The sequence below is a fragment of the Oreochromis aureus genome, linkage group 3 (assembly GCF_013358895.1).
Source record: "Oreochromis aureus strain Israel breed Guangdong linkage group 3, ZZ_aureus, whole genome shotgun sequence".
NCBI lineage: Eukaryota > Metazoa > Chordata > Actinopteri > Cichliformes > Cichlidae > Oreochromis > Oreochromis aureus.
Genome location: NC_052944.1, coordinates 20,150,934 through 20,223,022, shown reverse-complemented (window position 1 = coordinate 20,223,022; position 72,089 = coordinate 20,150,934). Strand labels below are relative to the sequence as shown.

General features: G+C 39.7%; 1 protein-coding gene across 7 annotated transcripts; it reads right to left on the bottom strand.

Annotated features, from left to right (window-relative positions):
* Window positions 1-27,763: 27,763 nt before the first annotated feature.
* Window positions 27,764-71,731, bottom strand: LOC116310415 (protein Dok-7). Of its 7 annotated transcripts, none has more exons than XM_039605343.1 (13): window positions 70,972-71,731; window positions 70,836-70,881; window positions 68,648-68,878; window positions 65,615-65,815; window positions 56,979-57,098; window positions 50,753-50,851; window positions 49,766-50,562; window positions 47,835-47,883; window positions 47,045-47,635; window positions 44,711-44,799; window positions 43,006-43,075; window positions 33,416-33,595; window positions 27,764-29,775 (listed from the first exon to the last, which is right to left on the bottom strand). In XM_039605343.1, exons 1-13 carry the CDS (start codon window positions 71,023-71,025, stop codon window positions 29,639-29,641), a joined length of 2,664 nt encoding a protein of 887 aa, XP_039461277.1. In that variant the 5' UTR covers window positions 71,026-71,731; the 3' UTR covers window positions 27,764-29,638. The 7 variants fall into 7 exon arrangements, with proteins under 7 accessions (XP_039461277.1, XP_039461278.1, XP_039461283.1 ...); XM_039605344.1 differs by having other exon boundaries at window positions 47,045-47,632; XM_039605347.1 differs by having other exon boundaries at window positions 29,640-29,775; window positions 33,379-33,595.
* Between the last annotated feature and the right edge of the window lie 358 nt (window positions 71,732-72,089).

The window sequence follows — 72,089 nt, the reverse complement described above, 5'->3', positions numbered from 1 at the left end:
TGTTTGATTGCTTTATGCTCAAACAGCTACACTTTGGTCTTATCTAAAGGACATTGTTCCAAACGTTTTTTGGTTTGTTCAGATGCAACTTACCTAAGCTTAGCAAACCTAAGCTGTGCTGCCATGTTCTTTTTTTAAAATAGAAGTTAGGTTTTCTCTTAGTAAATGAGCTTTCTAAATGAGCCATATTTATTCAGTCTTCTGAAGGCCTGTAGAGTCTGACATGTAGCTCTTAGGCTGCTTGCAATGGCTCTGAGCACTGCACGCTCTGACCTTGGACTGAATTTGCAGGACACATTGTCTTGGAAAGACTGTGGCACTTGTCAACATAAGTGTTAACAAAAGAGTTCCAGACTAGGAAACTATCAAAACTGCTTTTATAGAGGTGCTCACACTGCTACTTAACCTATTAATTCCTATAGAAACACAAAGGGTATACTTTGTCTTTTATAGGACTGCATAGTCCTGTGAAAACTCTCTTCCTCACATGACTGTACTCTGAACATACCAACAAACCTTGATTTATAATCATCCATATGATTATGTCAGCCTCCCCTCATTCACTCATATCCCACTGATGAGCTAAAAGGTAATTAAAGTAACTGAGAATGAAATCTAGGATGTATCCAAACATGTAAAAGTGCCAGAGAGAGTGAGCTCCATAGACACTCTGGTTAGACAGACATTTACGATTATAACAAACCATTCGCTGTCAAGTTCAACCAGTGCATCTTACATCACTGAGTGTAAACCAAGACAGGACTTTCGGACTTCAGCAGGAGCTTCAGCATCAGATTAGCTCATCATTTGAATCCAGTGGGCAGGAAATGGGAGCTAAATAAAATCAGAAGCACATATCAACATCCTTAAACTATCTACAAGTGAGCCAGGTGATGTGAGTGCAATTCAGCGCGTGGTCAGATGAATTTCACTTGCCTCACCGAATGACATCCACTAATAGGAGCAACAGGTGGTAACAGTGATACTTGAGCTACATTGCAATAAATGCACTGTTAAGTGGTACAATTTGGAGACAGATGTAGAACAAGATACTTTTTTTTATCTGCGGTATAATTGTACATAATCTGACTGAAGTTGTCCTGTCAGTCAGCAGTATTCTTATTTTTTTAGCCGACATAGGCTAAAGTGTGTAACAGCACGCCTGTAAAGATTTAGCTTGTTTAGAATTATTTTTAAGAGAGTTTGAAGTGCTGTGGGGTTTATTGCTTTTGCAAACCCCAACCAACAGGAGCAAAAGCGGTAGATATGTTTTAGACAAGCTTCTAATGTAGCTAAACTTCGGTCATTAGTATTTAGTCCAACTTACCAGTTTAGGGACCAAGGGTTGTTAGCAATTCCATCATTATCCAATGGGCTTAGTTTGTGGGTTTACAAATTGCAAGTTTTGAAAATGCCATGTCACGTCCACATCCACTCTGCTCTGCTGCTCTCACTCGTATTGTGAGAGCAGGTCCTGAGAGAGAGCAGGTCCTGGATCCTGTTAGAGTGGGAGCTTGTTTTGCTCTTGATTAGATTTATGTACACCGTCCAAAAAATCCCGGCCAAATTTGTGTGAAGTGGAGCAATGCTTGTAAGTCGCACTCCTCATCCTAAGAAATCACATTTCTTCAGATGTCCTGCTTGAAAATGCAAAGTAACAATGTCACATACTATATTATTCTGTCATACGCTGAATGCAGTAAGAATGCTGTTTCTTTATTTCTTTATGGATCAGTACTAGCTGCGGCTTTATGAGTTGGTCAGTGTGTCCGTATGTTTCATCACGGTAGAAATGAGGTCCTGGGGAAACAGAGGCGCTCATGAGTGCTTTGGCAGGTGTTTATATGTGTGTCCGTGGACAGATTATGTTACCATATGGCCTGCAAACTCATCTGTCTCGACTGTATTATGGCTACCTCGAATAAGTGCTGCGTGACACCGTAACACTCAGCAAGTGCAGGAGCGCTCAGGGGACAGCGCCTTGCACGCAGTTCTGTAATGTGGGCAAAACTTTTAGAATGCATTAACACCTCAATAAGACACTTCGTGATCTGAATACTGTCCGCAGGATGAAGGAAACAGAGCTGTAGAGTTTCACATCAGTACATCTGTTGACCCTTTAGATGGAACATTCGTGCATGGGATTATTTTTAATCACAGCTCTTTTAATTGAACATATGCCAGCATTAGAGATGCACACTGAAGAGGAGGCGACTACACTGACAATACGCCGGGTTTTCCCTCGGCCCGCCGCAGATAGCAGATTAATATTAATTTACTTGTCTGTGGTAATGGGCTGTGTGTGCTGGCTTGAAACGCTCTGCTGCAAGCTTCAGAGGATGAGTTTTGTCAGCAGTTTAGGAGTTTTGTTCTGTATCTGCAAAAACAGACACTGATCATTTTTGATAGCTGGCACTTTATCTCTAAGTGGATGTCGCTCTTATCGAATACCGAAAGAGAGAAAACAACCCTGAATTCGTTTAAACTGATTAAAGAAACCGTTGTAGGGAAGTGTAAACAATCTAAATTGAAATAGACTGCTCACAGAACATGCTGACTATGACTTCCAAGAATATTTTTCACTTCTAATGGAACGCATTTAGATTTGGGGAATTTCAGGGACCTATCACACACAGGTTATTAAACATTCTGGACATTGAGCTATTACAACAGTTTTATCCATCCGAGTTGCCCTTCTGTTTTGGGTTATGCTTTCTAAAAATGAATTATTATTTAATTTACCTAAAATAATTGAAAATTTGAGCAAGGGAGTGGCTGACAACGTCACACCCTGACATTCTTCCCGATTTGGGCAAAAAAAAGGAGGATAATCCAAACAAGGCTGACTTATCAGTTCATTGAGCTGTGAGCGGCTCAGCCGTGCCATACATCAGTGGGTCTTCTGAACCATCTGTGTAAATAATGTCTGACGCTGCGTGAAAATGAAATATTGAATCACTGCCATCCCTCTGATGTCTCACAACTCTATCTGCTCACCCGCAATAAGCCACTTGTTTGAATCACTCCGGCGAAGCGAGGAAAAGCACGTGCGTGCCGGTGTTCTCCCCATCACCGTTCCTGAAAGGCAACAGAGTTGCTGCACAAATTGAATTCCCTTAACAACAATAGCTCATTCTGATCATAACACTCAGAAAGCCAAGACTAATAGATCTTTAACTCAGCTGCCTGGCGCCTGCATTAGTGATGCTGCTCCTTTGCAGTGGGAGGCTGGGGCCAAATTAGAATTTGATTGCTGTTGCGTCACAGAAATTTTACCAGTGGAGACTGGGTTAAAAGGTCCGTTAATTGACTCCAGAAGGTAAATAGATTAATCATTAAGGCCATCGAGACCTGCCATGAATCACATTTATTAGTAATCGCATCAACAACAATTATAGGATGAGAAATCAACATCCCACAGCAAATGGTTTTCACCTCAGAGAGAGCAGGACATTAGTTAGGCGGAAAGCACAAACTCGCTACATTGACATCGGTATTTGAGACTTTCAGGATCAGTTTTCTTAAAATCTAGAGATTCTACAGCAAATTTTTAAAGCTTCACCTGGCAGCAGGTGTTGGATATTATAAAAGCATCATAAGTTACACATAATAGCTGTTAGAGTTAGGAGCAGTTAGAAGCTGAATCCTCCAAGAAGCCTGGAGAAATATTCCAACTACACCAACTAGAGGTTGGTGCTGGAAAAAGAAAAAGACTTATTGATGGAGATTATCAGATTTTAACATTTCCTCCTCAGGAGACATCATCATGTACAAAGTTTCATGGTAATCTGCACAATAGATTGAGTTTGTTCAGTCTAGCCCAGCTAATGCTACAGTCCCTGGAGCCAACTCTCCAACGTGGCAGTGACAACCATCTTAGTCAGCTGATGGTTATCGCCATGTAACAGTTTAATAGCATCTTGCAGCTACATTATGATCATCATTAGGATTAGAAAGACTTCCTTTCACACATGAATATTAGATAATACCACAAAAAATAGAGTCATGTCAGTAAATACTGGGACATTTATTGTTCAGTTATTTGACACTCAATTATCTTTTAAAGATAGGCACAGGAAGAGGATCCAAACCTCACAGTGAAAGGCCTCAAGCAACCAGGAGATGGTGAACATTGTCCTCTCAAGGGCAATCGCTTTTCATTCACAAAGCACCTCCAGGAGCGACGATCTGTTTGACATGTAACTGACATTTTATATAAAGCAGCATTTACCTTCACCACCAGGTCGCCTGTATCCAATAACAAAAAAATATCTGAAGCTGCATTGAATTAAATAAGACTGAACATGAGTGTGCTTTTTACAAAGCAGGTCTCTGACTTTTAAGTGTGTCACCGTTAGATAAGAGAAATGGGCTCTTCTTTTTTTTTTCTCAATCTTGCTGCTTGGTAACAAATTTATTCGCAATGCCTCAGGACTGATAAAAGGGACACACTTGGTTGATTATTAGTTGATTAGGCTTGTTATGAATCATCACACATTGTGCACAGAATGCATTTCATCTCCCCCGAATTTAATTAAAATCAAACCCGTTGATGAGCCTCAGAAGTTTCATGATTTCTAACATTTTGTGTCGCACACAACTGTTAGTGAGTCCGTGTCAGCAGTGCCGCACACATCGCTTGATTTGCCATAATGACTTGTAACTGCGTGCCAAAGGCTTTTCGTGCAGGCAGAAATGCCATGAATTTAAAATTTTGTGCCCTTTATGAGGCCAAGCAAGATGCTTTAAAGCCTTAGAGCGTTTTCTAGGCAGCCCTAAGGGCAGAGTCCCTAATTGAAAGAGACAAGTAGAACAAGGAATAGGTAGCGCATAAGAGGCTAGAGCACTTCTCGTTCAACCAGTCAAGTGTGGGATAAATGTCAAGCCATGGAAAGGCCAGGCTCAGAAAAGAAGATCGCAGTTGAATCCTTGAAATGTCAGCTAATATTTGTATGATTGGGAGAAAAATGTGTGCACATGAGGAAAACTCTCAAAGGCGAGTTAATAACTAACACCATACACAATCAACGCCATTATCTTGTGTTTTCTTTCTTAATCTATTTTTTTATTTTTTTTTTATTTATTTATTTTTTTTGCCGTGCTTAGTACAGGACTGCCTCACAAATTAATTGAAGGGTTTTCTGAAATCTTTTACATATATTAGTAAAAATGGATTGCAGTGGGATCCCGAGCCTTTTCCTCTGCCTCTCTGTGCACTTTAATAAAGAGATGTTGCTTTCACTTCGTATCAGTAATCACATTTTTATGTGCAGAACATTTCTTATTGCCTTTTCTTGCCAAATTCGATCAAATGCTCCTAGATAGGGTGGGGGTGGAACTGCACTTGTAAATGAGGGTAAAAGAAAATGACATCTCGCCACTATTTAACCTCACCAAACATGAGCCCTTTAAGCTTTCTGCCACTTCATCACACATGCAGCAAGAGAATAATGCATGCATGTCGCAGTTTCAAAAAGTGCAGCCTGTACTATTTGCGTGGCTGATGTTGAGAGGAATCTATTATGTTTTTCCTTATTTTCTGTCACATATATAGTCATGCTAAACATTGCCAAAGTTCTAAATAACTATGACCAGCTATGCAGGCTTCAGACTGCAATTAACACAGCCCCACCCACCTGCTGTTCAAACCTTATATTTATGAGGGGCAACGAATCAGAAGAGAGTTCAAGCAGATGAGTTGAGAGGCTGCACCGAGCCTCGGTATAAGATAAAGAACTTAACATCTGTGAATTATGCATTGCTAGAGTTCAAAAATAAAAAATATGGAGCTGGAGTAGATGATAACCAGCTCACTCTAATGTTGCATATGACTCATGTAAAACTTAATTATGTTACTGAGAAGTTGATGCCTGCAGCTTTTTAGCTAACAGCTCAGTGCGTCTCCATGTAATATTTAAAAATGATTCATTGCTGAAGAAAAGACCACTTTGTGGATTAATTTTTCATGTGAATCTAAACTCTGTTTCCTGCTTCAAATGGAAAAAGCACCTGCTGACTGCTTCTATGCAGCAGGAAATATACATGCAGTGACAAAACATGGATGCATGTTTGTGAATGGTGGCTAAATGTCAAGCAAACAGAAATGCTTTTATTTTTTTAAAATTACAAATGGTCTGTACTTTTACAGACGGTGTACTGTACCTGTTCATGGCAACAGCCTAAATATGGGAACCACCTGGATTTCAGTTTCCCCAGAACACTTCAGTATGTGGAGGATCTTGGGATCTAACAGCCAACCCGGTCACTAGAAGAAAACACAAACTATTTCACTGTAAAGAGATATTTTTAACCTTGTTAGAATCTGGAGCACAATAACTTTAACTTGCGTGATTCTGACAGAGGGAGGCAGAAATTAACCGTACAGGTGTCTCTGTAAAGTGCTGAGTCAACAGGTGTCACCAGAAGAGCTTCAATGCTCCTCAGCTGTGATTCAACAGATCTCTGAACTCTACTAAATCTACTAAATATCTACTTACTTCTTTCAAAAGATATTTGGTGTTGCTCACGAAACATTTTAACAATGTTTCTTGAGCTGTGTTTAAAATTCCAATCCATGACATCTCACAGGTGTTTCGCTGGATTGGGATCTATGGACTGCATAGGTTACTGCATATCTTTTGGGTGCCATCAAACTACTCAGTGACCTATCGCGCCTTTGAACAAGGTTACATCACCCAGCGACTTTGCAGGTTTACATTCCTGCGTGTTTTCCCTTCAAGATGCCCTAAATCCTCTATGGTACAAACAGCAGTTCCCTATAAGTGCTTAACCATGTCTGGGCAAAGATAAGTTACACCACTAAGCCTAAGCATCAACAGTAAAGAGCTTTTCTTGCTCGCTCGCAGAAGAGACAAGTGTCCATCTGCTCTTTGCTGGCTGGTATTGGAGTTGCCACTCTCTCTCCAAAGATTAAAAACACCAAGTTTTTGGCTGACATGTTTAAAGATTACAGCAGTTTCCACAATCATGAAATATTTATTCCCGTGCATTTAGGCTTCGAGAAGAACATCTCTATTTTGCATGCAAATGAACTTGTCCTAATGTTACAGTGAAGTGAAAAAAGCCTATTTTTCCAACATTACCACAATCTGACTGCTCATAAGTGTCAGCTGCTTTGCCTTCCAGTGCATAAACAAATCCTTTCAAGCTGAAGCATTTTCAGTGTTTCCCCCATGTCCCTTGTCTCAACTCTGCCGCTTTTATGTTTGCCTGAAGGACTTTTGAGAGAGGAGTCGGGTTAAAGGGGGGTCAGAGGTCATTCTTTGAAGAGCTGGTACATCTGCGCCTGTCCCCCAACACTCCTCCAACCTGCCACGCTGATTGTCGCCTTGAATACTCACCTGCTGCTTCATGGGTTTCACTACCTGATGAACAAAGGACGAGGGAAGGATACCTAATTTGCATCATGCACACATGGGAATTTTCATTTAAAAGTAATATTAACTCCCACAAGAAGTGAATGTAATTTATTTTTTAGCATCGTTTGATGCCTCTTCCTTCTTTGTTTATCATATTAAAGGCAGACATTTTCTATCTAAGGGCAGTGCTGTTATTAAATCATTTTTAAACTAATGTTTTTCTCTTTCAGAACCATTGATACCATAAGGACTGATGAATTTTCACATCTAAGATAGAGAACCTAAATATGAGTGGCCAAACTAACTTGGTCACTGGTACTGGTTGCAAACCCCTTTACAGAGCTGACAAATAAAACCAGCACTGAGGTGCCAAAAACTGCACTTCCACTAGTTTCACTAGCAGAACTGCAGTTTTTTTAACAACTTGACAAAACATAGTATAGAAGATGGATGCAGCTACCACGATGTCAGCACATAATTTTGAAGTCTCAAGAACATTTCCATTATTGCCATCCAGAAAAATAGATGTGATGAGGAAGGGCGAGCCCGACCGTAAGACTGCATGCTCACTGGTGATCGGTCGCTGTTAACCAATGATTTGAACTTTCCCTTAAACTTAGAACTGGAAAATGTTTTGCAACCACAGCTATTGGCCCTCAGAGAGAATTTATGCTTTAAAATTGAGTCTGTCTACAAAGGCCCAACGTTACAGGATTAAAAGCATTTTTACAGGCTGGTTAAAAAAACAAAAAAGTTTTGGTGTTGATGCATAGTTTCCCTCTTCATAGCATGTTTACAGTGGCTGAATTTTTTATAAGTCACCCATCTGGATACTGGAGTTAGATGCATGGCTGCTTTGACTGACAGGTGTCTCAACATGGGCAGGTGGAGCTGCTCACCTCGACTAGCTGGAGTCACTCAGTCGTATCTCTCTACCTTCTTTGAGTTGTTGGTGTCTTTTTGGAACATGTCACAGTCTGTTTGTGTTTCACTTTTGGTGACTGAAATTCTACTTTTATTGGTTTTATTAGTCTTTAACTGAACACTGTTAATTTGTTTCTGTGCACTGGACTAGCACGACTTGTAACTTTAAAATAAAAAGGCACTGACCTTGAAAAATGACCTCTTGTGGTTGTGTGAACAATGTCTCACACCACCAACAGAAGGAACCATTGTCAGACAGCAACAAAATATCAGATTTTAAGCATTTGATGTCAAAAATACTGCTTATATCCACCAATGTGATCTTCCAAAGCCTTCTATATTTGACCAGCCTCAAGCCGCCTGACATTTATCATCATATCATTATTGAGGTACATGGTAGTGTTAGGGTGGTTACTGTAGCATTATGAGGGATGGTTTTGTGAATGCTGACTCTCCTTCTTCAATGGTAAAACGTACCAGCTTAGCCTCAGAGCAGGTACATGTGGATGTTTGATGTTACATCGAAACATTTTCCATATCGTAATTTGCATATATTAATAACCTCTGCCTCGTACAATGCTCACCTTGAACTGTGGCGCAAAAGGATAACGAGCACAAAATAGGTTTTGCATAATAGTTGTGTTTTTGTGAAGTGGGAAAGCAGCGTTCAGATAAAGTCTGGGGAAAACTAAAACAAAGCATCTCCTCTAATTTAATGAAACTGTGCACACTTATTCCTCGCTAATTAAAAATCATCATCATTTCAGATTAAGGGTGTAATCATTTAATTCTTGAGAAGAAATTAAATTCAAAACTGTTCAAAGGCAAAGAAAAAGAAACACCCAGAGAGTGTACATAGCAGTGGAATGAAAAAACACTAAATCCATGTATCCACGGGAAAATGTTGTGCAGCTGTGCCAAAAAGAAAACACAGCTTCTTTCAGGTCAAAGGATTTAAAGATGTAAAAAAATTGTGTAGCTCTTCTCAGGTCATGAAATGAGGCAAATACAACCTGAGATGACCATCGTGTAACATATTACAAACGTACAAGTATTGTGTGTATAAAACAAATACAGCATGTAGAACCACCTATAGCAACAAGAACTCAAAGCCATTGTTTTCTGGATGACTGTATCAACCTTGTGGTCTTGTGGTCTTGTGGTTTATTCAGATGCTGCTGTGCAAATCTAAGCTGTGCTGCCATATTTGTTTTTTTTAGAGAAAAGGGACAGCCTCCTTCCACCCTTAAAACAAACCATACTTGTTCAGTATTTTTCTAATTGCACTGACTTGAACTTTAACATTTAACATGCTAACTGTAGAGTCTGAGATGTAGCTCTTGGGTATTTGTAGTTTCGCTGAGTGTCGTTTAGTCTGACCTTGCGGTGAATTTGCTGGTAAGCACCCTTTTAAGAAGACTGACAACTGTCTTGTGAATTCCTTTATCACGACAGAAATGCCCACATATCTTTCTTCACTTTCATGGGTAATATTTCTTCTTTAAGATCACTGATGGCTTTCCTCCTTGGTGTTGTTGGTCTTAATATGAACTTGAATGCTCCAGACCAGCAAACTGCCAAGATTGCTGTTTCACAGAGGTGCTCGTATTTGCTGGTGATCAAATCATCAAGTGGATTTAATTATCAGAATTTTGCTGGAGGCAGTACACTGCTTCTGCATTATGCCATAATTAATGTTTAATAAATATATTTATTAAATATATGGTGTCATATCTTATGTGCTGTTGTTCATATGAGGTTAGATATGTTCATTTTTCAGCCTGGTAAGGATCAGATGTTTGTTTGTTTTTAATTATGTCCTGATATGTAAAACCTTTAGAATCAAAAGAGAGTGTACTCTCTTATTACCATGACTGTATTTTAACTGTTACCTTGCAGTTCCCGATCCCAATTTCTTGCCATACTTTCATGTTACTCCACCATAAATTTTGCATTCTCATTTAACAAGAAGGTGCCTGAGCTGCACTTTGATATTTCACCAGTAATCCACCAGTCTGTACCTCTGCAGTTAGCTCATTATAAGCCCTTGTTAACCTAGCCCTGACTGCCGCCAAAGCCTTTTGAAACTGGAAATAGCTGTGATTATGACTATCAGATGAAGCTGCTGCTGTGATTGTGTCTTTAGCCACAGCTATGCTTTGGTTCTTATAATTAAGCACCTGCTTTGAATGTTACAAACCCGCTGAGTGGCTGTTATCAGTCGTGATCACTCCCATAGACACAGTATGTCCAGTAGACGCCCTCTTTTAACTACTGGTAGCGCAGAAGATGCGTAATCATCCATTTTATTCATTCGTAAACAAAAAAGCAATCAGATATTTCATATTTCAATTTACTGTTATCTTACAATGAAAGACTTTGAATCAAATATCACTGAAAACTTGCCAAGGATCATCTGTGAAGAAAGATCTCCTTCATTAGACTCAGATGACCCAACATGGCAGAGCGGAAAGCCAATGATGACAGGAATTAGGACAGGACGCCCGGAGTCTAAACGCTGGTGATGGTGAAGTTGAAGATTGAGGCATGGTTGGAGCTCTGTGTGACTCTGAGGTGGAGATGGGAAGTAGGTGGTTTGCACAAATGAGAGTCTGAAAGGGAGAATGAGTTAAAGAATGAATATAAACAATGCAGAGTGCGGGCTGATTATCTCAAAGAAGGTGATAGAACTAGAGTGACGATGATAGTCTTGAGATTGACAGCGTGGGAAAGAGGAAGTGATGTAATGAACAGACCAGAAGCCGAACACTCAGCTCATGCATTGAATTTAAGCATCAGCTTCCCTGAGTGTCTCTCACCACCACAGCAGTCTACGCCACTGGAGCCATTTGGCACCGTAAGTACTTCATTACTAGCATACGTCTCAGACTGCTACAGCATGTTATCTGAATCTCCTTTTTTTTTTTTCTTTACATAAAAGGATGTCTTCCATACTGTTAAATACCAGTTGCTGCTTAACCATTACAGCATTTGCTGTTGCATTTGTACAGTATGAGTTTATCAGCTCTTCAAATCCTCAGATCAAATCCTAAGAGATATATGTGTGATTAATGGTTATGTCAAGCTTAAAGTCAGACTTTTCTGTCACAATGTCTCTCCTTTTACCTGGATAAATCACCATGGTAACTTATGCTAAACAGATAGCCTGGTCAGGAGCAGTTTATGTTCAGTGTTGCGACATTTTCTTTTATTTACAGCATGTTTTAACCCCTTACTACCCAGTGTATCACAGCTGTAGCAAAGCCAGATGTATCAAATACGGTGCAAATGAAAAGTCATATATGGATTTTTTTTTAAACAAATTTGTCAGATGGTTCAATAGACTCTCTATTTCCAAAAAAAATGATTTTTCTGGAAATTATTTCATGGCTCAGACTTTAAAAAGTCAAGTGCAACAGAGCTGTAAAGTTACAGCAGCGCAAACTGTGCAACAGTTTGTGGATTTTCCACATGACACACACAGCTGGTTATACAGGAAATATATTTATTCTTGATTCTAATCTGCTGCTAACTGTCCTTTGCATTGCTCAAATTGCTTCTACTAGAGCGCAAAGTAGAAAGTTGATCATCAAATTTATCATCAATCACCTATTCAATCAATAAAATTAATTTCACATTGATCTGCAGACAGATTAAATTGATTTTCACATTTCTTTATTATGTTATAGAATATTAATCTTTAATGCTTTTAGTGTTGGAAGGCATTTTCAGAGCTGTAATCATGTCAGGAATAAACAGCAACACAGAGAGTGCACTCAGTATTAAAATAAACACACTAACTTGATTTAAAATTTTTACTTTTACTGCTCTCTCTGTTAAAATCCCAAAATTAATGATTTTCTGATGCAGTCAGGGAAGAACAGCAGTGATTGCTCCAGCAAGCACACCAAACAGGATTCTCTAAGAGGAGAAGAAGGAGACAAGGGGGTGAGTACAGATGCTGGTTTGCAGCGCACGCAGATCATAAAGCTGAACTGCAAACAGCTTGAAGTAAGTAAACAATCTGCCAACAAGTAGGTTTAAATACTGCAGTGACTGGAGATGGAAAACAGGTGCACCAGCCTGGCTCCTCCCAGGACTGCCTGCTCCTGGATGACGGTGGTTCGTTCCACCTACACACTCGTGCACACAGACAGGAGAGAGAAAGAAGCAAAAGCCAAGTCTACTCATGGATGACATTTTTACACAAACCACCAAACAGGCCAGTGAAACTAACTAAACAGTGGGTGAACTTCAACAGTCAACAGTGAAACTAAAAATCTAAAAGATGAGTCTGAAGTCATGTGACAGTCATGTGATTTGGGGAAGAATGTCATGAACTTTTTATACTCTATAAATTGTCATAGATGGGTAAAAAACAATGTCTTTTAGCAAATGGACTGATAATTAGAGTTGCTACAGTACACATTATTTGTGATCTTGCTTTGGGGTCGTTGACGTGCAAACTTTCAGCCTTTTCAGGCTTTCTTAATTCAGGTGCTTTAAAAAAAAGTATTGCTTTGACCTTTTAACAATTACTGCCTTTTTTATACACAATCCCCCATTTTCACAGGTGACTCACCAACAGTTTTATGGCTAAGTGTGGCCTGTTCATTTACTATACCATGACAAATTACCCCAAAAAACGATTTAGGTCCACATATTTATGGATCTAAGCATATACAGTGCTTTTCTCTTCTAACTGAGCACTCAGAGTCCTGACACCCCAAGCCGCATTCACACAGTGTTTCATAGCGATCACACTAACAGTCACACACACTAGTTCTGAGGCAATTTGAGGTTCAGCGTTTTGCTCAAGGACACTTTGACATGCACACTACAGGAGCAGGGTCTCAAAACCACTGATCCTCCAATTAGTAGCAACCCGCTCTACCACCTGAGCCTCAGGTGCAATTTGATTTTTTTTAAAACATTTTTTTTCGCTTCAAGCTTTCCTACTTTACCTGATCCGTGTATAAATGCGCATTGTTTTTCTGTTTCCTGTGGAAATGTGAGCCAGTCTGCCTTAGGAGAGAGAGCGTACTATTTGAACACTATAACATTTCTTGCAAGTCTATCCTGGACTTTGGTTTCCAGTTACAAAAGAGAGCAGACCATTGATGAAACCCCCACTCAGACATCATGTGGCATTTTTGCAGAAATGGAAAAAGAATGACTCGCCACTGAATCTCACTGTTGCAAATGGCTCCTGATTGCTGCTGATAGATTGCTTGCATTCGTTTTCATTGGGGTTTCTGAGAGGACTGTGCAATCCAGGCTGTTCCTCGTGGAGGTACAGTGGGCTCTCTGGTGATGGTTTCCTGGCCCAGAGTAGGGACAGCCGTATTGATTTTGTCCCCCTCTTCAATCCATTATCAAGCCGCTATCAAGACAGCCAGGAAGCCTGTGGTTATCTGATTTCCCATTTTATAAGCAGATTGGAAAACAGCTACCAAACTTTGCAATTATAATGGGGTGGTCTCTGTATCAGTGTGCTCCCTCGTGATGCTTTACTTTTACTTTCATATACACACGGAGAAATACACACAGACACACACACCTGCTACTTCTGTTCTGGTATTGTTGATTGCAGTGCAAAGCAGTAAGTGACTCCTATATGCCTGCAGCCTGGTGTCTTAATTACACTCCTAAGTCTGATAATTACTTTATAATAACTTTGCTTTCCCTTTGCTCTCTTTGTAGTTATATTATTCTGACGTGGCACTTTTCATAGCTTGGAGTAATTCCCCGGAGTGTAACCAAACCAGAAATCAAAAGTCTCCCTGAGTTTTTCTGGGTTTCTACACAGTAGCTGCAGGTCTTTCTTAGAAAGCCATTTGGATTTGGGTTGGCACAGGGTGTGGTAGTTACCACTGTTGTATCACAGGATTCAAATCCAACCTGAGGCTGTTCTGTGTGGAGTTTGTATTTTTTCCCAGGGTTTTCTCTGGGTACTCTGGCTTCCTCCCACAGTCTGAAGATTGTTTTTAGGTGAATTGTTGAGTCATCATTGACCGAATGACAGTCTGTCTATGTAATAACCCTGAGACAGGCAACCTGTCCAGTTTGTACCCTGTCTCTTGCTCTGACAGAGGGGACAGGGTCTAACCCTCCATCCAGAGAACTGAAACAGATAAAGAGAAGAAAATGGATCCTTTTCCTCTGCAACAATTTCCAGTTCTTCCTACAGGATCTCAAGGCACACACTCTGGCAAATTCTTGGTCTACTCAAAAGCGAGGCATCCAAACCAGAAACTGAACCTCCTCAGCTGGTTCAGTCTGACACAGATGCAGAGGTTCTAATCCAAGATTTCTCCAGATCAGCTCATCATGGTATCAGTAAAGGCTGAGCCCAGCCGCCCTAGAGACAAAACTTAATTCAGCTGCTTATACTCACACCCTTATTCCACTTACTAGTTACTAACATGGTGTTTTGAAAAGGAAATTAGATCTGCAACAAGAAAACTGCCACTGAACACCACTGTGTAATTTTTAACCAGAATAGGTGGACTCATCTAATGGAGCAGACCCAGACAGCAGCCACAAGTTTACAGACAGGCAGGTGAGCAAGTTTTCCTTTCTGACAAGCTGAGAGTGATCCAGTGGAGATGAGGAATGGGAAACAGGTGTGGCAGCCATCCTAGGGTCAGGCTCTAGGAGGAGGAATGGCTTCCAGGCTACAGCGGCTGAGTAAGCGAGAGGGCTAGCCTGTCAAGACAATGACAAACCGTTGTTAATGAAGAAATTGTACAGCTGCTGATTGAACACCTAAAGCCACAAATTAAATTTTCATATAACTATCTGTGTAGGACCACATGTTTAATAATGAGTGAGCTTTAGAGCTGCTGTTAGTCTTTAGCTGTTCCACCCAGGGCGCTTCTGGCAATGGTCTCCTCAAATAATGCTGAGGAAAAATGAAAATTGCCCAAACTAGTTATTTAATCATATATGCTAGCATCCTATGATGTATTCATTAGAACTTAGAACTTTTATTGTCATTGTACAGTTTCTTGCACAGCGAAATTAGGCAGAGAGACCACAAAGGTGCAAAAGTAAAGAAAACAATATACAAAGAAGAAAAGCAATAAGTAAACTATATACATGGTGTATGAGTCACAGAAACATTGTGGGGGTGGAAGGGCTATGGTCATTTAGGAAGGGGATGGTAATTGCACATCTGCCAGAATATTGCACAGAGACCAAAATATTGCACATGGAATGGCAGCAACATAGTGAATGTATGGAAAAGAAGTCTGTTCACACTCTTAATTTGCATTAAGAGTTCTAACAGCCCACGGAAAGAAACCGTTTTTTTAGTCTACTGGTTTTGCACCTGATGGATCTGAATCTTTTTCCAGAGGGCAGGATTTTGAAGAGGTGATGGTTAGGATGGAGGTGGTCTTTTATAATTGCCCTGGTTAACAGATTTACCTTCCAAAACATCACTAGTTTGAGCCTGGAGGAATACAGAGACCCAGCCTCAGGGCGTCACCACACTGTATAAATGGGACTGCAACTGGAAGCTCACACACGGTCAAATCTGTGCCAAATCAACATGTGGATCCATCCACTCTGGACACCCCCGAGGGAAATAAGGTAGCAACCAGAAGCGCTACCTTCTGCTAGTACACGAATCTGTGGATCAAAGTCATACTACTGCTTTGGAAAAACTCCCACACAAATAAATGTCTTATCCTATGAGCTTTGAAATATTGCGAGTAAAACATATCATCATTTGCAGATCCACAACCTCGCAGTCGATACTTGTCTCCACTGGTACGGTTTCCTTTTACTGTGTCTCTCGCTGATCATCAGCTCTGCGAGTCTGCAGTGACACCTCATCAAAGTGGAATATGTCCGAGGCTTTACTGTGGCTACTGTAAGCCAGCCCATTATCTTCAGTGAACAGGCTATTTCAATGGCAGTCTTTGAAACCCTGCATCCAAATCTGTTTGTTCCAATTATTCATGAGTGTTAATTGCTGAAAGAGGTCCCATCTTTTTTTTCTTTTTTTTTGCGTAGGTCCATGTGCAAATCTGTTTGAGGTGGCCTGCTGTGACAACTCCCACTCATCCTCTTGTTCAAGTGAAGAGAAAACGGAGACACGTGGAGAGATTTCAGCACCAGGCTACTCTAAATAATGTTCCTGTGATTGTGTTTCATCAATGTGCTACTGTATCTTACACATTACCTCTATTATGCCCTCTCGTTTCCAGCTACAGACGCAGTTAATATCAGGTTTTCTATATAGTATTCTCAGCCATGCACCAAAGACATAAAAGGGGCCTGCAGTTCTTAAAAGAGCATGTTAAATGTCGATATGGCTTGCCATTAACTTGCCCATTATTTCCAGCTGTGATGACAGATAATCGTGCACCGCTACAGTATGCTGTCTCTCACTGAGAGACCAAAAGTAAAATCAAAGTCACACTGAAGCAACAGCATGAGTGAATCTGCTTAACCTCGAGCACCAATATTTTTATAACTGTGTTAATACCGCCTTAAACAGCCGATTCACTGTCAAAGGAAAGCCGTTCATCTTGTTCCACTGATTCACACACAGTAGTGCATAAACAGGAGAGAAGTGACTTCTAATGTTACGCAGTGAGTTTTGTGTCAGTAGGGTGGTTTGGATGAACGCACTCTGTGCATCTTGGTTTACAGCACAGATATGTTTTTAAATGACATTTAAATAACAGAAGTTCATGTTTTTTAACTATCTACTATAGAAATGTCTGTCCACAGTTAACTAAATAGTAAAAATACGAAATTTTACGTGAGCTAGCAATCTGAGAAATATGAAGCCAGAAATTTCTGTTATTTTACACATAATATTTCTGACAGATTTCCTTCTTTTATTACAGCAGCCTTCCTTTATCGTAGATAAACTGAGATGTACTGTTGAAACTGCACTTGTGGTATCTCAGGGATTAAATGTAGTTAGACTAGTTTACACTGGCGAGAGGGGAGTTTCAGTCGTCCGGCCCACTGAAGATCAATGTGGGTTGAATGAGCTTGGCACGATGTAAAATGACATCCCTGCCTTAAACTGATGCAGCTGATCTAACATTTTCAGAAACTGAATGATTTGCTTTCATCCACGTTAATGCAAATTAATCCAATGCATCAGCCTGCTTTAATAAACAGCAAAGTCCTCCAAATATCAGCCAATGAACATAATTTAGGCTGATAAAATATTAAGTTTTTTAAAGTAAGGTCAAATATCTGCACTCACAAAATGATTACACTAGTTTAGCATAAACACTGGAAGCAGTGAGGGAAAAACTACTTTGCCTGTCTCAAAGTTAAAAAAAAAAATTATGCCTTCCAGCACGTCCTGAGGCTCAGAAACAAGCGTCTTTTGTTCAGTAATTCCATATAAAAACCTAACTGCAAAAGTGCCAAGTTAAAAATTTCAGTTTATATTGATTTTTTTTGAAGCAGGGTATTCTGTGTAGCAGTTACTTGCTCGGGTAAATTACATTTGTTGCAGATGTGAGAGAGACATTTTTATATGGATTTTCTGAAGTCTTTCTGAACCTCTCCAGCTCACGCTTTTCCAACAGAAATACTCTGATGATTCTGCAGTGGTTCTATGTATAAGTAATGGGCGCGAGTAGGAGTACAGAGCACTGCAGTGAATGATTTTGTGGAGTGAAGTGGTCTGGAAGGGGGAGTTATCGGCCTCTGAATGTGAAAAAGGCCAGAGAGATGGTGAGGATCACTATATGTACCTGAACGTCAACATCGATCACAGGCCGAACTGGAAGACAAATCCTGAGTCCTTTCAGTGTGTGCCATAAGATGTTGTGGGTGCTGTGCACTTTGCTGTGGTCTGCTGAGGGAGCACCATTAGAGTTGATCACACCAACAGACTGACTAGACGGATCAGGAAGGCTGGCTCTGTGATACTGAAGCTGTGGTGGAGAGGAGTTCACTGATCAAGCTGTTGTCCATCACGGACCACCTGACCACCCTCTGCACCACCTATTAGGCAGGCAGCGAAGCACCTTCTTTAACAGACTCGTTCAGGCCCACTGCCACAAGGACAGCTCCAGGAATACAATTTATCTGTATTACAATTTTAATGCAATTTATCCTTTTTCAAAATTATGGGATAAACAAATTATTTCTCACTTCTCATTTTTAACCACTCCACTATCTCAGCATCCACCTGCAGCCTCCAGGAGGGATATTTATTCATCACTTCCCAAGTCTATATATAACATCTTAGACAGCAAACTTTAACTGTATTCAGCTGTGGATCAATCTGCAGATCAACCACTTGAAATGCCAGTTGTCAGACTATTTTAACTTTATTGTAACTCTTGGCCAAAAAGCAAATATGTATTTTTTTTTCCAAATGTCCAACTATTATTTTCAATAGACGGGAAAAATGTCTGTAGATTAACTCCAGACACTGAAAATATAGTGATTGAGAAAGTGCTGAATAAGACAATGACATAGTTCAATTTTTGGAAGTCTCAGGAGAGCAGAACAGCTACAGCACCAAATGAGATGAATGAACCTGTCGTGCAATTAAAAACACAATAGTGCAAAAAACATTATCAGTAATTGAAGCTTCCCCTTTGGATTAGAAGTGTCATCTTAGCATTGTCAGATATGGACAGTATCTGCACACAAGTCACCTTCACTGGCTATACAAAGATAATCTTACAAACATTTTGCTGAGCAATGGTTGTCTGTTTTTTTCTCCTTGCAGCCCACTCAACTGAAACCTTGTGACTCATTTCTAAAAGGCCAAGTCTTTCTGAAAGTGTGATGAGTGTCTCATTTGATTCTGCCTTGAAGGGCTAATCAAAGGTCATGCTTCTGCTTCACACAAATGTGCCGGGATCCCCTTCAGTTTACTGAAAGCCCAGCAGGGAAGAAACACCCCTGCTAAAGGTAACAGTTTTTTCTCAACCTTTTAACCCCATCTGCAACATTAGTAAGATATTTATCTTTGATAACAGCTAATTATCAGCTGAGCGGAGAGAAGTCTGAATGCAACTGGGGCTTTGCCTCAACAAAGCAGAGACTATAAAACCAAATACTATGCGGAGATATTTTAAACATTAAAGGCTGCAAAGGTCCACAAGGTCCGCCTGGAAAGACAGATGACAGAGTGTTTACTGAGAGAGCGCCAGACGCAATGTCAGACATAATGTAACTCAACAACAAGGCCTCTGCTCTGATCTCACTCCTGATGGTGCTGTATGCCATTTTCATTCACCTCATCATATGTGATGTTTACAAAGATCAGACAGACCTACTGAAGCCGACACATTTCACAGGGTCAAGGCCTTTAAGCTCAATAGGGCACTAAGTGCTGCATGCCCTATTTTGCAGCATAAAGATGTCATCACTTCCCATATAATATACTTGAGATTCTTTCCATAAATAGAAGAAAAGTAATCCAAACTAAATCACAATACAGTGAAAATAATGATTTTGGCAGCACGTGAGACAAAAGTGATGAGAATATTCTGGGTATAGGTGTATTTTGTGCACAAATTAAATTTTAAACGTGACGCCGAGTAGTTGGGAACAATGACAAGGGGAATAAGCAACAGAAATTAGAGAATGACGCGAAAATAAAATGTATGTTTATGCACCGTATTAGACTTTCAGCTTTTTAATTTACTATTTAAAAATACATGTTTTCCTTGGACTCGACTGCTAATTCTCGCCCCCAGCTGCTTTGAAAACACTTTACAGTGACTGTTTACTTTAATGGTGGGAAGCAGCTGAATTGAAGAAAACACATCCCAAGTAGTGTCAAAAAGCAAAACAAGCAAAACCGCAGGACAAAATACCAAGAAGGTAATAGACGTCGCTCACAATCATCATCATTTTTCAGATTTCCTTTTCCCATTCTCTTTGAATACGTGATAACTTTTCAAAAAATCAGCAAGCCATTTAAAAGATCGTTTGTATCCTGCTGGGATGAGTCACACTGCGTCACACAGCTGTGACTGCGATAATTAGTCTTCATGTAAAAGCTAATTTTCTGACACATTTCTATCATCCAGGCAAACACAGAGAGATTTCAACTGATTAACGATAAGCTGAAGACAAGTGACAATAAAGGGAATGTTTGCTGGTTTAAAAAAACAAGACAGAGGAGTTGTTTTTTTTTTAATTTATAAAGTAAAAAAGTATCTACAGCGTCCTTTTTCTGCAAAAATGCCAGCAGCAACATTATGGTGAAAGCCTTTACAAGTACTAATGGAAATCAACAGGCAAGACCAAATGACCACAGCCTTAGTTTGGGCTTGTAACTCTCTCTCTACATATCCAACCAATCTCACACAAAGAATGTTACTTAAGCTGCTTTAGTTTGCTTTTATCATTTCTGCTTAATCTGCAAGCCACTGTGCAACCCACCTCTTCTATTTCATGCTGTGTCTGAGTTGCTCAGTCTCATATTTATTGTTACTGATGTCTGCTGTAGCCTCCTGGTAGGTTGCCAAACAGGTCCACAACAACAGAGATATAATTACTGCTTCATCTTTTCTTCACCACCAAGCTGATTGTTTGTATCTATTTCATCCAGTCTCTTAGATCCTCTTCTGTGTCACCAGCCCTCTCTATGTCCTCCTTCACTAAATCCACGAACCTCCTCTATGGTCTTCTGCCTGGTAGCTTCACCATCCTTTGTCTGTCCATCCTCTGCACATGCCCAAACCATCTCAGCCTTGCCTCTCTAACTTTGTCTCCAAAATGCATATAAATTATGCATATGGAAATTATTTTCTTTGGCTAAAGTGGTGCTGGCTTCAGAGGAAAAAAATGGGCTTTTGTGCTAGAGTGGTGCCACTAAGCTGATTATTGTTTTTGTCAACCATTTGACCAATTTTGTTGTCTTTGCCTCATAAGAAACAGCCATAAAATGAGCATCGATTTACACGCTGAAATGTTTGGCTGAATGTTCATTGCTCTTATGACAGAGAAATAACAGGCCTCCATTTGGTTCGTTACATAACTCACACCCAAACAAAGCTTACTACAGCATCGCAGCTCGGCTGAATGTGCCAAGGAGAGGTCACAAATTGACTGATTTTGCTAAAACTTTGGCTAATTTTTTACACATAGTAAAATGTAGCAGCTGCTAGTCGATTCCACGCACCTCTCCTGCAGCGATATCACAAAGTTTTGAAGCTCAAGGCAGTGTTAGGCAAACAATATTTGGGACCTTAATCATCTGTCCTAAAGCTATAAATGAGTGAGTCATACCCAAAAATTAGAAGTCCAGCCTGCAGCTGCATAGCTGATGATATGTGAGATTGAGAACTGAAAGATCGAATTTGTTAACATCTTAATGTGTTTTATGTTGGGGGTGGGGGTGGGGGGGGTGATTAGACCCAGCAGAGAACATTTAGCCTGCAGACAGTACTGTCACTATCTTCTTTTCAGTCAAATCCACCTTTTTAACAACTGGCTGTAAGAAAGTTTGTTGCAGAAACTTCAGTGGAGCTATATTAAGATTTATGGGCCCACTTTTACGCAAAGTGTGACCCCTGAAATGAACACGCAGCACCCAGCACATTGAGAAATATTAAGGGTGAGTGAATGAACACATTAAAGAGCTACTGTACCAGCGCTGATGCACAGTTTGCCGTGTATGTGTGTGTCAGTGTGTGTTTTCAGCCTTCAAAAATAAGATCCTGCAGAGATAATGATGATGTTTGTATTCCTAGCTGTCTTTAAATCACCATGCTGAATGCCTGGAAGACTCTTATTAAGCTATAATGTGATTATTGCAAATTATAATACACTCTTATCAGCATATGAGCACATTTTGAAAGTGAGCACAAAGAAGGCAATAATGAAAGCGTCAGGCGATAGAGCAGCTGCAGTGCAATGAGAATGAAGGCTGCATAAGGAGAAAAAAAAACAAGATTAAGGCATTTCCTCCTGAGATGCCTTGTGGGCAGTGACTGCAAGAGGCTCTTTATGTGTTTGTGTGAGACATTAGGGGTCATAATTGAGTTGGGCTGAACAAGGCCAATGACCAGGCCCAATGACCAGAGCAAAAAGGTCAGTGGCTCGAGTTTATTGGGTTGGCGTTTGGAAATGCTACCAAACCCTGCAGGCTTTGACCATTGCAACAAATCACTTCCGACAGATAAACCGATCAGCTGCTATTTGTGGATGCATAACATTTACTTAGATGCTCTGAGGTTGTGGGATCAAGCATCAGTGCATCATGAGTTAAGAGACTGTAGCTTATTGCTTAGCGAACCCAGACTCAACACTTCTGCCATGTAATACTTTCAGGTTTTGCCAAACTGTCTCACTGAGACATAGCCTCACCTTTGTGAACTGTTTAACATGATGTAAAATATTCACTTTGAATGACTTTATTTCAATCCAGCGTACAGCAAGGCAAGGTCAGTTAAGCTAAAAGTCAACACATTTCAGTGTCTTTTGTGCTCTGCCAGATAAAAGCTGATGAAAATATGTGCTACAGAAACTAGGAATTGATTTAAACAAGAAGAAAGAAGTGAATAACTGTATCATGTAGTCAGATTAATGTATTGAGTTAGCTGGAAATCGTTTGGATGCTTACGAAACATTGGTTACACACTGTAACCCTAGTTCTTTGACAGATACAGACTGAGCTGTGGGGGCTCAAAACTTATAGCTAAATTCCTCTGAGGTTACAGTTTGAAACCAATGTTTTATTTTACAACAATACTGTCTATGAGCTACTGGGATAAGGGCATAGCTGGAGGTGGTTCTCCCATATAGTGGTAGCCCTCTAAGGAGCCTTGTTTTTCCTTTGCTTAGTTATCCAACTTTTCTCATTGCCTGCGGTATGGTGGTCTTTGTTAGGTGACATGGATGGTAGATTAGGCCAAGAGGAGGCTGGTGCTGGGCCTTGCTATGATGGTGTGGAGTAGTGTTGGGCTGCCAGATGACGGTGCTGTAACAGGCAAATAGTAATAAGATACACCAGGACAGGATATTGGAGGGTTTCTTCTTAAAATGACCACCTTTGGGTTTTTCATGCTGAGATATAACTGTCTTTGAGAGAGCCGAGCTCCTCAAGCCTTCTGTGCTTCATCAACACTGGTGGGGTGATAAAAGCATATCATCAGTGAAAACAGGATTTTTAATCCTTATATTATTTTTTCAAAACTGATTTTATTTGTTATTTTCTGCTGCTCCACTTCTTAATCCATCCACTTATGCAAAGTCAAGTCATGGTGGCTTCAGGCTATGCAGGGTATTCCAGACATCCTTTTCCCGCAGCAAAGCTTTTCTCTTCCTCCTGTGGGATCCCGAGGCGCTCCCAGGCCAGACAAGATCATGTCTTTAGCTAGAGATCTGTAGAGATACTGTAAGTTTTTAACCATCGTTTCCTCCCAGTTGGACAGACTTTCCTGCCAGAGGGAAGCATCCTAATCAGATGTCTGAAACACATTAACTTTCTCCAAGCTCTCACCACATGTCTACACTCTTCACTTCTATCTATTCCTCCACTGCTAAATATTCCATTTTGTTCACCAGAAATATATTAACCTTGTCTGTCAACCTTGACAATGATTTTGACAAAGAAAGGAGAAACTCCAGTGAGGTTCATCACTAAGAACACCAGCTTTTCACACATAGTCATTTGATTCGTGCTTATGAGAAAAATATTGATCAACGCAGCTTCAAGTTACACAGTTCTGCTACAGATTCATTAAGGTGTTGCATTGGGGCTTTTTTTTTACCCCTATGATGTAGAAAACTTCCTAATCAATGTTTGCAATAATCCACCGACTTTTCCAGCCACATTAGCCACTGCAGACAGCGGACTCTTTAAGGCTTTATGTTCCTGAAGAATCATCATTGCACAATAATTTGTTGTTTGGCCTTTAAGTGCTGTCATATGAACATGATAGCTTCGCATGGTTTCTGCGTGATTTATTACATTTAGGTTTTATGTGTCCTATGAAAACAGCATCCTATGAAAAATGACCTTACATTAATAAATAAACAGACAGAGTTGTTTGAATTTGTTTTCTGACAAGTATAAGAATAGCGACGCAAGTTAGACTAATTACTTATTCAGTAGATGTAATTTAGTTAGAGACGGAGAACCAGATTTCAGATAAATGAACAGGCACAAGGAACACAGCTGAATGATCCTGGATTTTAATACATAGCCTTTGTTTGCTTTTAACACACTGTAGCCCATGTAAATCTGAAAACAGTGGCGTTTACAGTTATTGCAAATATGTTGGAGTGAAGACCACATTAATTTACCTCCTGGGCACAGACATCGGTCCTAGTAAAAAGAAAGTAAACCCTCTTTCAGTTCTAAAGCTTTAAGTAACAAAACATAATAAAAAATATGTGGTCCTCTGATGCTTCATAGGGATTAAGAGCTTAAGTGCAAGTCAGGTGCTATCAAATAGACTTGATCATCAGTATGAGCACTTCTATAGTTCTACTCCATTCCATTTTCTGTTTAGTTTTAATGATATAGCCTTTTTATCCTCCTTAAAACAAACAGGGTTTTTTTGCTTGCTAGGCAAATGTGTAAACCACTACACTACAGAGCCACTACATTTTAAACTGGCTGTATGTGTAAAAATGGACGCTTTAGGCCAGACCTGCCTTCTGACTAATGGTTTTGAGTCAGTGAACTGTAGTGAACTACAGGGTATTGAAATATTTCCTGACGTTTTGAAGTTGAAAAGTAAATTTGATGAATTCCTGTGTCAAGTTTTCAGTCTAGTCTTAAGTGCCACTCAAGATTTGACAGCAAGTCCTAAGTTGAGTCTCAAGTCTAGCATAAAAGATGACTTTCAGGGCATGTCAAACAAGTCTAAAGATCTAAAAGTCTAAAATACGCATTCTTTTAACACCAGAATGTCATTTGGGCATTTTGCTCTTTTTTTTTTTTTTTAAACAGACATTTTGAAACCTTTTGGCTTGACGAAGGGTTTAAATTGTGGAATAAATGAGGGATACAGATTCTCAGGACAAAGAACTTTATTCTTGCTTCATTTTATTCTAGATGGCTCCAACTTCTGTAATTCCAAAACTACTTCACTGTTCACCTGGCCTCTGTACAACAACACATAAAAGAGCACTAAAGCCTTGCAGCCTACTTATTCACCTTTTATATGATTTGTAAGTAAGACTATTTCATGTTTTGAACTATGTTTTTGTTCTTTACTTGCTCCCAGGAACATTTAACACCATCATGGTGTTAAATGTTCCCGGGAGGCCATAGGAATAGTTGCTTAGAACAGTATCTAAGCAACGCATTAAGTTAATGGGAAAACAATTCTATTTAGATCTACCCGTGGCTTAATGTTGAAGCAGTGATATAGATACGCCCAGCTGAACATTTTCTTCCAGCTTTCCTTCCAGGTTTTGGCTGCTGCAAATGTGTTGCTTTTAGCCCGTTTTAAATGTCTGCTTCCTAACTTGCCCACGTGTGTGATTAAGCATCCAGTGCCAGCACAGCCCTTTTTTATATGAACTCATTGCTAGACTCAGAAAATCAGGGTGGAGTTACCAAGGTTTAAACCACTGTGGTGTGAAAGTCAAGAGTTTAAAAGCACATGAAGTCATGTAAGGCATTCATGGCCTCATGTGGTGTAAATACTAGTTTTGATTTTCCTCAGGTCAAGACCTACACATAATATTGCAAGGGAAATCTTTAGGTAGATGAGTCTCAAGTAATTTAATCCCCACAAATCCTCCTTTTTTATGACTTAAGTGAGTCCCAGGTCTCTAGCTCTTGCAGACAGATGGTAGTCCTGAATTAGGCCTGTGGTGTATGTCGCTGTTGGTAGGCACAGTGGGAGAGATTAAAACTGCTTTTCCTTCTTTGAAAGCAGGCCCTGCAATTACAAGCTGTCTGTGGATTTGCATAGTTCATTAAACTGCTGCCAGTAGTTTCTCAATGGCATTAACATTAATGTATTTATATCAATATTTGTCCACAGAGGCAGTCCATTATGCTTTATGAATTTAACAGCTCTCTCCATTTAAATTTATTAAGGTAAATGAGTTTTCATGAAACACTTCACTGCACCATATGGTTCCGTTCCAGTTCAGTGACATTAATGTCCAGGGTGCAAGCAAGTCTGTGACAAGTGGCTGTTAATCATTTTTCACTAAGAGTTGGTGGATACGATACGACTACCTTAAAAATACGTGGAGCGGGAACAATCTCCATTGATAATCTCTCTGTACGGGAGCTTTTAATTTGAAATTTGTAAAGGCTGTTGTCAGTTTAGATTGAGAATAATGGGCAACTTTCTCTCCCAGAGCTCCTGCAATGCCAAGCAGCTCACAGATCCTTTCCTGGATAGATGTTTTGACTGGAGACAATGAGTGTATGCTCCCGCACTGGACCTGTGGCTCAGTCCATGCATACACTGCATTTCAGGCACAAATGAAGTGAGAAAATTTGGCATCCATCACAGAGTTTTAGAGCGTTGCCACTTTCAAACTCAAATTAATCAATATCTGGTCTTGGTAAGACAGTTTCTTAAAATTAAACTTTTAATAACCTTACCTTTGCTGACTACATTACATCCTGTCAATTTGTTTGACACACCAGAGAAGAACGGACAGACAGCTTTGAGCTGATAGGAAAAGATCCGTAACTCAAAAAACCACTTGTTAAATTTTCTGACCATAGCCATCTGATTGTGACCACAGTGTACCCATCTACTGCTAGCTACTTCCAGCAGGATAACACACCATGTCACAAAGCTCAAATCATCTCAAACTGGTTCTTGAACATGACAATGAGTTCCCTTTGGAAATGTGATAGAATGGGAAAGTCACATCATGGATGTGCAGCTGACAAATCTGCAGCAACTGTGTGATGCTATCATGTCAACATGGACAAAAATCTCTGAGGAATGTTTCCAGCACCTTGTTGAATCTGTGCAATGAAGAATGAAGGCAGTTCTGACAGCAAACATGAGGTCAACAGTACTGGCAATGTGTGACTGTATATTACTTATGTTACATTAGATTACTGTGTTATGCTAGCTTTCAGGACAATAACTTACCTAACTATCATTAGTTAAAAAAAATCAACCTTTGGAACAGCTTACTGGATCCCGTGTTTAAATGTGAACACCACATCAGATATTATGTAAACCAACACAACCACCTTCACTATGGATTTCTCACAGGTGTTCTTTATATGCCGATATCCTCTGTGCAACAAAGGGACAAATATCTGCTGCAAGCAAAGGATTTTCATGGTATAGCTACCTCGCACAGTAGAAAGTGGAAATACACTCACACACACCAAGAAATATATGATGTTCTGAGCACCTCTGCTACACCCAGCAGAACGTGCAGCACCATATTAAATCATATGATGCAACTAACATGATGAGGTCACACGGGCAGTCTCCATTATCGTCCATGATGTTGGTCTTTGGCTGATACTCCTGCATCAGATCAATAAAGGCACCTTTTCAGTATTTTTTTTTTTTCAATTTTTTAATGACTGACTTCAAATCTGGGCAAAGACTACTAAGGGTTTTTATTTGGAGAAGCTTTTTTTAAGTCAAATTTGCACATGGAGGAGCGTTTCGTAATCACCTCACATTACTGAAACTGTCCATCAATGCAGTGTATATTAATTTGTACACATGCATGTTCACTTTTTCTGCACATAAAGCTGGACATTTATGCTCTATGTATTATCAATGAAATACTTCTCTGTTTACTTATGTTTTACTTTTCCCGTTTGCCCAGCAATTATCAAAACATCTCGTCTTTCTTGCTGTAATAAATGAGTAAAAATTAGAGCTACAGAGTGTCTGCAAGCTGCACCCTTAGTGTTACTGACTTAGCTTTCAAGCCTAAGTCTTCAGTGTTAACAGAAAAAAAACATTTCCAGCATGATAATAAAAAAGTTAGATATGTATAGCTAGTTTGTAATAACATGTTAATACAACTGAATGAAGCAAACACTTCAATGGTATATTTTTATATAATATGGTACCCAACAGGTTTACAGCTGTACATGGACGGAGAGCCATGAGATCTACTGTTGTTCTAGAAAAAGAAAAAACACATCAAAGCAGTGTTAACACAAATAATTTACAAGAAAAATAGTATCACATGAAAAAAAGTAGTTCCTTAGGAAGCAGATGCCGTCCTTGAACCCTTTCCGTAAATGTTTACTGTACAGAAACACCTTCACATTTTATGATAGTCCACCCAAATAGAAAGAAAATATATTTACAGCTAATCAAAACAGTGGTATGTGAATAGCACATGAAACAAAAAACAATACTGGCTCTACCAAGATGAGTAGCGCTACAAATACAAGCCATTTTCAATACTGCAGTAAAATGCCAATATCCACACACAGACACACAGTATGGAATAACAAAAATGCTAATAGCTTCAGGGATGTGATTAGAAAAAAAAATGTAGAATATAATTTTGACAAAAACAGCCACTGATTTAAAAAAAAAACAGTTCTTCTTAGCTTTGCATTATTTATGAAGACCTTCCCAAATTAAATCCAATTCTATACGAACTGGGAAGCAGGAGGGAAAATGTATGGCAGCAACTGATCTTTTTCCCATTAGTTAGAGCCAGGCTAACAAGAGTCACCACGGATAGAGTGGAAGTGTTATGCAGAACCATTACTTGTGCTACTTTTACACAAAAACTCTTTTTTTTTTACACATCAAGCTACTCTGAATTTTGCATCACCGAGTAAGACTGGATGGAAAGTTTCCCTAAATTTGAAATGCAGAAAGAGTTATGTGCAACTACATATGGAATTACAGATTACTGAGGAATAAATGAGTGTGAACTTGTGAGAATAAACACCGTTTCCGCTTCCTTTCCTGCCAACACCCTACCTTTTTTTACCCACACAAGGACAAAAACAGCACACAATTAGTGGTGGCTCGAGTGAGCTGTGAAGTGCCTTTGCTCTGGGGTATTACTGAGGCCTCTGACTCAGCCCAGGGTTTGCTCATCCTCCTTCTAGACAGCCTGAAGCTCGAGGAGCAACGTAATGCCATTTAACGAGAAATTGTTGTGAAATCTCATGACAAAGAGCCAAACCTTTCTAAAGCCAGCTCCATATTCCAGCTCCTTTGTGATTACAGTCTCGATCTAACAAAGTAGACATTGGACAGAATACATTTTTCTGGGATTCTGGGTTTTGTAAACTGGCTGAGGTTGCTTTCAAAAGATGGAACAGAATAGAGAAGGAATCCCACAGTAAGGCCCTCAGAGCCATGTTTCTTGCTAACTTTATAGTCTGATGTTGTAGTTCTGCTGTTGTGAAAAAAAATCCTGCTGAGATCAACGTTTCAGTGAAGGAAAAGTCAATGTGGCGTCCCCTTTCTTCTCAGCTCCAGAGTGTGCAGGCCCTCCTGCCGACCCAGAGCGTGCAACGTGCCGACTTTGTGGGCCATCTCTGTGGCAGTGATGTCAATCTGGGCGTACTTGGTGGAGCTCTTTCCTGTCAAGACACAAAAGTGGGACTTCTTTTAACTTGATCAGTCTACCATTTAATTATTCATCAGTGTTGGGCTGCACACAAAACTAGCTGCATGTGGTTACAGACAGAGCAGAAACTATTAGATGATTAATCTGACAATGGAAATTTTGAAATGTAGGTAACAGCTTGTCATTTTAGAAATATTCCAACGAGTGTATCAGTATCATGTTTACCTCACTCACAGAAGCTTTTCAGGTGCTTCTGCTAACTTTCTGTCCTCTTCTGCTATTTTATCTTGTGGTGTGCCCCAAGGTTCAGTTTTGGGGCCTGTCTTCTTTGAAGACATCTCATATCATTGTTATGCGATGATACTCAGTTGTACATGTCATTCAATGTTATCAAATTATTTGTATTATAAATAACAAGATGGCAGACAATTGTGTATTTTGTCTCACTTTATTGTTATTATTGTAATTTGTTATTACTTTCACTGCCCAAAATATCTCTGGATTGCATCCTTGGATAGCCCAGAATGCTGCCCTAAGGTTTCTCACCAGTTCCTCTGAAAGGTCCCATGTTACACTGATTCTGCCCTCTTTAAACTGACTCACCACAAAGTTTAAAGTTCAACTTCAGATTCTGATTGTCACTTTCCGAGCTCTTTGTGGTGCCTCCCTTCCCTATATATGTGAACTTCTACATCCATACGCAGCTGCTAGGTCTCTGATGTCAGTTGATGCTTTCTGGTTGTACCTCAGTCCAAGTCAAGAACAAAAGGAGGTTTTCGCTGCCATGTTGTGGAACTCACTTCCACTAGACTAAAGATCTGTTGACACTGCTGATACCTTTAAAAGGAAGGTGAAGACCCACCTGTGCAAACGTGCTTTTATTTGGTTTTATCCTTTTATAATTCTCTCATGTATGACACTGTGAAGCACTTCATACTATTCTTGAAAAGCACAATATAAAAAAACTTTACTTTCTTATATCAGTGCTGTGAAAAAAACATTTCCCACCTTCTTTATTTATTAGCTTTTTTGCCTTTTTCTCTCACTTAAATGTTACAAATCATCAATCAAATTTTAATATTAGACAAAAAACTTGAGTAAATATAAAATGTAGTTTTAAATGATGATTTCATTTATAATATTATGATTCTTTCACTCCTACCAGTAGCAACTGATTAGCCTAGCTAAGTTGGAGATAAGGAGCTAGCCTAAGGCTGTGGTTCTCCTTCATGAGCCATCAATCATATCCAAGTATACAAGTTCACTTTCCTGAAATAAATGGCTGCAAGGTGGCATCAGCAAAGTTGTTTATGCATTTTACTCTATATTCTTTCTTTTGTTTCCCTTTGGTTCACACATTTGCAGATGTCTCTGGGCATTTTTCATTAAATCCCGACATTCTTTTGTCAACAAGATTATGGAAATGAATTGTTAGGGGATTTAATCATTTGTTGAACTTGAATCATTAATTGTGGAAGTGACAAAAAACACTCATGAATCATCTTAAAACATTAATATATATATACAGACTTTGACAGTTTCACAAACGTCCAAAGAAAACATGACATCAGAGTTCAGAGTCAAGTGGATCTCTGCCCTCGCTGCCAGTCTGCCTGCTTCAAGAATGAGACAGAGCATCACAACACAAACCATATGCAAATGATTTAGCTGAAGCTTTTAACATTCTCCTCATGCACTGTCTTCCATATGCACATTACCATAATTTGTACCTTTCCTTGTATGAAAATCATATAAGCAAAATGTCAGGGTTTAAACCCACAAAATCAGTCCTCGTGTGCACTAATATGTGTCTCCTGTTAGAGTCCTGTCGCCTTACAGTGTCAGAATTGAGGACGTCAAAACCGGCTCCTCGCGACACATAAATAGTCCCTGGAGGAGGGTCCCATTAGGGCCACTGAGTTTACAGCTGTGATCTGAATGCCCTGCGACCCCCTTTCAGCGGCGAAATAGGACACTCCTTCTCCCAGGTGACAGATTAATGAGGCTGCATGCCGGGGTATAAACTGTATTGCTGACATTAGACATTAACCTCACTCATGTCAGAGCTCGAGCCGCGCGGTTTGTACTCCCAAGGGCAGTGACACTAACGGCCAACTTGTCTGCCAATTACGGCTCCAATGACAAGGACTCAGCTGTCTTTTACCAAGATGAGAGGAAATCATCTCAATTGTTTGCGAGCTATTCCAGTAACTCTGAGCAGGTCGAATAGAATTACACATAAACATGTAACTACAATGGCTTTCATCCTTGCGTAACGCTGATACACCAGCTTACTGTAAGTTGGCTCTTTTGCATCTGTCGGCTGCGCAGAACACTTTTGCACAGTGAGCACAAATAAAAACGCCTCATACACTATGAGTATCAGGGCATTACTGAGGTCATTTTGTTGCTTAAATCAAGAAGCAGGCGGTTTTGAAATTCAACATTTTGCATTTTGGACAGTCCCTGGAAAATCTCACAAATATACAAAGACAATCTGAATCTGAATAAAAACAAACAACGATTTTACAGCTTCCTCTCTAAAAACGGAGAACATGGTTCATCAGACCTTGATAACTTTAAAAGTTTGTCCACAGCTTCTTTTACTTCCCCTCATGCCAACATGTGCTCGTTCATAGAGGGTCTTTGGATTGTTGGATTTCTGTCTATAATGACATTTGATGAGCTTTAAATGAACATGGTTTTGAATTTGCTCTGCATAAATAAAATGGATACAGACTGCAGGACGTTCTGGCCATCAGTATGGGCACTCTGACCACCCGGTCTGTGGCTACACAGCAATGTGTCCTATGACAAGCTTTATCACAGCCAGCTTTCACACTGTCAGCAATCCATGGTGCTAACAGGCACTAAAGACAAACTATAGCTTAGGTTAGTAAGGAAGTTTTACAGGAAATTGGTGCTAAATGAAAACACTGGAAAAATGTTCTGGTGCTATAACATGTAGCCAGTAAAAGAAGTGCATTCATCCTGAGGTGGACATAAAAATCCAGGATTAGCAGAGTCATTAGGATTCATCTTTTGTGGGTCATGAATGTGATTACAACATTTCTTGGCAGTTTGTTCAAAGTTTAATGGAAGACGTGCACTGCAGACCGACTGAAAATAACTACACAAGCCTGAGAATTTGTTTCAGTTTGTAATATTTGACAGTTTAACAGCTGGTCTTGAAGACATTTCCTTGTGCCAAGAAGGACAACAGCTCACTTCAATACCCAGCATATTAAAATTCAAAGATTTATTAATCAGACAAACCTTTTTTGTTCTATACTTAAGCTTATCACGATGAAGCAGACGCTCACAGCATCATGTGGTGGTTGCAGTGAATTGCAACCGTCTCTTCTTAGATCAGTTCTCTTTAAACCTGCTTTCAATAAGCAATTCTGCACCACCAATCAAAAAGCTCTCTATAGATTAATGCTCGTATTGAACAAATAAAACGCAGTCTTGGTGACATCCTTTAAACTATCATCTTGTAACATGACAATTTTCCAAGTGTCCACCCTGACTGTTCCTCACAGTTGCCGTTTGCAGTTATATGTATAAATCGAAAGCAGAACATTCATTCCTCAGACACCAACTATCTGGCATTTACCTCCTTTACTAACCAGAAGATATTCATGCCTCCTTACTCTGAGCTGGCAGATGTGTGGCAGCCGCTTTAGTGCCATGCACAGGATCCTGCAGCTCCAGCTCCATGTAGTTGAGCTGCTTCTTGGACGTGGGGCTAACAGGAATATTCACATACGTCACACCTTCGCCGCGAGGTCTTTCAGCCAGCGGAGCCTCTGGGGGGAACACAAACACGGCCCCTGAAAATGCGAGAGTAAATTAAGCTCGGACGGTGTTAGGTTCGTTTCTGTCATGCTTTTTCTTTTTTTAACGTGTGAACACTTGTTTTTAACAAAAATCCCCCACAGAAACTAAAAATAACAAGCAATTTGTCCTGTTGATAATATGCTATGTTTTTTTGCACCTCCAAGCCTTCACTGTCAACCAAACTCTATTAAAAACATAAAAGAACAATAACACCTGGGTTCAGCACAATAAACACACACTATACATATGTCTAGATTCACTTGTGTTTTCTAGGCAATTTCTGTTTCTTATTATGAAAAATGCTGCTCGAGTGCAACAGCTCATTTTTAGGAGATTTCCCGTCGTGAGGATTCCCGTGGCATAGAGAGACAAGACAAGTACCAATCAAGTCTTTCTCAGAACTGATAATAATTAAAAGATTAAATTGAACCAGACTTACACTTTGACACTTCTTTGAAACTGGATTTGTTTTTGTCATTATAACCTTAATCAAAAGCTAAACTTACCCTCCAGTCTGAGCAGCTCTCCAGGCTGCAGCCCAGTGTTAATTAGATTTATTCAAATACAGACGTCCACAACACAAGTATCAATACTGTTTCCAGCAGTAAAAACAACGGTAGCTTTAATGGGATCGACAGTCGCACAGGAACACAGTGTTTCACAATGAATTGCTTCTCTCCCCGCCCCAGAGACTAATTATGTGAAATTAGCTGATATGCCCCAGAGATAATTTATGGCATACACATTACGTCCTCGAAGCACAAAATGCTTTGAGGAAGTAAAACTCAATTGTTCTTTTAATTCCATCATCAAGCTGTTTTGTCATGCGGCTGTATAGTGCATGAACGTGTCCAGATCAAATATCTGAGGGTTTATGGAGCAAAATCTCATTTTTCTATTAGCAAAAGTTCATTAAAACTTGAATAGGAACACCCAAACCTCTTTGATTTGCCTGTCAAACACACATTATTGCCAGATTTTTTGCCTACAGTGCATTGCACATCTAATTAATTGTGCCTGAAAAATGGTTTCAAATCACAAGAAACAGCTCACAGCTTTATCTTCATAAACCTTAAAGCTGAGAAAGACAGAGATTTGCAGTCAAGTTTTCTGCTGGCTGCAGAAATGATTAGTTCAGTATCTCAGTGATGCAGCTTCAGAACAACCACTACATAAAATATGTGCATATTTCAGCTCTGTGACACGCATCACACCATAATTCTTTTATTTATTTATTTTTGTGGTGCCTGGGTATGCATTACTGCAGTGATAGCTGCAACCTTCAAAACCAGAGTACAGTACGCTCAAGGATATCTTGAAATTAGCATAACTTGAATACTGCTCTGTGAATAGAGACCAGTGAAAATCACTTCTCCTGAACGGTGATATAAACGTTTGCTGTCACTTTACTTTTGTGCAAATGAAAGTCAAGAAAGCCAAATGAACCTACATGCTTTGTGGTTTTACTACAACAAGTACTGCAGTACTGTTCATGGGAATCATCTAACCCGGTTGATGGGCTTACATCGACAGGTACAAAAAGTTGGCTACTAATACAAAGTGGATGAGCCATGGCGGACACACACGATCAGAGTTTCAATGTATAAATGCCTGTTTTTCTTCTTTTTAACATATTTGCCCATTTGAATTTGTTGGGACAGGGGCATGATTATCAGCATGGTGTCTGGATACTAAGGGAAAGAATTACTGTAATGTTGAAATAGAAACGTTTTCACAGGCTCACCTAAAATAGGATCTCATCTATGCTTTCTTTGTCAAATTCATAATGCACCAAATCCGATCTACAGGTGAAAGGTCTGGACTTTGGATACGTCCAATTTTCAGACACCTTTGCTTTTTCCAAGATGTTTTCTTGTAAACATGCAGAATGTTGTTCTGCATCGCAGGCAAGACTTTTCCCCGATAATCAAATCATCTGGATGGCAGCATATGTTGCTCCAAAAGCTCTGTATATTTTTCAACATATTGTTAGTGGTGCCTCCAAACATGTTACTCATGCTATGTGCACTAATGACCCTTTATACCATCACAGATGCTGGCTTTTTAACTGTGTGCTGACAGCAAGCCAGATGTTGCCTCTCCTCTTTAGCGGTCCATAACTTAAAAAAAGAAAAGGAAAAAAAAAAATCGCATTTTGAGACCCGAGGACTGTTTTCCAGCTGAACTCAGAGCGTGGAAGGAAGAACTCTGATCTATCCTCAATCACAGAGCACGAGGGGTCACTGAATGTTTGATGAGCATGCAAGTGATGCAAGTCGTACACTATGGCAATGCAGTGACCACATTACAAGAGTGCCAACTCACATGTTTGCACTCAATGATTATCATAAACACATCATAAACTCCAGTCCTTGTAGCTGTAGCTGCAATTCAAGTCCTTAAGAAACCCAACATAGTGCTGACACAGGACCTGAGAGATGCATCTGGTCCTTCAGGTTATCCATCGACTGTTCACTGAAGCTTCATCAGAAATGGTTTAACTGGAAGTGCTGCTGTCAAGAAGCCACTCTTAAGGAAGGGAAACAGGGAGAAAAGGCTGAAGTATCCCAATTATGCAACAACAGTGAGTATCTGTTGTGTGTGAGTAAAAGAAGTGACCGCTCAAGACTTTTGCAGAGTATGGTATCTTTTAGAAGAGTAACATTCACCTTGCCACTGGAGTTCCAGAAAGCTGCATAATCAATGCCAAGCTCCTTTGGTGATTCAAGATCTTACTATGACAAACAACTACATTTGCTTTAACCATCAATTTATTACTTTTGTGTATTGTCAGACAGTTGGAGTTGGACTGACAAATAAAATTTTGCATGTATGTATAAAAATATTATATAAACCATAGATATACACAAAGTTGTTTGTTCATTAGGGATGGGAATTGATTGATTTAGCGATTCTAATTCCATGACCAATTTTTATTGGGTTCTCAAGCCCCCCCCCCCAAGTTGTGGAGGCCTGTCTCAAACCAACACACTGTCTTCCGGTGGCTGATGCCCTCAGCCATTGGTGTATTGGTGGATGTTCGGGGCTGGGCACTCAGGTATGTACCCGGCTCACTCCCGGCTACTTGAGGTGGGGTCCCAGAGGCCTTTGGACCTTGGGCCTCTGGGACCGGGGCTCAGTATGCTCTGGCGCGACTTGCTGCCAGCAAGGCATGCAGTCTCATTACTGCTTTCAAAAAAAAAAAAAAGTCAGCAGCATAATGCTGTTGTTTCTGTCCTGGATGCAGTTTTCTACTTTGCACACGAAGACCATTTATTTCATCTTTGTTCATAGACTGTGTCGCCATTTCCCTCGTCTAACACGAGAACTGAAATCAGCTGATCGTTGCAAGAGTGCAAGAAACGATAAGTGGGATCGATGGGCAGCCAGACTAACAATCCCAAGGAATTGGATTACTGGGAACAGGAACCGGTTCACGATTCCCATCCCTATTGTTCATGAATATCTTCTTTATCTGCTGATTTTTGATTGATCAAATGATTAACTAATTATTTTAAACTATAGTTTTATAGTGTCACTATATTTTCAGCACTATTAAAAAATATGAAAAAACACACCAAGTCTCGTATTCATTGTGTACAAAGTGAAGTCCAAACAGTAAATCATTTATAATTTCTTTGAAATTATTTTGTGGAAAAACAATATCTGCTTTTATATTAATATCTGACCCCCAAAAAAGAGTGAATTGTTGAAAAATGCACCAATGCAAACGCATTTTTCCCTGATTTACCCTCAAGGATCATAGTTGAGCTACAATACACAAACAGAGCCTGTGTTATCTTTTTCAAGGATAATGTCAACAAAAAATGTTTCATCATTAACTAAAAAGAAAAAAAAAAAGAATTCAAAAAGCCCAGACCCTTACAGACGTAGCAAAACAACAACGCACTATGTTCCTAACAATGCAAACACTGCTGATCTGAGCCTGTGAACATTTATTTACCTTTCTTTGAGTCAGTTGATGTGTGTGCATTGATGTTTAAAGATTAAAGAGTAGATCTGGATCACAGAAAAGATTTTTTTTTATCTTCTGTCATTATTAGTCAATCAAAGCAACACAAAGCAGCTTGGTTGAGGGCATTTCACAACTACAAACAGAAACACTAATCACAGTGCGGACTCTGTAGTAGAATGTCTATGTAACCATCTTATAGTAAATAAAACAATGGATTCCTACAGTATTATATATGCGCCACCGTGGATTCATATTTCTCTTGTTGCAATTACCCTGTCACAGATAGTGCTTTAACTTTAGCATACGGATAGTATAGAAGGCAACATTTGGGAAAGAAAAGATTTCACCTGCTATTGACTCTTCCTAAATGGCAGTAGGCAGTGGCCATTACCCGCAGCTCAGAAGCATCAACCCCAGGAGACACTCTTACAATCAGTGAGAAGCCATTAGACGCCAGCAAAGTCTCAGTGGGTACAGCCTTTGGCAAAGTCTAACCTAATTGATCAGACACCAACCAGCCCTTGCAGAAGAGTGTGGTGCTTTATAATGGCTTCCATTACAACAGTGGATTTGCCCACAGCTCTAAGCCCGGGGGACGTCTCGATAATACACTTTGCAAAACCTCCAGGGGAGATGTTAGAGGCAATACCTGACAGAGTTTAGTGACCCCCAGCTTAAAAAGTCAAGTGCTTTTGGATGGAAAACACAGTTCAGATAATAACTGTGTATTCAGGGTGAGTGGGTTTTGCACCTTTCCCACATTATTGTTGCAGAAGGACACTAAGCTGTGGTATGTACATGAAAAGGATTACAAAGACCTGTAAACCTCCCACAATGTACAATTTATGGCAACGTATGCATGTGGAAACCTTTGGGAATGGGAAAGCAAAATGCCCTAGTGTAGGTGTTTGTTTTTCTTTGATTATAACACCTTACCATTTCTCTCCCTCTCCAGTTTCAGCTTTAAATGAGACCTTCACCAGGACAACAACATCCACTTTTTGATGTGATAAACTTATATAAAAATTTGAAGAGGCGGGTGTGTGAAATTAAAATAGAGTTTTTGAGAGCAAGACTACATCACAGATGTGCACGAGCCACAAAGACGGTCCTACCGAAATCCTATTTATCATAGTGGAGTCTATGTGGTCTTTAGTAAAGGCTGATTTTTAGAAATCAAAACTTATATTCAGCCCCTTGGAGGGCACCAAAGCAAAGATGGCGTCTTTTTCCAATCCTAAAGAAATTATTTAGATCTTCACCAAAAATTATAGTTTCATGAAACTTGAAGTTTTTGCGTAATCTTGAAAACATGTCAAAGAATATTATTTGAATAATACACAGTTTCATAGATGACATACGGTTTAGATCTTGCAAAGGTTCAGTTGGAAAACCATCATCTTTCGATAATGTCTGCGCTGTATCAAGCGTAAAGCACGGAGGTGGAGGGATGATGATTTTTGCTTGTTTGATAGTCATGGGACCTGATTATGAACTCCTCTGTGTAATAAAGTATTCCAGTGAAGCAATTTGTCTGACAGCCAAAGTGTGTCTCGAACTGACTCAAACAACTGGGCAATGAGCCCGAGGACAGCAACAAACCTACAACAGCACGGCTGAAAAGGAAAAGAATCAAGGTGTTGCAATGGGTCCAAGTCCAGACCTGAACCCAACTGAAATACTGTGATAGGTACATAAGAAGCTGTGCTTAAACAAATGCCCGGAAACCTCAATGAATTGAAGCAACGTTATAAAGAAGAGAGGGCCAAAATTCCTCCACAATGATGTGAGAGACTGATGAAGTCACACATGAAATGTTTAATTCAAGTAATTCAAGGGTTCAAACTAACGGCTTACTTTGGTGTCACGCCGTTGGCAGGTTTTTGATTACGATGCCTCTTCCACTGAACTTGGAAAGAAGCTCCTGCCTGTGAGCTTAAAGCTTTAGCATAAAATGGTGCATTTGTATTAATTCCCACCTGAGACTTGGTGGTAGTCATTTTAATAGCAATGGGATACTCTCTTCATGTCAGCACCAGTGTGAGTATTTCGGTGGAAAACAAAGAGTAGGAGATCAGTTCAATAAACAGTGAAATTTAAGTAATTAAAGACAACATAATAGGTATGGGCTGGTTCTACAAATATCATTTCAGAAATGGATTAGCAGTGTTTAGCCTAAACTGTCCTTAGGTGCCTTTCAACAATGTGAGAAAATTCTTCATTTTAGGCACACTGGCCTCTTAAAGCCTCCTGCACACTGCACAATTTCATCACGCCCCATATAAAAGTTAATACTTAAAGAAACTGTTGAAAATCTTTGGTCATCAATCTGAAACATTGGTCCACGTTTATACTGTGAGACTAAATGAACCTCCTCGTGCAGCTGTGCCACGCTTCTCCAAGCGAACCATTTAGTGTGTCACATGTACTGACCAACACAGCAGCATCTAAAGTGCCACGGGCAAAGCCAGTGTTTGTTTAGCTGCAATCTGATACAGTGATGCACTCATGATGCAAGCATGTGTGTGTCCACTTGCATTTTTCATCACATAGTGCTATGATTTATTGCAAAGTCTGGAATGCCTCAAACCTGATATTTTATTTATTTGACCTGGGTGCATTGCTTTAATATGAAAAGTTCTTAAATCATATGACAGCTTTTCTGTAGCTTATCTTCCACTGAGCCCACATACCTTAGCCGCTGGACTTAGCCACATCCTGTCTCCCCCCCATCATCCATTAAGTGTCTGCTGAAGCGGGATGATGGGAAAGATGACGAGGGAGTCGTGAGTCGTTGTGTGTAGGTACGTGAAAATGACTGATGGGTTTGGTGCCACACTGCGACAGCTGCTGGGACTTTGTAGAGCAGGTGTGTGTTTGACTGAGGGCATGTTTCTGGGTGTGGGATGCTTAAGTGGCCAAACGTCCCCTGACAACTGTCCTCTCGCCTCATATCAGGGGAGGCAGCCCGTCACACATCACTGCACTCTCTCGTTACACATCTGTGAGTTTTCTCAGCACACAAAGGGCCTTTACATAAGTTTATGGCTTTGTATAAAATGCCAATGAAGAAATAATTTAAAAAAAATAGCAAAGACTGTGACTCATGCCGTTGTCTGTTTTACATGCGATTTATCTGTCTAACCATAGACGGGGTAAATTAATGCCATTTTAAATTATACCTCTGTTTAGCCCTAATTTGTCCCTTTGTGTATTTATTCCCACATTGGAAAGAAACAAAAGGACACAATGATGTGCAAAAAAAAGGAAAAAAAAAAAAACAGCCAAACGCTGAAATTAATCTCGGGTAAACATTAATTTAATATTAATTTGTTGTTTGGACCTCGAGCTTTCCGGTTCCTTTTAAACGAATAAAAAGTGTAGCACTTGCACAGCATTTCTTTAATTAGTATCAACTTAACAGAAAGGAAACTGCTTTTGAAAGTTTTACAAATTTCTTAGAACTTTTTCTTTTAAAAGCAGTTCATTAGTAAAATGTGTGCTAAAAACTCAGCAGTTTAACTCTTAAAAGTTCAAAGAGTGAATACTCTCTCAAATCCTTCTACTACTTTACATTATCTACAAGAGAAGTGTGTCTAAAGTTTTGCCACACAGTAGCCATCTTATTTATTTGTGCAGTTATTTTTACACCCCTATCTGAATAAATAGGAGGTTCTGCTTTAATTTGAGCGGTAATCAGGTCAGGATCAGGACCAGAACCAACTAGTCAAGGAGTCAGTCACTTCCTTTAAGTCCTGTTTTAAAACATATGTATATACTATAGCCACATCTCTCTCTTTTATTTCCTCAATATTCAAATTTCTAACATTTTCGGTTTATTGGTCTCCAGTGTTTCTTTTATCATTACCAATTGTTTGTTTTTGTACACATTTTGTAAAGTCTTATATAAATAAAATACATTCATGTTTTAAAAAGTTTAAATTATCAGTATATATAGAGGAGGTCAGTTGAGTGGAGCCCTGTAAAATGCAGTGGAGGCTCTGTCCTGGTTTGGAGTTATATTCAGCCAGTGGTGTAGGGATCTTGTCAAAATTGATGAAACTATGAACACAAAAAGTAACATCAGACTTTTATCATTCATGCAATAGCATCTGGAAAGGCTTCATTTTTCAGCATAACAATGATCTCAAGCACACTGCCAATGCAGTAAAAGTTTACCTGGATAGAAACACTCATAATCAGACACCATCAGTCATCGATTGGCCTCCCCAGAGCCCAGGGCTCAACATTATTAAAGCAGTGTGGCATCATCATAACAGAGAACAGAACAAAAGGCAGAAAGAGCCAAAGAAGAGCTCTGAATGTCCTTCAAGAAGCCTGGAGAACTATTCCTGAAGACTACTTAAAGAAATTACAAGAAAGGTGTTCATTCCAAACACTGACATTGATTTTTACACATTTCAAAAAAAATTGCTGCACCTATTCCCTATTTTACTTGCAAAACATAAAGAAGTGCAGGGAGTTTTGCACCATACTGTAAAATAGTATTCCTATAAGTTTATTATATTAGTATTCATGTAAAATATTATTTAGTAAACAAATTCTAATAAGTTCATTGTTTAGGTGAATGACTGTTTCTAATGTAATACTTTCTCCAGGGGTGTTTCTTATTATGCAGAACTGCATTTCCCAGAATCCTCTCTCCTTGAGTGACCAGGAGCTCCACTTTAGTTTTTAGCAATTTTGGCTATTGATGCTACACTTAAGCAGCTTTTTTCCATACAGTGACTTTTACTACAGTTCGAATTTGCAATGAAAAGGTTTAAAAATTTAGCAGCAACAAATTTCTGCTAAACTAGTTTGCATGGCACAGCTAATATACATGTAATAAAGTGCTAATTACCCCTCTGTTTAAACTAATCTGACAGCTGGTGCTTGCAGAGAGTCTCCGTAATGTGCTTTATGTGCTATGTAGTAATAGCCACTTCATGAAGGCAATTCCCCATCAGCATTACAGTTCACTGCCCTGACTGAAGTCAAGCATGTGTATGGCGAGCGCGGCGAGGTATAACATGTTCCTATGTTCAGCCTTGTGGATGTTATGCTTAGTGCCAGTCTGCTTTTCAGACTCTGAATGAGACTCGTTTTATTTATTCATTTCAGTTCAAGCACACCAAGCAACAGGTGATGGTTTACAGCGATGTTGATTCAGGCGCATGACTCATCAATTTAATTCACTTTCCGTAAGTGGGCCCCGGTTATTGTAAGAAGCCTGGGTAATGCACAGCTGAAAAGTGTTCAGAGCACTTTAAAAAACTAAAATGGTCCATTCAGAAAAAAGAAAAATCCATTTGTGCCGCTACGGACTTGAAAATGTGCATATGTTTGAATAGCTTGGCTGAAAAAAAATAATGAACCAAATCGCTGAAACAGCCTGGTTATGTTGATCGCGTCAGTCTCACTCACCTTCAGTCTCTTGAAGGAACCTCTGCTGGCTGTAGCTGCCCATTAGTTCATACTTGTGTTTTTCCTGTGCCTGCAACACACACCAAAGTAAACACTGCTGATTATAACTTGCACTGAGTGACATAAGTTTATTACATAAGTGTGACGATGACTGTTCAGTGGGCACATGAGGAGTATTTATAGACATTTGGAATTTACTCAGAACTCAGGGCTGTTTTACATGTGCGAACACTGTGCAGCATCGCTACAGAAAGATAACCGTGAACTTCAGGCCCACTGCAGTGCAGAGCATTAAATAAGATTGTGCTCCAGTTTTGGTGAGTTTACCATGTCTGTACGATGAACTAGTAGCATTTACATTCTGTAAATGCTAACATTACCTGATATTTAGCACTTTATCCTCTGCGCTACATATGCTAATATTAAAGTCCAGACAACAGTATATGACATAATGGTAGCCATCTTTTACAGTCATATGAAAAAGAACGACTGCACAGGACAAACATGAACACCCCATGATTCAGTAGCTTGCAATAAGTTAAAGTAACTGTTCCCTGTGTGACTTTATCAGTGTCTCACACTGCTGTGGAGGAATTCTGGCCCACGCTTCTTTACAATGCCACTTCAGCTTGTTGAGTTGGCATTCATTTCTGCACAGCCCTCTTGAGGTCCCACCACACCCTTTCATTAAGGGTGGAGTCTGGACTTTGACTGGATGATTGCAGCACCTTGATTCTTTTGTTTTTCAGTCATACTGTTGTAGAATTGCTGCTGTGCTTGGGATCATTGCCCTGTTGCATGTTTTTAACTTGAACATTTAAAATCTAACTGAGGCCGTTAAGGTCTAAGGTATATCTCTTGGGTTTTTTGCAGTTTCTCTGAACATTGCACAATCTGACCTTGGGGTGAGTTTGCTGGGAAGCCCACTCCGGGGAAGATTCCCAGCCATCCTGAGTATTTTCTGGTTGTCAATAGTCTGTCTCGCTGCAGAATGACAGACTATTGACAAAATGTTTTGAAATAGCCCAGAACTCTTCTCCGACTGATGGGCAACAACAACTGCTTGTTTAAGATCACTGCTGATGTATTTTCCTGTGTGTTATGCCTCAGACCAAGAAACTGCCAAAACGTCTGTTTTTTGTTCACGCTTGCTGATGATCACTTAATCAAGTGTATTTGCGGCTGCTGCTTACCCTCTTAGCTCCTGTGTATGTTTTTCACAGGACTGTGAAAAACTCTTTTGTACATGACTGTATATAAAATCTATATCCTGGAGAGAATTTGTAAACATAATAGTGATGTAATCATGCAAGATACTGTCACAAAACAGAGGAAGCACACATGAACGAGTGCATTAAATACACTGTTTTTATGCTAAAACTTCAGTTCATTATAGAGAAAATACAAACCCTTAAACTTGCTTATTCTAATCCAAATGCTTAATAATATCAGGACAATAGGCTCAAAACTACAAAATGCTTATTGGACATATTTTTCCATGTCTAATTTCAGATTTACTACTGAAGCCTCTTAATAACAAACCTCTATGGGTTGCCCTTTATTCTGTGTATTCAGTTAGTATTCTCATGATATCAGACATTTCCCCCAAATGCTTAGCTGAATTAAGAGCACAATGAGTTGCAAAGTAAAAATGTGTGAGTTGTTGATAGTGTAAAGCGGATTATAGAGTTTTGGATGTGTCTACCTCTGGGTTCCTCTCCAGCATCCGACTCTCCATGATCTCATAAGCAGGATCGGCTCTGCGTCTTTCCTCTTTACTACTAAGCCTTTTGTCTGGTGAAAGAGAAGATATTGTGCATTTTAAATATAAGAAACAAAAACACGTTTTGTTATTGGAACTCACCGAAAAAAATTATACCACATTGTGTTGCTTGCTTTTCTGTTTTTTCTTTTTTTTAAATGCACTTTGTGGACCAAAGCAGACACGATTTTCTCCACATGCAAATGGATGAATTCGTGCAGATCGAGTGGTGAGAACAAACAACAAAAGGCTTGATTCATCATCACACAATAATAAGAGGTTTTTTTCTTTTTTCTTTTAAAGAACAAATGCTTAAATAGGATCCTTTTGTTGCCCAGTATGAATCATGGATAATGTGCAAAGGACAGAAATTGCACCCTGAATTTTGTTAAAATGTTTAAGATCTGTCATTTTGGCTTCATTTACTGTCAATATTTATAGATAAAAATATCTAAAAAAAAATTGAAAATGATCATGTTGTCATCATTTGATTTGTGGAACAAATAATAACAGGCCCCATCCTAAAGTTTGCCTATAACACATGAATAAATCTGGCAATAGATTAATAAATGGTTACTCCTTTCCTAAAAAGTACTCACAAAACAACTTTTTAAAATTTACAGATGACATTTCATTTAAAAAGTTTTAGTTAATCTTTCTGTAAACAGGATTAAATTCATGAGAGACAACTTACACCCACTGGCCACTTTATTAGGTATAATGCTCCACTGATCGTTGATGCAAATGTCTAATCAGCCAATAAAACGACAGCTCAGTGCATTTAGACATGGTCAAGATGACCTGCTGAAGTTAAAACTGAGCATCAGAATAAGAAAGAAAGATGATTTAAGAGACTTTAACATGGCACTGTTGATGTAGCTGAAGCTAGACTTATCACAAGCTCGTTAAAACTGGACACTAAAATATTAGAAAAACGTTGTCTGCGCTGATGACTTTTGAATCTTGCTGCGACATTCAGATGGTAGGGTCTGAATTTGGTGTAAATAACATGAAAGCATGGATCCATCCTCCCTTGTATCATCAGTTCAGGCTGCTGGTGGTGTAATGGCATGGAGGACATGTTTTTGGCACATTTTGAGCCCCTTAGTACAAACTGAGCATCATCTAAACACCACAGCCTACCTGACCGTTGATGCTGAACATATCCATCCCTTTATGACCAGTGTACACTGATGGGAGGATAACACAACATGTCACAAAGCTCAAATCATCTCAAACATTCCCATTAAAATCATTTCATTGTACTCAAATGAGCTCCACAGTCGCCAGATCTTAATCCAATAGAGCACCTTCAGGATGTGGAGGAACAGGAGTTTCACATCATGGATGTGCAGCCAACAAATCTGCTACTGTGTAATACTATCATTTCAACATGAACAAAAATCTCTGAGGAATGTTTCCAGCACCTTGTTGAATCTGTGCCACGAAGAATTAAGACAGCACTGAAGGCAAACAAGGGGCTCCAACCCAGTATTACCAAGGTGTACCTAATAAAGTGGCCAGTGAGTGTATAAACCCTCTAAAAGTTGTGCCATTTTTTATTATACTTCTGCCAGACTACATGCAGTGCACGATAAACATCCAGGCAATGTAATGTAATGGTCAAAGTGTTCAGTGTTAGTATCTGTGCACTTCTCAACCTTTGCCATCTCAGCTACAGAGGTAGAGGCAGTGAAGAGACCACCATGAGAAGAAGATGTATTACTAATGCTAAAGCTGAAGCTAAAATTATGGAAGTTGTTGACAGCAGTAGTTGCTATCCAACCGTAGCATTGCTCATAAGGCTTTTTGTGGCTTTGTTCAGTCTTGTATGTAAACATCTTCAATGCAAAAGTACCACAACCACAGTTAACAATCACAGTTAACTACTGCAAACTTCCAAAATGGACACAATCTGCTGTGTTTGATTTGAGACATGACTCTCACTGAAATTTTGGCACTGCTCTAGCAGGTAAAAGACTGACTGTAAATGACTGAGTTGGTACACAGTGACAGTCTTCAGGATAAACTATCATTCCTGATTTTGCAACTTTGCAGCAGCTCACCTCAAAGCTCAGCTCTACAAAGCAACACAAGTGACTGATTAGAGAAAATAAGCCAGGAGGAAAGAGTGGTTTCACGGAGAGAAACACAAGGAACGGGACAGGAAAAGAAAAAGATCCTCAAAAGGAACAGAATGGGGGAAAAAAGGAAGCCAGCCAAGGATCTGAAGTTTGCGATCAGCTGAAGAGGAAACTGTCGAAGGTGGCCTCTTACCTTCACTGGTCACTGTCGATCCATTTATCTCTTCATACTGACACTGCCCATCCGCTCTCTGTGATGAATCGTTTAGGGCTTGGTACAGTAACTCCTCATTAGCTGGATGTTCTTGGCTCTTCTTCAGGTGCAACCAAGTCGGAAAGCTTTTTAAAGGGGAAATGTTCCTGTTGCACCACTTTTGAGCGGGCACGGCCCGCGGTGGAGGCTGGCAGTGCTCTCCTTGACACTTCAAACAGTTTTCATAAATGACAGCTCTTTTGTCTTGCTGTGAGTCTTGTAATGGTACTGCTGGTGCCAAATTAAGCTCATTACCAAAAGCAGGGCTCATTGACTCATACAGGTTCAATCTGTGTGTCTTTGCCTCTGGCTGGCTATCTGTGCCTGGAAAGCCGAGCAGATCAGCTAAAAGACAGGCTAATTTCTCTCTTCCTTTTTTTGGCAGCCGTGACTCCTCACTCATCTTCACAGTTGGCATCCCCGCACTGTGGACGATTTCAGAGCCAGGAGAGGTCTCCTGAATTTTCATCTCCGCAACAGTGCATTCACTGGTACTGGGTCTGCATGGTGATTTGTCACCACTTTGATCTGCTGGATTGAAAATATGATGTTCTGGAGGCAAAATTTTTTTAAAAAAACCCTACAACAACTTTGATTTCTGTCCCAAATCAGAACAGCAAGCTGTGGCTGCTACATCAATGTTTTTTGCCAAGCGTGGTTTAAAACCGTTTATGCATGCAAGAGAAACCACACACAGCATGCATGAAAGACTGCAGAGGAGTATCCTTACCTGGTACGGTAGGTATCGCTGAAGAACTACAAGGGCTGTATGGAGTCCCCTGTGAAATATTGACGAAAAAAAATGACTTTTATTTTAACAGCCCACTCTATTATTGAAATATGAGGGAAAGGCTCGCAATGACCTACATTTTAGTTTATTTTTTGTCAACAAAGCTGATGAAAAGAACAAAAGTGACTCAGGGATTTCACGCTTCAGCAGCCTGGCTACGGCTCACAAGCCCACTGCTTCCTCTGAGAACCAAAGTCTTTAAAATGACTCAAAATTATATATTTTTATTTATGCATTTAGTTTAGAAAGGCCCAGTCATTTCATTAAACATCTGCACTGTCCACTTTGAGCAAATGCGGTAAAATTATGTTGATTTGACTGATTATGATTTCCAAATTATTACGATTTGCCTGATTTTGAGTGTAAATCAGGTGTCACGGCTGTGAATGCTCTGAGTGTTATATCAGGGGCTGTCTGACTTCAGCATCACATGATCACAGGCCAGCGCTGCTTTGTTTTATCTTATAAAACGATTACACACACTCCCCTAGTGAGAAACCAACCAGGTTCCTTAAATCTTATTACATCCGTGTGATTGTAATTATAATAGTCACGGTTTGATGCGTCCTGTGAACGAGCCCTTTTCCACTGAGCCAGTGAACACTACAGGGGTGGATTGTGTTGTTCAGGCTGAAGGAGTTGGATTCCCTCCCGTGGCACTCATGTCTGATCCATCTGGCCAATAACTAGTGTTCATCTACTTCACTGTAGACAAACAGAAAATACAGAGCTGATTTTTTTTTATCTAGCCAATCAAACAAATGCAGTTTGCACTCTTAAATAAATGCACTGCCAGCAGGTGGAGCTCTCTGTATTGAGTAAAAGTGACTAATAAGGAACAGAAAAAACCTTCAGCTACTTTCGTACCTGAAAGCAGCAAGACATCAGATAATGCACTGTATGTGTGTATAACTCCCAGTTACTCCAAAAGGCAACAAATGATTAATCCTCAAGCCATCGCTGGCCAATCAGAACATGTATCATGTATCATGCAATTCTGAGAAAAGCAAAAAAGGCCAAACTGTCTCCAATTCTAGCTCTGAATGAATAATAATAAGTATTTTATCCACATAATATGCACAAATTTTTTGTGAAAATAGTCCCCATATTCATTAATAAGATAAATAATTATCAGCTGTATCCCTTACAAAGACTACACTGTGAAAAAGAAAAAAAAAAAATCACACCAACTCTGACACCACAGAAGAAGTCAGCCAAAGCCATAGCTCAAACAAAGAACCACCAAAGTCCATTCTGCACTTGAGAATTTAAAAAAAACAACAAAATAGTTTGGCGCTCACAGGCGAGTGAAGCACACACGGAGTTAAACAGCTTGAAGTGAGCCTAAAGGGCGTTAAAGGCATTAAATAAAGATTGTGTGTTTTGACCTAGATATGCATATACAGATATACAGATGCAGAGGTGTAATAAGGATAGAAAATTGCAAGTCACTCATAACTTACAAGGTGTGAATCTGCCATATTCAGTGACAGTGTAAAACTGCAGAAACACTAACGTGTTGGACAGATGGGCCGTGGGACTGTTAGTTGTTCTGACACCAAACGCAGCGCGGCATCACCGTCAGCCCGCACGATACCACAAAGGTCACACTGACAAGCGGGCTACAGAACAGATGATACACTGATGATAAAGCCTGTGCACACAAGCTGCTACTGCGTGACAGCGGGTTATACAATGGAGCGTGTTCACGAGACCATTTGAACAGGACTGATGACTTTTTTTCCTTCTTTTTTTGAAGTTCGATGGAAAAACAGACGGTTCAGGAGAACGCAGCTACGCTTGTTTAACCCAGATCTGATCAACATTCCCTTTTGCCAGAAAACAAACAGAATACTTGTGTTTCCACTTACCTTAACTCCACCGCATACAGAGCAGATGGTCACGATGGTTTTGTTGACAGAAGTGAGGGAGGCGCAGGTATTACAAGAGTCACTAGAGGGTGCCACCTTGGTTTTCTTATTCGTCACTGAAAGGCCCTGCAAGAGTTCACTGACTGACTGACTTTCAGTAGCTTCTGAGTGAGCCTCAGGGGTTGTGGCACTGCTCTTGTCCTGTTTTGCTGCCTCTGCTGTGAACCCTGAAAGGGCTGGAGGGTCTTTAGTTGAGGTGGAGGCTTCATTGTCTTTGGCACCTCCACCTGCCTCCTGTAAAACACTCCTGGGAGTGTCATAGACATACCTAAGTGAAGTTGGCACCTGGTAGTCATGTCCAGGAACAGCAGGGCAAGTGCAAGGGCTCAGATCTTGAGCCAAATGTGGAGGCAGGCTTAAAAAAGAACCAAAGTCCTCTCCGGGGGTCATATCCAGACTGCCTGTGTAGGAGGAGAAACTACCAGTGTACGAGGAATGGCTGCCAGTAGCGATGCCACTGTCTGATGAGCTCTGACGACCGATTTCCTGAAGCTGCCGGGGCGGCTTGGCCGCAGGCCGGTGTCCACCTCCCTGGTTGGTGGAAAGCTTCTCGCTGATCTGCAGTGGCACTTTAGCGCCCGCGTGGCTGACGTTTTCAGGTGGGTTGGAAGCCGGTTCAGTCCAAATTCCCAGCCGGCTGCCAATGCTGCAGTCTGAATGGCTGGTGTCTGAAGTGTCAGAAGAACCAGAAATGCTGCGGTCGTCGCCCCCAGCAGACGGGCAGTAAGTGGAAGAGACTGCCAAGACGAGCAGAACATAATTAAACCTTTAATGAATTTAATCAACAAAAACACTGCTTTCATCAACAAAGCACATTAAGGAATCATGACGCACTCGTTTTGCCTCAGTCTTTTTTTCTTCCACTTAATGGAACAATAAATCAAAGCACCTGAAAGCGCACCCAAAAACTTTGGTCGCGTTTTCTACCTGTGCCACTCCCATGAGAGAGCATGCTCAGTCGTTTCTCTAGCTCCTGGGCCTCGAGGTTCAGCTTTTCCTCTGAAGTGGTTTGGCTGGCACTGGGATCTGTAAAAAACAAAGGGCTCTATTATAAATAGCAGCCAGCATGATCTCAATCATGAAAAGTCGGGCAGAGAAAAATGAAGTGTAAGTGCTAAGTGTGATGAATCTCGACACTGTCAATGAGATATGGGATCAAATGTGACGCAGCTGAGCCGCGGCGGTGACACGGGCACAGCTGCGAAAACACATCCAGCTACTCTAAAGACATGAGAGGGGACACTCTAAACTGCAACGGTCTCACTCAACTGTCTGTGAACGAGCAAACAGTGTCAGCCACAAGGTGTAAGTGAAAAGGAGTAAACAACTTTGTGGACGTGTGCTATTATTTGATCTCTGAGTGTAGCGTGCTGTTGGACAGGCAGAGAAAAGGGTCACACAGGGGAACACCTAGCAGTATTTGTGCAACACCGAGGGGTGTATTAATAGTGCTGCCACGTGGCTCTGCTGGTACGCGTTCTGCTGCTGTGGGCCGTGCATGAATCTAATGTGCCTTGGACCATCAAGGTCAGTTCTAACATTGGGCTGATATATTTTTTTATATCCATCTAAATCCTGCATCAGTAAAGTGGTAAATATACCATAAGTCTGAAATCCCAGGTGATGAGTACTGACCTCCAGTGTACAGGAGTGTCTAAAAAGGTGTTTGAAAAAGGTCACACTGGGAAAAAATTAAAAAAATATGTTTTTTTCCCCACATGTTGACCACACACTCCTTTAATGGTGTCGCTTGAGAAAGCAGGCTTCCTCATATACATATATTTACATTTATACATATAGGCTGAGGTTCCTCCATTATTTTTCCTTTAAGTATTTTGTAGATTTTTGTGGAGTTTTCCTGTTTCTGACTGAACTCCATGCTTACATTACTGGACTACAACATGCATGAGTCAAAGTTAGGCCCTTGATGTAACGCCTTAGATCATCCTCTGCCTGAAACAAGCAGTTATAGCCTCTCCCTTTAAGCCAACTTTCTTCTGATTGCCTGCCACTCAGAAACAGGAGGTCTGGACAGCAGGTGGGTGGAGTTTCTGTGCTCATACAACCATACAGTATTAGAGACATCCTCTGACATCACAGTGTTTAGAGCAGTCTGAAGCCTGAGCTTTTGACTCACAGAGATTACTGGTACATACACTAACCTCATTACTTGAAATTCTGGCCATGTTTAATATGAGCATCCCCTATTGTGACAGTATAACATAATACTGAAGCAATACTGTAGAAACTGCAAAAATCCCAGGAGCTACATCTTAGACTCTACAGGCCTCAGTTAGTATGTTAAATGTCAAAGTTCATAACAGTACATTTAGAAAAGGACTCAACAAGTGTGATGTGTTTGGAAGGATTGCAGGAAATGGCAGCGAGGTTTGGTTTGCAAAGCTCTATGTGAACAAGACTTCTGGAACAATTTCTTTTGCACAGATGAGACCAAAGTGGAGATGTTTGGCTGTGCACGTCTGCCAAAAGCCAAACAGAGCACATCAGCACAAACACCTCATACCAGCTGTCAATGACAGTGGTGTAGGGGTGATGATTTGGGCTTGTTTTGCAGGATCAGGATCTTGGCACCATGAACTCCTCTGTGTAGCAAAGTTTTCTAGAGCCCATCTGTCCAAGAGCTCAAGCCTGGCTGAAAATGAATCATGCAACAGGACAATGATCCCAAGCACAGCAGCAAATCTACAACAGAATGTCTGAAAAGGAAAAGAATTTGTTTGTCCAGACCTTAACCCGACTGAAATGCTGTGGTAGGACGGACCTCAAGACAGCTGTGCATAAACAAATGCCTGCAAACTGAAAAAGAGTCTGCCTAACCATAACAACGTGCGAGACTGATAAAGACACACAGAAAATGATCACTTTAAGTTAATGCTGTAAAGTTTTTGCTACTGAATCAGCTGCACTTAGCATTTCATAGTGTAAAATGAGGAGTTTGTATTTTTATCACTTTATTCTCAAATATAAGTTGTTGATTCAGTTCAGGCATAGTTTTGCTTTTTGGTGTGCTAAATTTAAACTAAGTGAAAATCATTTGCTCTTCTAACAAGCACTAAGCCAGCCTCAGGTGATGCTTGCTTGACTGACAGGTATCCAATCTATCAAGGTCAGCAATATTTTTGAGGTTTGCACAGCCCGGCTGAGCTCTGTTCAGGCCTTCAGGGTTACTCCCCTTTGGCCACATTTGGATTTTATGGCTCCAGAAGTTGGCAAAGATGGCAGTGAGCTGTAAACAGGCTTCATAAATGTCCTCACTACATTTTTCTAATGTCTGCGGTTGTGGAATAAAGAATCTACATGAAATAAATCTACAGTGATAAGTACAAATGATCAAATGTCAATCTTAGTTTAGCCCTATATGAAGGCCAATCTAACCAGCCATCAGCGTTTTACATAATCTTTCATCAATTGAGGTGTTTTTTTCTTGTCTGACAGCTTAAAATGCATGTAGGTTACATTTCCAGCTGCTTTTTATGTTTCATCTTTACAGACAAACGTACTTATGACCAAATGCAAAAAGGAGCACTGCGGGAACAGTTTGTATGCAGGGAACTAAACACAAAGCAGGAAAACTAGAGGTGGACACACTGGAGCATCCAAGGGCGAGAGACAGATAAATAAGCCAAGAACATTAACTGTAATTAATCAAAATAGAGATTTAATCATGCAATACAGACAGACGCGGACATGGACTGTGAGGTGAAAGGTAAGTGAGAACGAGAGACGCGGTTAAGGACTGCAAAGGGGGAGAAGACAAAGTGAAAGATGAGGAAAAAGGGGAGGGGAGAGCCAAGAGCACTGTGACCAAGAATGATGGGGGGGAGGCAGCAGTGGAATGCTGTGGATGAGGTTACACACATGCCCGAAGCGATTAGGAGGCTTTGGCTGCTCTGCTACCATGACTTTGACCCCCCACCCCCACCCCAACCCACATCCTCCCTACTATTTATTCTACTATGCATCACAATAATAGGAATATGAGCTCAACATGCGATTGGGCGGCAAGATGTGTGAAAACCAAAATATCCACAAGGCCCTGCAGCTACTCTCTCAACATTTCCTGTTAAGTTGGAGGCTGGGTGAGAAGTGTTTTGTTTTTTTTGTAACTGCTAGAGTGGAAAATCAAAAGTGTTGCAGGAAACAGCGGGGAACCAAATAATGTTTAACCACTTCAGTAACACGTCATCTAACATTTGAAAGTGTTTAAAAGAAGTGACCAAATATGGGGAAATGTAAAATACAAAATATATCCAAGAATGGCTACAGCTTTTTCTGTTTTGTATCTAATGTTTGAGCAAATATAACATGGATCATGACGCTGTACCAAATTACAACTTATATTTTATTTTTCATCTTACTGGACCTGGTGTGCATGTTTATTGAGATAATATTACACAGCCATTCCCAACGTGAAGAATGTTTCAGCCCACTTAAAACCCAGAAAATTCCCATGAGGCCCACCCAGTCTTAAATCTTCACTCTAATCAAAATTCAAGAAAAAGCAGTAAATGTAGATCAAAGTAATGAGTTTGTATCACAAGTGAATCTCCTCCTATTACCAGTTTTTGTTTACATAAATATGTATATAAATATGTAACTGTAACAGGCCTGTGACAGACTGTACCCCACCTCTCGCCCTATGACAGCTGGGATAGGCTTGTGCCCCCTCGCGAGCCTGATAACAGGAGGAGACTGGATGGATGGAACTGTAACCATGAGTAATTTCAAACTAAGTTTCTGTTCTTGCTGCAAACCACCTCTAGTACCTTTGTGGGCACCAGGAGGCCCTGGGCCACACTTTGGACAAACAAATAATATACACTGCTGTACAGTAACTGTACCAAAGACAAGAGATCTGTGCTTCATTTTGTACAGTCAGTCAAAATGTGTTAGCAGGTATTGGTGTTTATATGATACACACATGCAATTCATGGATGCCCTTTCTACAACAAGCTAGCAAGCATTAGCACATAACCCTCCCACTCAAAAATGATCACTCCTCAACAGAGATGGGCAGTAACGCGTAATCCGATTACTTTTTTCAAGTAACTAATAAAGTAAGGGATTACTATTGCAAAAAAGTAATTAGATTACTGTTACTTTCCCATAAGCACTCTGCGTTTCTGCGTTACTGTGTTACTAAACCGTGATTTTGTTTGTGAGAGTGTCTCATGACAACAACGTACGAGCGTGCGACATTCGTGGTAGCAACAGACGTGTTTAGATCAACAGTGGATAATATGGAGTGCAGGAGAGAGTACGACCAAGCAGCGTTTAAAGCTCAGAAGTACTGACATTACTTTGAGTTTGATTTCGTAAAAAGTGACAAAAACATTAGCGTCTGCTGTTCACTCTGCATGGGAAGAAAACTTCTTTCTACAGCGAAAAATTAAACTTCAAATCTGAGCAAGCGCCGAGCACGCTGCCATGGGAATGTGAAATTCACAGAGAAACCCCCGGATCCCCCCACTGACATGACCGCTGCAGTACTGGGCAAACCTTCACGGGCCCCACTCCTGCTAAACAGGTGAAAATAGATTTAAGGGCGACAGGACTTAGTGCTGCTGAATCTATGATTTTATTTATTTGCATCTATTTGAAAGAGTGAGTGTAGACAAAAAAATATTTTATTTTATATGCTGGAATATGCAGAAAATAGGTTTAAATGTTAAACAAATTTCTTCAAGTCAAAGACTGTTGCACATAATTTAATTCTTGCTTGATTCAATGTGCATAATGTTAAAAGATTAAAAGTAATAAAACAAGTTTTCTAAAGAGATTTTTCCATTTGATTCAATTTTATATGATGGATTATGCAGAAAAAATAAAATTGGGCTGAAAGGTCTATTGCTTTATAACATATAAAAGGTTGTGTATCATGTTTTTTAAAAGTAATAAAGTAACTAATTACTTTTGAAAATAAGTCATCAGTAAAGTAATGGGATTACTTTCTTGGAGAAGTAATCAGTAATTAGTAATTACTATTTTCAAGTAACTTGACCAACACTGCTCCTCACACCATAAAATCAAAACATTTCTGGCTATAACACCAAACTCAAACTTAAAAATTCATTTCTTCTGTTTCTCTTTGTCATATTTCTGATAAATAATGTATCGATTCTTCAGTCTTCAGAGTTACTGGTTAGTATCTTAAAAAAGTAGAACATAATACTCTAACACTGGCACCTTAAAATTACCTCAATTGCCTGATTTCTGATTAAGAAATTATTCACAGTATTCACAGGGCACGGTACTTTTTTCAATTCACATTTTTGATGAATTCCTTTCATCTACTTTCACTACTGTATTTTAAATAAATAGTGATATTATATCACAAAAGGCAGACCTGCCATTAGTGAAGACAACTGACACGTGTCAGATTTTCACAGCAGATTGCAAAGGAACAGAAGAACCTTGTTTACCATTTACACTTTGGTGCTTGACATCTTCCACAAACTGAAACCTGACAGCAATCTGGAACTAGATCCATCCTCTAACGTGCCCACCAGTAGCACTTCACCCTGGACTATACATAGAATACAATTGAATTTGTTACCTAATCAGAGTGAGTACAATAGTCATCCTCCTACTGAAGTTTAAGGTGACCTAAAGCTTTACATTCATCACTTAAGTCAGGGGTTAGGACGTTTGACTAAAATGATAAATTGGTTCATGGGGATTTATGTAATTGCATTTACAAAAAAAAAAATAAAAACAGCTGCCAGACATAATTTAGGCAGATCAAAGCGTATCCATCATCAAAGAAATCCTCTGGCTTTATTCTGCCAAAAATGGGTGGATTTCAGGAAGCTAGAGCATGTCAGCCATGATGAATCTCTATAAGCAACACAAGCAGAGTTAGCTAAAATTATAACGGTAAATGTTGACTTTAGTATTTATACTTAGAAGTCCACTTCTTTTCTTTAAGGCAGGAATTCTCAGAAGTCACTCCCCCCAGCCTCGTTCGCTAAAAGGCTAAAAGTTAAATGTTATTGAAATAAGTCAGCGAGTCGCTTGCTTTCCCCAAGAACCACAGCTTTAAAACAATTACTCCTCCATCTTAACATTCTCCCTCCGTATAACTTCTCCGTCCTTTTTCAGCCAAGCAATATGAAACACCTCTGATACTGACCTGGCAAAATGGGCCGCAGTCCAAAAGGGCCTCGGGTGGGGGAGATGCCTCTGACGATGCAGTCGAATAGAAAGCTGATCTGCTCGCTCTCAGCAGATGCGAGCAGAAAAACACCAGCCCCTGAAAATAGACTTCATTAGTTTTAAGCTAATTTATGGAAGTATATTTTACAGTAAATAATGAACAAGAAAGATCGTGCAACATTGGTGATGCCAATATAATTACAAGGTCAGGCTGTTTCTTGCTATAAATCAGTAAAATGAGGCAAATTTTCCAATTTTAGAAAAAACATTTCTACTTTTCAACTACCATCAAAATGTCCTAAACTGAGAAATATTTGGTTACTATTTAAAATTAAAAACTATTTCTCTTTTACTTTTAAACAAGGACAGTCATTCTAACAGCTTCATAATGGTTACTTAGGCAAAGTGCTTTGAGGTAAGTGCTAACATCAACACGCTAACATGCGCTCAATGTCATAAGCTGATGTTTTTGACCCTTTCTGTTTTCATAGCTTACTATATGAGCAAATTAATATTACAGCAACACAATTTTCACCCGGGACCAGTGAGAACAGCTTTAATTCTGATGTAAAAAAAAAAAAAATGGCAGCCATAATCTTTACGTAAGTGGGACATAAAGTTTTTACTCCAAGCCACGACTTTCCTCGATGGTTCTACAAGGAAAGTCAACAGCTCGCCAAAATCATGGACCACTCAGATATTTTACAAAACACAGCTGCTAATAATAACAACAATTAATCAAAGACCATCTGTCAATTTTTTTTTTATTGAAATCAAATGATTTATTTTTCATATCAATATAAAAATAATTTCATGAAGAAAATACCGCCTAAAAGTAGAAGAGAATTTGTTACAATAGATACATATAGATGTAGATAGATATAGAGATATATAGAGAGATACAGATGGATAGGGATAGATAAAGATAGAGAGAGAGAGACAGAGATATAGAGATAGAGATAGAGATATATACAGATGGATATACAGATAGACAGAGATATAGATAGATAGGGATAGATAAAGACAGATCATTTATAGTGTGTAGTGTGTGTAAACGAGCACTACATGAACCTTTTCAGGAAGTAACCGAGGTATGATGATGATGATGATGCGTTTCACAAGTCAAAGCTGTAGTTATAAAGTATTACATAATAAAAAAGTTCCTTCTTTATGGCTCCCAGTTTGTCTATTTCAACAATTTAAAGTCTAATAAAGGAGGATTTAATATAAGGGAGAGGTCAGAGGGGTCACGTTCTCCTGAGGTCTCTTGACCTCCCTCTGACAGCACAACGGCCTGCGCATTACAAAGTGTTGTTGTGTCATTCTGCAGCTGAAGCCACCCATGTCAAAGCTGCCCTTACACTGCTGTGGCTGTGAGCAGGGGTCAAAGGTCAGCACCAAAGTCTGCTCAAGTGTTTTAACCTGTTCAAACTAAAGATTTATTGCCTCCTTTGTGCTTTTACGATGGAGCTGATTAAGGGGTGTCTCACCTCATACACGTTCATCTTGCAACGTTACAAATTTATATACATGTTGCTTTTCATAGGTGACTGCATTTTAGTTACACTAATAAATGCACGATTACCCAAAAAATAAAAAATCCAAAAACAAAAACAAACATTCAAAACAAAACAAAGAACAGGTGGCAAAGCTTGTTAGTTCACATTAATCTCTGCAGGAATGAAAACAACTCAAATGGACCCTTCTGGTCTCTGCTCCAAGAGGTGATAAAAAACACAGCATCCATACAAAGCTTATAAAATCCAACTTTGTTAAGTGGGAAGTGTAAATGAGCAAGCGCCGACAGCCAAGGTTGGCTTTTTTATTTCGAAAGCAGCAGAGTCATCCAAACGGCTCAACATGAAAGTCTAGCAAACTTTAATTACTTTAATGTGAAATTCAGATTTCCTTCACTACCATGTTCGCAACCTTCATAAACGCATGTAAACATTATCCAGTTTAACTATTCCAGGACGATAAAATTCAGGAACAAACAAAGCAAGTAAATAAAGTAACAAAACTATAAGAGCACTAATTACTGAGAGGTCATTTTGACTGCGTTTAGAGAAAATCGTTTTTCTGAACACTTTGGTACAGCAAAGTTACAAAATAATTATTATACTGACGACTTGTTACTGCTGGCTGCTTACACACCCAGAAGACGGGGTTAAAAACGAGCAATTATGTGCAGTCGTATGTTTTGGACATTATATATATTTATGAACTATAATACTTTCTACTTTATCTAGCAACTAAACTGAAACCAAAGTGTGATTTTGGTTGATAATTTCTTTGTTGTAACAATGCTTCTTGGAAATAAATCTTATACAGCTGGAAAGCCTGATTATTTCCCCTTAAATGGTGTAAGGAAAATGCATTTATTATTATATAATTTTAAGTATAAATCTAATTGCTAGTTAAAGTTTTAGAATTCAGTTCTCTCATGTACCTCTTTGAGTGATCCTGTGTTATTCTGTGATTTAATAAAGTATCATATCCAACAGATTTCTCATCTTGATTAATTGTCCATTATTTTCCATCTGTCACTTTAGCGCTAAGCATTTCGCACGCACACCTACACATTATTTAAATGACCATTCGCCCGTGGTGCGGACAAAAGGCAGGACAAATGCAGCTTGCAGTTCTACAGCTGCTCTAACCAAAAGTGAGACACCCAGCACAGTTAAATCACTTCTCGCCGTGCTGTGGATAAACTGTGCCGAGGGATTACATGTCACAGGAATGCTCGGCGTTCACCGCACACAAACACTGAGATGCAGGCTTTTTTTCCCCCTTTTCTGTACAATGTTTAACCTTATTTATGATAAGCTAGGGTAGACTACTGAAGGCTTATTGGTTCTTAAATTAAAACAAAAAAAAGTGTCATGTTTCCAGGAGGGTCATCATGTATCTTTAATGCTCCAATGTCTCTGTCTGTCCCCTCCAGGTGTTCACATACGGTCCTCTTCACTTTAATAGTTTCACATCTGTTGAATTTTTCAAACTTTATCTTATCACAGGGACCCACGCGGCCCGACGTGTTCAAACAGACCTTAAGGAAAACTCTGACAGCTTCTCCAGAGTGATGCATGCTGCTGAGTTTGGGGCACAGCAGGGGTGATTATGCACAGACTGAATCGTTTCCTTTCTTGTTGTTCTGAACAGATGTTTTTCTAATGCTTCATCTGCCGAGTCAATAAAACGCAACGAACAAACAAGAACGACTGAAACATAGTTTGCTAACTGTCACGCTGTGTGCTCTCCATTACACTTCTAAGCAATTCAAAGCAGCCACAGCAAGCCCACTCTTTGAATTTTGACTGATATCACACATGATCGAAAGTGTGTGGACAGGAAAAAAGGCACAGAGCAAAAATCAAAGCTCAGAAATCAGATTAATGAAGCAGTAAAGGCCACCGGAACACTTCTGAAAGAGCGCCATGACATGGTTTTTAAAAAAATGAGTCGAGTCGAGTTGAAGCTTTTGAATGTGAGTCATTCAGAGAGTACTTCGGTTACCTGGGGTCTTTGGTATTACATGTCTGTGGAAGCACGAGCAATCAAAAGCAGGATTTCAACAATCTTGCATCTCAAAGGAAAAAGCAAGTACATGAAGAACATCTGAGCAAAGTACAAAATATTACACACGAGTCACAGCCGTCTTCATTCTTGTGATCACTGCGTTGTAATCATACACTGTAGTATTCAGAGCCCGACCTAAACATAGGCTATACAATATTATTAGCCGATGTGGCCTTATTGGAGTGTATGCCACTGGATATGAATTTTAGACGACATGGAAAAACTTACAACCTCTGGCAAAAAACATGAAGTCGTCACACTTGGAAGATGTTCACTGAACTCTTTTACTTTGCAGCAATAAACAAACCACAGATGTGATAAAGTGTTGTTGTTTTTTCCTTTTGTTGTTTACTATCTGAACAACTCTGACTTCATGAAACAAACTTCAAACTAATTAAATAATTTTATGTAATGGCACATTTTTTCCAGACATTGTAAATTTTGTGTTTGGGTTAAGATTTAGACTGTGTGCTGACCATGTCAACGAGTCTGTCTGCATTTCCTTTCTTCTGTGACAAGATGCATCGACATCATCGTGATGTTGAAAACTAATCCTAATCATAACCAAAACCACGCCCTCAGTGCAATAAGAAAAGCGTAAAGCAGTCTACACCTGTGCATTTACTGTTGAGGTAATGACTTTCATCTCTCCTGCTCCATTTTTGCTTGATTTCTCAAGGCCTTCATCTTTTTTATGGCACCAAATAAAAGTCGCTGCATCATCCCCCTTTGGCAAATGCAGATTCATCACTGAACGGGACTCTTAGCAAATCATCCACAGTGCACAATTGTGTTCGCGCACTCTAACCTTGTTTTCTTCCCATTAGGCGTTAATGCTGGCGATCCCATTTTTTACAGTTTTATCACAAAACCACTGATTCTTCTTTCTGCCTATTTATGGGTTTTTTTGAGCATTTTCAATTTTCTTCTGACTCTTTGACATCTTCCATCTACCCTTAAGTTTTCCTTTTTTACTCTTAACACTTTGCACTTTTCTTAGACACAGCTGACTGGGGAAAAACAAGGAGTTGTATAATCCTTTTGACTGACAGCTCTCTTCTTGGAGATCAGCCAGGTATAACAGCTTGCTGAGGTCTGCAAACACTCTTTTAAATGCTGACTATTTTTAATATTAAAAAGTGTCTGTTTTACACATCCAAATCACAAAGTGATTCCATATTTTCCCTCCTCTGTGCTTAATCTGGGAAAAACAGATCAATAATTAAATTAACTTGTTTGAGGCATGTTTCATGAAGCCAGAATGTTCGGCTTTTAAACAAAAGTGCATTTGCGTCACATCTGTGGTGGTTTGTTTATTTGGTACAAAGTCAAAGAGTTGAATGAACATCCTCCAAGTGGGGTGATTACATAATGCTTCAAAGAAGGGGGTCATTTAAAAAAAGAAGAACCACAAGGCCAAAATACATGTATGACATGTCATCTCTAAGGTGACATGTTCAAGTTTCTGAAAATATGCTCTTCTAGCATGTGACTAAAACATCCATCCATCCATTCTCTTCCACTTATCCTTTTCAGGGTTGCAGGGTTGTGGGGGGCTATCCTTGCTGTCTTAGGGCAAAAGGCAGGTACAGCCCTGCGACAGGTCGCCAGTCTGTCACAGGGCTTGACTAAAACATAATAAAGTCAAACCTAATTTCACTCAATAAAACTGCAATTTTAAGAACAAAACCCTTTTAAAAACTTTAAATCAACAGACTAAATGGACAGACTCAAAGGTAAGGAGCTGCCTGTGTATCATATGTACGACACGGAGCATAATGAGAACAACAGACATCTTAGAACATGTCATCCTATAGTTTGTCCAGCAGAGCAACTCCAACTCAGTTTCTTACCATTTTCACAGCTGAGCAGTGTTTTCTTTATGGTAAGCTGATACCTAGCATGTGAAATACATTGCTGTCACATCGTTACTCCAGATGCTTTTTACTGTGTAGTGTTAAAATGGGTTATGTGGCAAAAAAACAAAACAAAAGGTTGTGGGGTTTGGAAACAATCTAAATCCAATTTCCTCTCAGACGGAACCAAACACGCGTGATCAGATGATTGTGTACGTATCTTGTTACGTCACTATAAAGCCAGACGCTTCGACAAAACTCAAAATATCTGCATCGTATTGTCGCTCTGATTATACTCTGGAAATTTTGATCAGAAGTAACGATTCACATCTGCTCATCCGCTCCTTTAATGCTCCTATGAGCACAGTTTGGAAAAGCAAAGTGTGGACAGCTCTGTGATTTACTTAATGACACAACTGTGTGATTCATAGCTTTCGATCACGTGCTCAGCGTGAAGTCCTGGAGGGTGAAGCACCGTTCCAAGAAACTGGATACTCCATACAAATGCAGCACAAGCCTTTCAATATATCATCTGTTTTAATCCATGAACATTCAAAGCACCCTGCAAAAAATTGAAAAAAAAAAAAAATAACAAACTGACAGTTTTGGGTGGTTGAGATCCACACAGATGATCTGCTGGAGCACTTTAACTAGTAAAAAACAGAAAAGATCCGCCACTGAAGCATTTTAGCAATGTTTTTACACACATCCCTTCTACTGCCGTCAAGATTAAAGTGCATAACAAGAACGCCAGTGCTAAATGTGCTAAATATATAACGTTCTGTGTAATGCTGGGCCAAACTGGCCAGTAACGCTCCCATTGGGGACAAAAAGGGGCAAACAATTTGTTAAAGCAATAGTGGCTGCTTTTTAGCTAATGATATCTAATAGCTAATATTGATTCATCAGTAATGAACCAGACAACAATATTTCTGGTAGGTTATATGGACAAATCAAAACATATTTCCAGTGTCAGTTTAGAGCCACTGAGCCAGGATGTTAAATTCATTTTACATCATGTGAAACATACAGCACACTATGATTTTAATTTGGCCAAAATAGAAAAACCTCTCTTTTGTGTCAGTGTAAAGGCTTTTAACTACAAATTTATTACAACTGATCCAAAAACAGGGTGGAATTTTAACAGTAGGACTTGGTGTTTTTTACATGATAATGACAAGCTGCTAATAACATAATGAAAAGAAAGAAATCTGCCAGAATGAATAAATAAATGTGTAAAATTACAGAAAAGGTTCTGGTAGCTCACTGCTCAGACTCTCCTGTAATTACAAAACTGAATTATTTAATTAATTCACAGAAACTTTTCATTTCTATTTTTTTTTGTTTGTTTGTTTTACTGTGGGTCTATTGTAAAGAACTGGGTTTATCTGTTAATTACTTTGGTGTGGTGCCCGTCTTCATCAGTAGGAAAGGCTGTAAAACCTTTGAAAACACAGCTTCCAAAATCTATGTACTCCTTTGTGTTTCCCAGGCCGTTTCTGGCCCCTGGGCCTTATGTTTGACAACGCCTGGTTTAGAGACTGATGGATTGGTGGGATTTGCCATTGGTGGCAGGGTTTGTAGAACTGTTTCATTTGCATTGCTATAGTAACAGTGTTATTATACTTAATGCTTTGCTTGCAGTTTCTGCAATGACATGATGTCATTTGAAAACAGTCACTATAGGATCTTCCTACATTGGGAAATCAGGGAAATCATGGCAAGAATCATCATAGTCAGAAAAACACTTCCTAAATCTAAATATATACTAAAGAAAACCAAAATTCTGTATTCCAATAAAACATCTAAAGAAGAACTCACGCCATCAGCTGCCTGATAAAAGTTTCTATATGAAGCCTTTCAAAAAGGAAGCAGAAAAACAAGGACCAAACAGTCTTTCATGACGATAACAGCACATGTAGTTGTTGAGGGCTCTCTCTTTTTTTGGTTCATGAAACTCCACTGAGCATCTTCCTCAACGTGCCCGCCCGAGGGAGGCCAGATGTACAACCAGAGAGCAAAAAACACACCCAGTGACTGAGCTCAACCCACTAATCCTAATGTTTACAGCGATCTTCTCCATGCAAAGATGCAAATTCAAAGTTCGAGCATCACACAGGAATCCAAATCAGGTCCGTGCATGCTTAACAGATGACCACGGGGTTTTAAAAGCGCTAAACCAAAGTACTAAAAGTCAAATTTGTTTGCAGGACGCAGCAGAGGATACTGTTTGTTGCTCTCTTCATATGCCCACGTTTGATAAATTATTCATCAGCCCAATCGTACGGACAGCAGCATGGTCAACATTAAAAACTGTTGAGTTATTATTTCACTGCAGGATGAGTTTTCATCCAAGAAGTTCTACACTTAAGAACGGAGCCTGAAAGAACACAGCCAAAAAGATTAATTTTCTCTGGACTGCTGGACCAAAATATTATTCCTGCAGACTATTTACTGTTCCTGTCACAGGAAAAAGGTTTTAGGTCCACTCTATTTTGCACAAGGCACATTTGCAAAAGTAAGGGAAGGACAAACTAATCATCAATAACAAAGACTCAAACTTCCTTTCCTCTTCTAGCTGTATTTCCTCAGGCTATAAAGCATATTTTTTTTAGTCAGATTTATTGTACTGAGAAAGAGCTTCTCTTTCACGGGCAGAAAGATAAGCACGAATCACCGCAAATCACAGCCGGTGATTATTTTGTGTTTTTGAGAGGGAGAGAGACACAAACCACAGCACGTATCATGATTTAATGAGCCATTAGCCTCTAATGATGGAACCCGGTTTTACACAGGAGATATTAATGTTATGAAAGGATGGAGATGTTTAACGCAGTCATACTTGAGTCTCTCTGTCTTTTCTTAAAAGCACATTTTCTTTGATATTCACTGTCGGGGTTTAACATTCATGCTCTTTTTCTTCCAATTTTGTTATTTTAACATTGTTACATTTTTGTTTAAGGTCTTTTACTGTTTATGTGTTTCAGATGCCTCACATTACAATCCGTGATTAAATTTTGCATTACATTTTCTTTGTCGCTGTGCAGCCTAATAGCCAATTATCCCCTAAACCCTCTGCCAAGCACAAAATATTATTTTAATAGCCAATTTACATAAACTTAACACACTCAAATGTAGCATAAAACAGACAATAATTAAGCAGCTATAAACTTACAGTAGCCACATCTTGTTCCTCCTTCAAACACAAATCCATTTGGTACAGGTCCATATCTACGCAGGTCTGGAAGGTTCCAGTGGCCAATAATAACAGGAGGGACATCCCGAGCAAGAGCCAACAAATTGTTGCACAAATGGAGAGTTGCAGGCCCGCTCTCCAACTTGGTCCCTGGTAAGACTCCAACACTGAATCTGTGAACTGAGAAACACACAAAAGAGTGAAGACAGACCAAATTCTCAAATTTAACGCATATTTCAATAACTGTAAATGAGTTTTACAGTAAGTAGAAAGAGTGGAAAGAGTAAAGAGGAACACATAAACGAGGTAAACAACCCTGAATACATTTTTTCATAAGCTGCCAAATGACTGCATCTTATTTTGTCACTCTCAAATACCCAAATGTCCGTTCTGGGTGAATATATTTTTGTAAGTAAATCTGAAGCATCAGCTTTCAACTTGCATTGCAGTGAAATATGTGCCATTTAGAAAGCTATGAGTAATTATGTTTGCAAGTACCTTACCTAAATATAGTAGCTTGCTAACATTAGCATCTAGCAGCTAATTAGCAAGAGGGAGCTGGAAAAAAGGTCCTCTGGTATAGTGAAGTGTAGGTATTTTGTAAGAGTTTTAGCCTCACTTTGGTATGAGGCTGAAAAATAAAGCAAACACAGAAACACTGCAATACCTTAAGTGTCCATTGGGGCTGGTCCAAAACAGCCACACAGTCCACCATGTTAAAATATTCAAGTTTAAAGTAGAACTGTTCAGACCAGGTATGTTGCATAAACAGTTTTATTCTGTAGAGATAATTGTTTTTATAAATTGATATACCCTGAATATATTTTTCCATTTCTATTTTCCATTGTTTAAAGTGTGGCCACTTTAAGTGGCAGGCATAGACGGTATAAAACGTAGCTTCTATAACATCATCGACAGGTTTTCTAGAGTCCTGTTTTGAAGGCTAGGGATTAGCATTTTCACGATATCTATCTTGGGATTTTTAAAAAAGCAACAAGCAAACAAACAAACAAACAAAAAAAACAGGTGTGACAAAACATGGAAATGAAAAATTAACTAGGCGATAGCTGTGATTACAACATGGCTTCTGGTACTATAGAAGTCTACGGGAAAATAGCTTTCTGACATGACCTCTTTAAAAGCTTTCTGATGGGTTTATGGGCTCAGTCATTCATTTTGTGTCATAATGAATAAAACATTTAAATTTCATGAAGGTTTTCCATGAAACTGCACACCGATTGGGTAACAAACTATGACTAACATGTTTTTAGCCAATGAGTAAGAGTTTCACAGTCAGATCTGGATGGGGTTTTTTTTTGCAATTATCTAACAAATAACACACACTGTTGTGATGGTTAATTGTACTTAAAAGTCAAGAAGATGGTACTCCTGTTTTTGTGAGTGAAATATCATTTTATTAATCTGTTACTTATGACTAATGAGCACATGTATCCGTATGTACCATTTATGGATGTAGTTTGCTAACCTTGCATTAAATGATAACTTCAGTTTCAAATTCCTTATCAAAATATTTACTTCTGTTAAAAAACAACAACAAAAAAAACAAGATGGCTGGCTAACTGAATCTTCAGTTTGCAAGCTTACAAACAAGGTGCAACATTGGCTGCATCCATCTTTTACATACAGTCAATGGCTGCACTTAATGTCTATAGGGATTTTTTGAGGGCTCTACAACTCTGTCCTAATGAACCATCAAAGAAACCATCAAACAGCCTACTGGGGTTCACTGTGATTAAAGTGAGCAGGATTGCAGAACTAATGAGTAATGGAAAGACAACGGTCAAGTAATTTTGCATACTGACAAAAACAGGAGAAACGCTTCACAAGGGGCAGAAAACACAGTGTCCTCACACGATGATTACTTCTGCATGGATTTGATTTCATTCACAAATAAAAAGGAGAAACAGCTGCAGACAGAATGAAATCAGCAAGCCGAGCACCGAACACAACGGGCTCAGATCTAAAGCCCAGCGCACTCAATCAAAGCCTGTCACAGACATCTGTGTGTTATGAGTCTGAGTCTCGACAATAAGAAAAAGAGGAAAGCCGGCTATAAAATTAGAGCGAATCACAACACTTCACTGGCGTTTCTGCCTTTGACTTTGCTAAATTTCGCACACAGCAAGTGTGGATCTTTCTTAACAACACTAAACCAAAAACTTTGGCGGATTTGAACAAACTTGGCCAGGTGAGATTGATTAATGGAGGCGGCGACGAGGGCATGTTGGCCAGGTGCGGCACATCATCGCTCAGGTTAAAAAGGATTCATGCAGTCTCACATAAGACAACAAAAGCTCTGTGCATGGTGGCCCTCAGCCCAGCGGCTGGCAGGTGACATTTCTGCCAGCTTGGATGCACTCCACTCAGTGGCATTAGGACACACACACACTTATCTAACTCTCAATGCAAGCCTGAACAGACACAAGTGCATCTGTCCAAGCATGCACACGTATACTTTAACACAAAACAAACGACAAACTTGAAGGAACAACTGCAATGCAATTTGTCTTAAGCCTCTTCCACACAATCAGGTCCCCCAGCACCGTCATTAATGACTGATTTAAAATTCAGCTGCCACCTGCTGAACAGTTCGTTGCTATTAATAGCTCCTATTGCTTCATGATGCATGTAACTTATATAACAAGTCCACACAGTAAACAATATGCACACTAAAGAGAGTCAGTGCTTGACGAAATTACATTCTTAAGAGTAATCAGACATGAAAAAACAGCTTTAGAGTTAAAATATCACTTTAGACAACAAACGTAGTATGATAGTAGATAAGAGATATTCATCAAAGACAAAAATCATTTGTTTATCTAGGAAATTGATTCAGAAGCATGTGGATGATTGCACGGGTGTAATTTTGAACAGCTGGATAGGAACATCAAATGTCATCATTTAAATTCCTTGAAAGGTTTTGAGGGGAAAGAAAAAGAAACTCTGGATGTTAAACACAAGTAAAACAAACACACTCATGGTTCTTCTCACCTTCTCCTAGGCTATATCGCAGGCGGGCGTCCCATGCCTGCAGGGCGTCCCTGCTGTCAAAGCCCAGCAAAACAGCCTGATTCAGGCAGAGGATGGTCAGAGTAAAAGCCACACCCTCATACCACTGTCCAGCTTCCAAGCCGCAGATCTCCTCCAAGGTGACGCTCGCCCTCTCCTTGTTGCCGTGAACTTTCTCTGATTTGTCTTTAAAAACCAGCAACACGAGGCAGTCTGCAGGACAGACAATGAGCAGGAGACGAAACAAAGACAGAAGAACACAGTCTGCATTAAAACATTATTAAAATTCGACTCTTTTCTTTTTCTGTTTATTAAAAAAAAAAGTAAAATCAATACTGGAATCCCCAAATGACACTGACCGTTACTAACAGGATGTATTTTGACCCCCAGTAGCTACTGTAGTGTCCTCTGTTTGTTGCCACCTTTGAAACAATCAGTGTCAACTGACAAAACAACACCGTGTGTGTCCGTGTATCATCCCTCTCCTTCACACACACTCGCATAACTGAGGCATGAGCACAGACAGCTGGGATAACATGACATCAAAGATTTGAAGAGGAGCAGCACTCAGCCTCACTCCAACCAGTGGAGCATGTTAAGCTGTGCAGCGCAACATACCCAAGAAACCTTTCTGTGGTAAAACCGAATGCAGTACAAATACAAGTTCATTCTAAATCTACTCACTTTTCCATAAAATATTTGAAAATGTGTGCAAATTTAATGACTACTAGATTTTATTTCCGCAGAGCCGAAGCCTCACAGGTAAGCGTGACCATTCACATTCATGGTACATCTAAAAATACAGCGAGTCTCTGGCTCAGACTTTAGCACATTAGCTTTGAAGATGCGATCAAATAAGAGCCACGGGTTTGAAGCTTGTGTGATGTTGTTTTAGAAATAATCTGAAAGCCTGCTGTTGTACAGCAGAAGCAGTACACGTGGTAAAAATATAAATAATTTATAAATGTAATTGTGTAAAAAGAAAAAGTAAACTGTGCAGAAATGCTAAGAAGAGTGAGTTTACAGCATGGGGAAAAAAGACAATTTTGTGTTTGGCAGTGTGTGGATTAAAAGCACCTTTGGCATCAGTTTTCCCGTTTTTTAAAACACAATCCCACCGTTAAACGTTTGCAAAGAGTCGCTAAAAGGCTTTTAATGAAATTCTTTTAGCTTGTGCTAATGTTTCAGCTCTTTTTCAGAACCATTGTGTAATACAGGTTTTACTAGAGGTGGGCGAATTGATCCAAGAGTCGATATTATCAATATCATCTCTGGTATTGGTGTCAGATTGATACTAGATCAATAATAGGCTCGATACTTTGTTTCTATCCACTAAGTTCAGTACGTAGCCCACTGAACTTTGTTAAATAAATTATTATTATTATTTTGGAAACGTCAATGTATATATGTCAAAAATGCACTATTAAAAATGTCTGAACTATTTGGTGTTGATAGTCACGTCTATTTTATTTATATCCCATAACACATTTAAACAACTGAAGTTCCCCCAAAGTGGCACATTTACATTACAGGAAAAATCGAAGAAAAAAAATGTTTTTCTGCACGAAACTGCACGAAAACCTACTAAATGTGTTTTGCTCTGGTAATTACTTATTGGGAAAAGTTAAAATCAGTGATTTAGTGTTTAGAATTTACAAAGTAACAACAATTCGCCAAATTTCCCCTAGATAAACTGCCTTTATAGGTTTCAAAGTATCGGCAACACTGGCCTCGTATTTACTTGGTATCGGATCTTTAACACAATTTGCATTATCACCACACACATGTCTTTTAATACCAACTATGGTTTGCACACATGTTGATTTTGATTTGTATTGAATTTCTCATGCAAAACTGTGTCACACCGCAGCCCCAGGTTTCAACCTTGCTAGTAAGCATTATTTTAAAAGGTTTTAGGTCTTTTTGTCCCTCCTTGGACGCCATAGCCTCCTGGGTCAAAGCTGTGTATTTGAACACAAACGCAGGCCCTTTGAAGCCGAGGCTTGTTGAGCTTTCATGCAGCAGAAAACACAAGCAGTGCAACACCAGCTCACTGTCCTCCTCCAGCTTGTCGCGGCAGATTTGTGTAGCTGCTGTCAGACTTCATTCTAAACAACAATGTGACAAAATGCTAAAAACAAAATTAGCTAGTTTTTAAGTTTTTTTTTACCTGCTACAGGCGACGGTTTGCGGAACACGAGCCACCTAGTTTTCCACTGTGAAACAAAGAAAAGTTGTGTTTTTTAAAAGCACAGGTCAAAGTGTGCGTAGGAGATATCCGCATATTAAGACAAAGTAAAAGCAACCTTTTTCCCGTCTCTGAGTCTGGCGTATCCCTCCACGACAACAGAATCCGTCATCTTCAGTCATGGTTCCTGACAGCTGCAGAGTCGCTGCCTGAATGAGGGGTCACTTTCAAAATAGCTGCGCTCTCCTCTAGCGGGGCGCAAACTCGCCCCCCAGCAAGGAAGGCACATGGAAAATGGCATGACCAGTGTCTGTCTGTCTGCCTGCCTGTGTGTCTGTCTGCCGGCCATGCTGCTGCTGCCACCTGGGCTGGTATAGTGAGACTCTACCGCGTGTTTAACATGCCACACACCACTCTAACAGTAAAACCGAGCACGTTAATACATCAAACTAGACATATACACTCGCCGGACACTTTATTAGGTACACCTTTTCAACAGCTCGTTAATCAAGCAAGGGCACAGGGCAGCAACCATCTTTAGGATGCAGAGAATAGAATGAAACGGAGGAAATGTACAGTGAGCGTCAGTTCTCAGCGAGATTGCCTTGTTGATGAGATTAGAGGAAGGAAACAGTAACTTGAATAGCATAAAAGAGCATGTTGATCCTTGGAGCAAATGGGCTACAGCAGCAGAAGACCACACTGGGTCAGATAACAACAGGAAACTGAGGCTATAATTGCCATGGGCTCACCAACACTGGACAACAGAAGACTGAAAAAATGGTCCAGCAGGAAAACGTCACCATGTCAATGAGCCGGCTCACTGTACTCGCATGGCCTCCACCGTCACCTGATCTCAATCCAGCAGTGCACCTTTGTGGAATGGGAGATGCATGTGGAGTAAATGTGTAATGCTATCATGTCAGTATGGATCAATATGTGTACTAATCTTCTAATAAAGTGGCCGTTGAATGTAGCACCACCCTTTCCCGTTCATGTGAGGTCAAAACGTTAACGAGTTAAACTAAGCAGTTGCCAGGATTTGTGGGTTGTTTTTTTGTTCGTTTGTTTGTCTGTTTTTGTCTCTCTGTGCTCTGTTTTTGTCTTTTTCTTTATTCCACCCAGGCGGTTGTAGCAGAATGCTGCCCGTCCCTGAGCCTGCCTTTGCTGGAGGTTTCTTCCCGTTGAATGAGTTCCTTCTTCCCACCATCACAAAGTGGTTGCTTTGTGAGTTAT

Coding starts and splice junctions, on each gene's coding strand:
- LOC116310415 (XM_039605343.1), bottom strand. CDS start 71,025: ATGACGGATTCTGTTGTCGTGGAGGGATACGCCAGACTCAGAGACGGG. Junction 65,816..68,647: donor GCGATATAGCCTAGGAGAAG/GTGAGAAGAACC, acceptor TGTGTTTCTCAG/TTCACAGATTCAGTGTTGGA. Junction 29,776..33,415: donor CACACATCTGCCAGCTCAGA/GTAAGGAGGCAT, acceptor GTGTCTTGACAG/GAAAGAGCTCCACCAAGTAC.